The 72089-nt window shown below is 32.6% G+C and overlaps 1 protein-coding gene and 1 non-coding gene across 3 annotated transcripts; one reads left to right on the forward strand and one right to left on the reverse strand.

The window, feature by feature from the left end:
- Positions 1-23248: 23248 nt before the first annotated feature.
- On the forward strand, positions 23249-44953 carry LOC105042747 (uncharacterized). Of its 2 annotated transcripts, XM_073255200.1 has the most exons (11): positions 23249-23334; positions 29687-29740; positions 30728-30820; positions 30917-31014; positions 31140-31245; positions 31368-31426; positions 31525-31564; positions 32084-32171; positions 42415-42503; positions 42667-42702; positions 43079-44953. In XM_073255200.1, the coding sequence occupies exons 5-11, from the start codon at positions 31207-31209 to the stop codon at positions 43160-43162; spliced, it is 435 nt and encodes a 144-aa protein (XP_073111301.1). In that variant the 5' UTR covers positions 23249-23334; positions 29687-29740; positions 30728-30820; positions 30917-31014; positions 31140-31206; the 3' UTR covers positions 43163-44953. The 2 variants fall into 2 exon arrangements, with proteins under 2 accessions (XP_073111301.1, XP_029120174.2); XM_029264341.2 differs by lacking the exon at positions 30728-30820 and having other exon boundaries at positions 23279-23334.
- Positions 44954-46987: 2034 nt separating this feature from the next.
- LOC140857665 (small nucleolar RNA R71) lies at positions 46988-47091 on the reverse strand. Its single transcript, XR_012141159.1, has one exon. It is a non-coding gene; the product is annotated as a small nucleolar RNA R71 (small nucleolar RNA).
- Positions 47092-72089: the final 24998 nt, after the last annotated feature.

A 72089-nucleotide genomic window follows, 5' to 3' on the forward strand; every position in this document is an offset into this window, starting at 1 on the left:
AATAACCAAGGTTTAATTCTCACCATGCCATATCTCATACGGTGTGGTAGGAATAGGGTTAGAGAGAACCCAATTTCATAGAATAAAGTATGTCCGTAAAGAAACAAAATAAATCAATGAAGTTCATCATGGATTAGCCATATCTCATATAGTCCCATTACTCTTCTTATCTCGTCGAGTGAGATGTACTAAGAGGGGTCCAATATGAAACTTTGCTATTTCATGAGATAATTGAGAAATTTCTTTCTTTGGTATTGCATCTTCGATCCGATTGAAGTATCTTTAAATTTTTTTTAATTTGCTTCTCTACTTTACATCTGAATTTTTTGAATCTTTCAAAAATTTTAGATTGGTATCTCATATACTTACCCATACCATGACTGATCATCAATAAAGATAATAAAGTAGAGACAACTCTTTGTTAGCACATCATATGGGCTACACACATCAAATGTGCACAAAGATAAGTATCTCAATGGTCTTTTTTCTCTTGTCCCATAAGAGTAGCTTGATCATATTTTCATAAAGAGATGATGCACAAACTAGATATGACTAAACAGTCAATAAGCCCAAAGCCCATGTTTCTCTAATTTGTTAATCATTTCTTCTCCTATACGACCTAGCCTAAGGTTTTATATATACTTTAAGATTTATCTCAACTCTGGATCTCTCAGACCCAATGGCATTCACTGCTTGCTAAATTAAGTTCACAGATGCATCACCATGTAAATAACAAAGACTGTCTCTAAAATCTGAATCCAAACGATGATCATAAAGGACAGATACCCATGGCGACAGCAGCAACTCTTATCCTATTACTAATTTAAGGGTTACTTCCTCAGTCCTTTACCTTTTCATAGACTCTATAAAAAGTACTAGAGTCTAAAACTCAACTGAAAGAAGAGAAAATCGTAAGGATAGTATTGAGCAAATTTGACATGCCTGCTCAAGGTTTATCCTTGTTTCTTTAGGCTCTCTAGGTATTTACCCCTGAACTCTTTTAAGGTTTCTTTGTTACCAACACTTTGATCAATTTAGATAAGATGTCAAGATGGTCATTCATATGATAGTTTATCATAAACTGTCCATATAAACTAAATAGAGATCACAGGATCAAATCTACAAGCAATTCCTTATGCATGGTCATGTCGAGCTTTTTAAGCTCCTTAATATCCTTGATCATCATCAAATAACGATCATAGACTGACTGTCCATCACACATCTCATACGCCGTGCAACTCTGATCACCTCACAATATTTGTAGATGAATCAATATGTCATTGGCAGTGAATATGTGCTCATGCATATGTTGGAGTTCATCTAATATGGACTTCAACATATAGCACCTATCTTTATTATCGTTGTCCATCTACTCATCAAGTATAGCTCGTTGACTTTGGGTTGGATCGGTTGTTAACATCAGAATAACCTGATAGAGAACATTGCTTAATTTTAAGAATGATTTTTAGGTTTGCAAGCCAGTCTATATAATTGATTTTAGTCAAACGATTGATATCTAGGATTTGAGCTAGAGGGTTGGAAGCTGATACAATAAACATCAGAGAGTGAAGATTCTAGTTAGATGTTTGTACTTATTTTATAATTTACTCTAGAAATTTTTAGATGAAAAAAAACTCCCACTATTTTATCAGATCTCTCACACTCTCCAAGTGGAGAAACAAAAATTCTAACGCGATAATTAGATTTCTAGTGGGTGTGCGTCCCACCGATGCCATACACCTCACTTAATAGTTATTGGTAACATGAATGAACATCGATGCATAGACAACTCTTTATCTAGATACTTCTCTAAGTATGTTGTAGCTACTTGGTCTCTAAGTCGTGTGAGCTCATCTAACAGTTATTACCTGTACTCCTTAGTTAAGTCAGACCCACCATTCACAAGCAGTACAAAGCCATCATTGGATCCCTCACTTAATAGTTATTGGGCCCAACCCCATCCCTAGAGCAACTCTTTGCTAATAGAGTAATTGCGTATTTTCGAAACAACTGAACCACTGTGACCAATCGAGAACAATCAATGCCAGTAGCACGTCCGCACATCTACAGCGGTGGAAGACCATTGGACTTAATATTTATGGAGAGCTTTGGGTTTAAGTCTCATCTAATCAGTCATCATATGAATGATCTAATTGGCATGGGCTAAATTAAACTGTCAAGCAACCATATTTGAGACTCAATCTTTCAAATTAGCCAGAAAGTAGAGAATGGTGGGGGTCTCCCCATTATTTTTTTTAGATACCAATAAATTGGTCAGATCAGTGAATGAAACCAATTAAATAACCACCTTTCAATTATTTATCTTAGACACTAATTGGTCAATTGATCCAAATAGATTAGCTTAGGTGAATCAGATATGAACCATAAAGTCGAATTAGGTCCTTAGTTAATTGATTCTATATATGGATGTCAATCGATTCGATCAACAATAATTATATGATCTTAAGCTTTATTGACCTCACCCTAATCAATATTTGACTCTGTTTGATCAACTGCTAAATCGATCTAGATCCAATATGATCAAATCAAAAATCTTAGATGTAATCCAATTATATGACCTAATTTGATCTACCTATGACCAATCCCTCATGCATAAACACTAATTTTAGTTCTTAAATCAAAATTTTTTATCTAAATTCTTTGCATGAAAAGTATGTTTTGATTTCAAAATAATTTCAGATCATACATATAAATATATATCATATACATGAATAAGTTCATATCATAGAAACAAATTTTAGTCCTAAACATGCTTTCATATATCACATATACGAATCAAAATAGATCTCAAAATTTTTTTCAGATCTAAATAACAAAACATATATCATATATATACTGAAAAAATTAGATCTAAAATTATATTTAATTAAAAATTTTAACATCATTGTAGGATAATCATTCAGCACAACAAGTTATGCCAGGACAACCTTATGTCAGAACGACATCAAAAACTTTTAGATTTAAAATTTTTCTCTACAGATTTTAGATCTAAATCCTAATCTCATGCATATAACATGGCTCTGATACTACTGTTGGAGTTTCATGATTTCATGCATGCAAAAATTTTTCAAAATGAGTACACAGCAGAAATTTAAAAATTCAGATTAAATCTAATTTAATCTAAGCATACATAAGATCAAATTTTAAAACTATAAATAGGATCATTATATGTGAGATAGGATTCAGATATAAAAATCAAATAAAAAAAAATAAATAGACTTCATACCTTGGCATGAGTCGATCTTCATCATGAACTGATGATCGTGGATGTCTTCCAAAAGTCCCTTGAAGCCGCACAAGTATCCGACCTCTATGGATATCCATACGAGATTTTGATCTGATCAGAAACTTTTTGATCTCATCGGGGTGCTAGCTTCCTTGCACAGATCGCATCTTGATGGTTAAAAATCTTCTCTTCTCTTAAGATACTCTTAGAGAAGAAGAAAATAGGAGGATGATGATCTCTATGCTAGAGATCATGAGAAGAATCCTTTCTTCTCTTTTCTTTCTAAAACTCTTGCACCAAATCTCTATGCTAGAAATGTAAGAATTTCATCCAACTCTTAGACAAAGAGAAGAAGAAAAATCTATATCCAAATATGGACAAGAGAGAGAGATTGGTCCTAACAACCAACTCTTGGTTGTTGGTAAGAAAGAAGGGATAAACACCTACTTACCTTATGTCATGGACCCATGATGCCGCGCCCTCTTCTCCCTTATTTTTCATGCATGCCTCCTTTCTCGTTGGCATCCAAAATTTGATCTTAACCAGGTTGTTCCAATGCCCCATATGGATCCCACATTTAAATAGGTGAAGGGATAAGGAGATAAGAGTCCAAACCTTTTAGGACCTAACAAATACGCCACCCACCTCAATCCTTTTTGTGCCCAGGTTTCACACAAGAATAAAAGAATTTCCCATGGTTCTTACATGCTAAAAAGAGGAGAAGGTGTGGCATCAAAAACTAGTTGGGCATGGGCTTCTTTTGGCACATGAAAGAAATGGAGTCCAATCCACATAGGACTCCTCTTTAGGTGACTGATTTAAATCAATTAAACTCTAACCAATTCTAATCATATTAAAATTGATTAGATCCAAATTGATAAAAATCTAAATCTAATTTGAAGCCCCAACTATTTAGATTAGATATTACTTAATTAGAGAAGGAGTCTTAGTTCTTTTGGACTCTCTCTTGGTGCTTAAGTCAAACTCAATTTAATCCTAATCCAATTAGGATTTCATGCACCCATGAAGAGAAAATTTTTTAATTTAAATAGAAATTCAAACATTCTTAATAAGATCCTAGTCTAATTAGAAATTAAGTCAAACCTAAATTTTAATTCAACAAGAAATCATTCTCCTAGACAATTTCGTTATTTCATAATCCAATTAGGCTTGATCAAATCAAATCTATATCAAGTCAAATTAAATCTAATTTAATTAGACTTGATACAAATCTCATAGCTCAATTAAATTGAGCTAATTAGTAATCTAATTATTAATTTATCCTCCTATGACTTCACTAACTCTTTAGCAAGTTTCTTAATTGCAACTTTTGCATTGGATTAATCATCAATCAAATTGACAATCAAATCCTGTCATTCATAATCATAATTCAACCATCTGATTAGTCAAAAATCTCTTTGTGTGTGACCCCATAGGTTCTATTCTGTCTGGTAGTGAGATATATTATGATCTTTATCATAATATTATTGAAACTCTTTCCAATGGATTGAAATCATTCTAACTCTACCCACCAAGGATCATCGATCATCAAGATGATGCTCGTAGATCTCACAATCCATCAGTGACAATGAGCAGTATGTGGTGGCAACTTAGTAAAATAAAAGATAATAAACCTCTAGGTGTAGTTAACGTATGATATAATCTTTCTATCGTGAGCCCCGATCAGATGACATATCATGGATGAATTGTCAAACCTCATCATCGGTCATATGATAGATTCAATTAGCTCAAGTTTATATGTGATTCTCATGAAAACTTTTCATTAATCACACTGCTATGGCCATAGACTTAAAGACTCAACTTCTTAAATCTCATAGGACTACTTCTTTCTGCGAGGATAGATGGATTCCATCTTGATGTGCATCCTACTACTATAGTGGATCAACTGTCATCAACATCCACTATAAGAATTCATTGAGACTCATATTTATGTGTTAATTAAACTTCAGCACCCTCACTGCGAGTAGTAGTACCATCTCAGATCAAAAGATCAGTCACACCAATGCAACATCAAGAAAGTCACTAATAAGTGAGCAGATATCTATGTGACTTCTTGTGTTGGTCATGCTCAATGCTAATTGTTCTCTAACAATCACCTGCACTCTCACTCCAGTGTCACTATACCACAGACTCGAGACTCATCTATTCAAGGAAGTAATCTGCGTACTGATCTTTTCGAATCAATCACTATCCCCATGATGATCCATTGATCAGGAGTAATTTAAAAATTAACCATCAATGACACATATCTCAAATTCTCAACTCTTTGAGAATATGTGTCATCATCTTGTTAATCCCTTGGATGATTCATAGACACATAAAATATGAATGGTAATATAAGTGCCTATAAAGTATAAAAATATATCCTAAAAATATGATATACGTCAGTCAAGATTGGCTTCTAAGCTATACATCCAACACTAATGTCATTCGCATAAAACATGGGGGCATAGGTTAGATCAAATCAGATCTTCTTAATTAGGTTAAACCTAAGGTTAGAATCAAAGAGTTAATGGATCATATAGAGAAATTGATTAAATCTAACCAAATATTGAATTAGATTAAATCAGAATTTTTTAAAACCAATAGAATAGTTGTAGATGATAAAGTTCATATCTTTGATTAGATCAAATGGACTTTGATTGTGGTTCAGTGATTGAATCCAAATCATTAGGTTGGTCAAATCGAAACTAATTAATCAATTGGTGTCTAAGGTAAGTTCGATATTTTGATCGATAATTTTTAATTGAGAGCGGCTTACCTAGCCATTTCGATGGTGTCTAAGGTAAGCTTAGCACATCCTCCCATCGATCTCACTTATCTAACTGATTTGGTGGATTATGTCTTGATTAGATCGCTAAGTGATTCGAGTTGACTCGTGCCATTAAGGTTGATCAGTGTAATTGATCTAGGTGCCATTTCAACTAGCATGACCTTGATCCAATTTAATGACTTGGTGAAGTCAGTGGGAGGATTGTGATTTACTGATTGATCTCTTCTCTTCTCTTAACTCATAAATTAATCCTCTAAATTATTCAGTCCCTAAAATGAGATAGTTATGGTGATAACTAAATCATAGTCTCCCATTAAGTTGGATGATAATGGGTTCATTAGTATGATGGTCATTGAAGGTCCAAAAGCCTGGTGCTCATCTGCTATTGAAATTATCATTCATAATATGATGACTCAGTCGAGTCTCTCTGACGAGTGGTCTGGTTAGCCGATCAAAGTTAGACCTGATCATTTGATAGTTAGATTCTTAAGGATGATCATGTTAATGGTTGGACCTAACCGAGACTTTTAGTGGAGGCCCATCACCTACTGAAATAAAACTTGGGGCAAAACTTATTACTAAAAATTATTTACTAAAATAATTGGTTAAGAATCTACCCATAGATGTACATAGGTAAGCCAGCCAAAGTCAGGCTCGTGTGTAATCTGTGTGAATTCTAGTACCTACTAAAGAATTAGAGTAATTCTTTGGATTGAAGGTAGAGGCTACCAATTTGACTAAAATAGTAGAAGAATCTTTAGACTAAAGTCCAAGTCTTTAGGCTTGATCAATTTATAAACATATAGATCTTGTATTTGTCTTTCAGTTATGGCTAAATGTCTGTTGTTTCGTTCACTATTTGATAGTGACTTATTTATAAGACCCAACTTTGATAGATGATGTTGAAAGTTGCAAATAGTTCTAGAGCACGAATGGATCCTATATATGATTACGGATCTAGCACTTGATGTTCTCACATCTAACACAGATGATGCGATCAAAGGTACTTATCAGAAGTGATCAAATGATTGTATCATCATGTGATATTTTTAAAAGTAGTAAAAAATATAAATTTAGTTATAAATTTGATGATGCTCAATAGGAAAAAATCTTTCAAATATTGAAGAAGTTCTTTTGTATCTCTGAAGATGTGTCTTCAGTGGGACAATAATTTTTTGAGAAAGAAAAAAAAAGATGCAAGAGAGTCATGCTTGGGCTAAGGAGCTGAACTAATAAAAGAGTCTAAGATTAACCTACTCTAGTAGAGTTTCTTGATCCGAATAGGCTAAAAAAGAGAAATCAACAAAGGATTACTGACAAGGTACTTATACGATAGCACCTTGTGATTTCTCTATCTGTGACACTACTACTTGGGTATTGGATATCAAAAGTCTATACAAATTATTGCAATGACTTTAGGTTAGCAGAAAGATTGAAAATCGTATGAGATTTTTGAATATTGAAGATGAAAGTTATGTTCCAATCCTGATTTTAAGAATTGTTGAGTCTATTTTTAATTGTCGTTTTAGTGATTGTCACTATTGTCTAATGATTTTTATGATATCATTATAAATGATGTCAAAATCATGATGAATAATTAAAGAAATAGTATTTACAAAAGGTCACAGCCTGTTAATGTATTGTACACAACAAACAAACTCCTTACAGTAGATAATGTCATGAAAGTCTACCTTTGGTAATTTGGGATCGGTCATATAAATAAGAATAGAATCAATAAGAAATAATTTTTGAAGTCAATGATTGTGAATCATTATTAATCTATCAATCCTATCTCCTTAGTAAGATGATCAAGTCATCTTTTGCTGAAAAAGATGAATGAGCCAATGATGTTTCGAGTCTGATACATATTGATATATTAGATCTACGAATATGTTTGTCATAAATTTAGATTATTAAAAATATTTAAATAATTTCTTAATAAGATATAGAAATAAATTGAGAAAAGCATTGAAACTCTTCGGTCAGACCAAAGAGAAGAATGCCTTTTCAATGAGTTTTTGACATATCTAGAAGATGATAGGATTCTCTCTTCTTGAATTGACTTTATTAGATATAGTTCGATTCATTATGGGGTTTACAAGTCTGTCCGTCTCCTTTTAGGATTATGCTCTTGAGACTACTTATCATGTTCTGAACTGGATTCTGAATTAATTAGTTGCAATAACTCCATATGAGATATGGACTAGGCATAAGTCGATACTTTTTTATCTTAGAATTTGAGAGTGTTTGGTTTATGTCAAATATTTATAGACCGATTAGCTTGGATCTTGATTCTATATGTATTATTTTGTAGGATAATCCCAAAGAATCTAGGAGATATAACTTCTACCTTGCTAAAGAACAAAAATTGTTTGATATTTTTTTAGAAAAAAAGGAGTGCCTTGGTGAAGGAACTGATGCCTTTAATGTAGAACTTATAAAGTTCGATAGGTAGAAGAACCGATACAATCTAGTAAACCTATAGAATTAAATTTGATTAGATCAAATTTGAAACTTGTTATAGAGGCACCATTAAGGAGATCTGCTAGAGTACCGCATTCATCGGATAGACACTTCGGTATCTAGGTTTGGGATGTGATCCTGTTGAACTCGATGAGAACAACAAGGATCTAATCACCTACATGGATACCATGTAGAGGTCTGACTCTGATTAGTATCTTGGAACCATAAAGTCTGAAATATAGTCCATGAAGGTCAACAATGTATGGACACTCGTTGATCCACTCGAAAGGATAAAGCCCATAGAGTGTAAGTGGATCTTCAATAAGATCAGAGGGCACAGACGAAAAGGTGAAGATCTATAAAGTCCATCTAGTTGCCTAAAGATATTATCAACATTATGGTATTGATGATAACGAGATAATTTCTCCTGTGGTAATATTGAAATATTTCAGAGTTGGAACGTGCATTTTGATAAATGATCAAAATACATGGCTTCATTGAGAACGAAGAAGAACCCTGCAAATATAAATGGGTTAATAGTTCTATAAGTATATTTCTTGTTTTGTATGTGAATGAAATTTTCTTAATCAAGAATGACATTTCTTACATTACAAAGAATAAAATTTCACTATTATTATTGATTCTCCATAAAGGACTTTGGGAAAAGCATTAATCATCCTAGAGATGAAAATCTATAGAGATAGATCTAAGAGAATGTTTGGGTTATCTCAGTCCAACGTACATTGAGTGTTTATCAGTAGAATTTGTTCTATTATGAATCCCATCTACGAGACTGGATATGGTATACTCACTAAGATAGAGAGTAGTACCTGTAAGATTCGGATGAGAATCACTAGAAGGCCATCCTTAAGTATTTGAGAAATACTAAGGATCGATGATTTGGTTATGGAGAATCTGACTTAAAACTTATAGAGTATGATTCTAGTTTTTAGTTAGACATAATAAAAGCAAGAATGTGTTGGAATACATCTTTATCCTAAATAATGGAGCAATGTATTGAAAAATTTCAAGTAGAATAATATAGCCAATTCAATTTATGAGACAGAATACATTGCAGTATTCGATGCTTGCAAGGAAGCTATGTGATTGTACAGGTTCGCTAGCAAGTTAGGAGTGGCACCTTTCGATGATGGTCTTTCTATATTGTACAGCATTGGAGCCATAGCTCATGCCAAGGAGCTGAAGTCTCATTAGTTTACCAAGCATTTTGCATCGCTACCATCTTATTCGAGAAATCTGTTAAGGTGATGTCGAACTTTAAAAGTTCGATGGAAAGGAGAAATTGACCAATCCATTACTAAAGCTTTGGGATCTAAGAGTTCTGAGATGATAAATCGAAGATGGATATATGATACTATACTGATTGGCTTTAATCCAAGTGGGAGTTATTGGGAATTGTATCCTAAAGTCAATTATTTGACGATTGTGTTAATTATAAATGAATATGAATTGATAAATAATAAAAATTATTTGTTTTTTTATCACAAAGTGACATCTTCTAACGAACTCTTATGTGGTGATGAAGTCCTTAGGATTACTTTGATCGATAAAGGAGAATTTATCACGTAATTCTTAAACTGGTTTGCGATCAAACGATATGCTATTACTAGGATGATAGCGATATCAAGTGTAGATCATTGTGTGCCATATGCATTGATTGTCTTTATAACCAATTGGTGTGGAGATACTAGTATGGCATGCAGATGAGATATAGGAGTACATCATCATTGAACGCGACCAATTGCAGGGTACTCTGTGTCAAGGGTAGCTCGCGAAGTGTATGGGTATAAGTGTCTCTCCGATCTGAGATCACTACGGTGACTTGTAAGCAACTCACTACACTTTGATGCCAGACTATCTGAATTTATAATTCAATGATGAAAGATTTTGGATATAGTTAAGTACTTGTCAAGTCGGTGCATGAGTCAAGATGGAATTGATCCCTCCGAATTAGTAGGAGTTAATGTATCAATGTATTTCAATTTAGCAAAATCTGGATCCAGATAATCTATATGATAGATTTGAAAGATTGAAGTACAATGTGGATGACTTATCTAGGATTGACAGTTAAATCTTAAGTCTCCTCGAGTATTAGGGTCAAAAGGATGAATTATACGGTAACCATACATCAATAGATTCTTGAATGTTGCTTCGCCATCATTCGACCCATCTGGATGTCGGATCACCATTGCTAGATAATTATATCGATTGATTCAAAAATTTATTTCTGTACTACCAATTTAAATTCAAATCTATGGAGTCACACTCAAAAAAGTTTCTGATTGATCATATGGCTGATCAACGATTGAGAATCATTCAAGAGCTTAATCATCAATTTGATTGATGATTAACCTTATGCAAAAATTATAATAAATTTATTCATCAAGTGTTAGTGAATTAATAAAAAATTAATTAGTAATTAACTTACTGATTAGCTTAATTTGATTGAGCAAAAGGATTAAATAAAATCTAATTGAATTAGATTCAATTAGGTTTGATCTGATTAGATTATGAGATGACCTAATCACTAAGAAAGAATTATCCCTGATTTGATCAGAACTTTGGTTCAATCAATTTTAAATTTGATTAAAATTTTATTAAAAATTTATGAATCTAATTAGATTAGATTTCACCTATTTTATTTTGGCTAAACCAGATGTGATTTGGTTTGGATTCAAATAAGGAAAAAAAGAGTCCATAAAAGAATGGACTCTTCCTCACTTGCGCACTAAAATTTGCATGCCATTCTTCCTCATGCACAAAATTATTTTGTATAAAATTTTTTCATGCCAAAGAGTCCTTTCTCTTCTCTATCTCGCATCCCAATTTGGTTAAAATCTGATTTTATTTGGTATGTTCAAACCTAATTTGAATTGGATACCATATAGATAATGTTTGACATTATCTACAAAACCTTACCGCCAACATATTTTTTTTTCCTTATGTGTGCAACATTTTGAGGAGATTTTTTATAAAAAATTAGTTGGAGAATTGATTTATTATAAAAAAATATAGAAAGGGGTGTCCCATTTTTTTTTGGGCATGTTTTGATATGAAATTAGGAGAGGATACGACATCTCTTGGAAGAGTCCAAGATCTCTTGGACTCTTCACCCAATTTTTTACATGCCAATAAAAAGGGGTTTGTACTTCTCTTTTATGCATGTAAGAGGTTAGAGAAAAGGGCTTTCATGGTGAGAAGTCCTTGGGCATGAGTTCATGGCATGAAAAGAAAAAGAGAGTCTTTTCTCTTTGGGTGCGTAAAAATCTGAATTCTAGATTTTTGGTCCTAACGGTTTGGGAAGAGAGACTAAGTTAGAAGAAAATTATTTTCTTCTCTATCTTTCTTCCACCTCTTTATCTTCACAAGAAGTCTATCTTCAATCTCTGAAAAAGTTCTAGAGATTTAAAAAAAAAAATTAAATCAATCAAAAAGAAGGTCTTCATGTGAACTAGCATTTTCGAGAAGATTAATCAGATCGGAGCTTCGAGTAGACTTTTCATAGTGGTCAGATGCTTGTGTAGCTGCGAGCAACTAGCAAAGATCATTTTAATATGTCTATCAATAGCGACGATCATCAATCCATGCTTAAGTATCGAGTTCTGAACTCAGATAGGTGTAGATTTGATCTACCATTTACATCGATGCATACAGATTTTATTATGTGATTATTTCAGATTTTATATGCCATATATCATGTCATAAATCCTAGAGTAGGTTGATTTAATAATTAGATCATATGCATATTAGATTAATATGATTAATCTAGTTATCTTCTGCTATAATTTATTTGAAAAAATTTTGAAATATATGCATAAAATTGTCTATGTTTTCCAACAGCTTTTAGAGAGAGAAACTTATAGAGAGAGAAAGTAAAATTTTTTTAGAGAGAACAAGTGGGAAGAGAGTGGAGAGAGAAATTTTTTTCTCTTTTTCTTTCTTTCTTTCTTTCTTTCTTTCTTTTTTCTTTTTCTCTTTTTCTTTTGGCGAAAGAGGGGACTGTCCATTCCCTTTGTTTGTTGAAACAGGAAGAGCTTTTCCTTGATGGTGGTGGTGGCTGGGGATGCAGGCCGCAGTGGCGCAAATGATGATTCATAGGAAAAATCAAGAAACAAGAAGAAAATCAAAGAAAAGTTAGGAAATTTTGGATTTGGTTTTTTCCAACAAAAATCTAATGATAATCAACCGAAAGCATGATCCAATGGCTAAGAAGAAAGGAGAGGAAGAGCAATCAATATTTTTTTTGGCCTTATCTTATTTTTCCTGTGACGATTGACCACGATGGTAGAGGAACTACATATGATGAAAGAATCGACGTGAACTTCATGAACTCCATGGATCCCTAAATAAAGTGAAAGGGAGGCCCAATTCTTCCCAAAATTGGCTTCTTCTCTGATGAGATCGGATGGAAGAAGACTCCCAACGGAGTTTTCTTCATTATTTTTTTTGTGGTGCTTCAAAATTCATGCAAGATCTTTTTTTTAGCTTTCTTTACGATTTGTGTGGCTGATTGGGGGGTATCATATTCTCCCCTCATAAAAAGTAATTTTGTTCTCAAAATTTTTCTTGCTCAAGTCCTCAAAAATTTGGAATACTTTTACGTCAAGTCATAGTCATCCTCTAAATTGAAGATCAAGTCTTTCATCATAATATCTTTTAAATTAAATTCTCATATTCATTAGCCTAAACATAATTTAGAACACTATATTTTCACTATGTACTCTGATTCAAACTATTAATACACTAGTGTCAAATCTAAGTTTTTAAATTATGTCGCAATCAATATAGGTTGCCATCCAAATATCTCTTGTATCTACCGATCTATATTCATGCCTAATTCTATGTGTCATAATCTATCCACTTATACTCTGATACCATATAAATTGTTACACCTCTAATCTAAGATCGTCAATCAGAGGTCATGATAACTACTGTATACTCATGAAAAATTCTCTCCATAAACATATTAGGCATTCCAAATATGATATAATAAAGCAACAATGGTACAACATTCAAATAATTAACATTCAGTTTTAGTTTAAATAAATAAATAAAATATCTTATAAAATAGTATTTCATGATCTTGCATCAAATTTTAATAAATCTTAATTTAAAATAAAAATATCAAAGTCTGTCTCTAGTTCTCTCTCCCATAATGAATCTCCGAGCTAAGCTAGATTTCTGAATCTATAAAAATAGTAAAATATAAAGTAATATGCTAAATAGCCTAGTAAGTAATGTACACTTTAGCTAGATAAATTAAATAATAATAATAATATATTAAAAATAAGCATGCAAGATGCATCAATTCAAAATATACAATACTAATCAAAATATGATTCATACAATTTTTTTTAATTTATAAATCGATTTCATCTAAAATATCATGTTTATCTTTATAACCATGAACTAAATCAAAGTACCCGCACATAACCCAACTGGTAGGATATCAAATTACTAGCATTTAACCATCCCACTAGTAGGATATCCAAATATCAGTATATAACCTCCACTAATAGGGTATCAAAGTACAAGCACTTAACTGTTCTATTGGCAAGATATCAAAGTACCAGTATTTAACCCTCACAGGTAGGGTTTGATATATAGTCAGACTGTGAATCAAAATTTATCTCAAATCAATATACTTTTTTCAAAATATATTGCATATTTTAAATTAAATAATTCATATAGCCATGTGACATTGAAATCAATCAATATGATTCATATCAAAAATTCAATACATTCGATCATAGATCATTTAATATTTCAAAAAAATGATAAATTTGGTAATTCAAACTACATGCATCAAATTCATATATCATAAATAATCTAATATAAAAAAATTATAAATTACTGATAAATCTAGAAAAAGTATAACATTACTTATCTTGCAAATGAAACTAATCAATTAATCAAATTAATTTTGAGAATCCCTCTCAGAACTCATCACCACTGCATTAGAAACTTGTGTATCTTATTGAGTAAAAGCATACACCCTTTCTTAGGTCCAAGGTTCTAGGTTTCCATCTTTATTTTGTTCAATTGTTAGAATAGATTGATTTTTCATTCTTTATAGCTCTTCTGACCACAACCAAAGCATGCACCAGTATTTCAAAGATAATCCTTTTCACCATAAGCTTTACCATATCTAAAATGCTTGATGCTATCAACCAATTTAGAATTGTTATTTACCAATCTCTTATTTGAACTCTCAATATTTTTGCCATTCTACCCTTTAGATTTTTTTGACCTATTTCTCTTCATTTAACTTCTTTTCTTTTCTACACATTTTTTATTAACTTCTCTTTCAATTATTAATATTTTATTCACCATATCTGTATAAGTAGTTAATTCATATGCATCACTTTCTTTCAAATTTCTATCTTCAGTTTCATCTCAAATTTATACACCTGATCATGCTTATCCTTGACCAACCTCGGAACAAACTTAGCATGCTCTGTGAATTTAGCTTCATATTTCTTAACAATCATATTTCTTTATTTTAGATAAATTTCTATTCATTCTGAATCTTTACACTTTGAAAAAAATATTGATCTTAAAATATCCTTCAAAATCTTTTCTAGATGAGTTGTTCTGCATCTTGTTCATATTTGCGTTGCAGTCTTTGTATCATGCTCTGATCTAAGATCGTGAGCTAAGGATCATGGCAACCGCCGCATACCTATAGAGAACTCTTCTCACAAACATACAAGACATCTCGTCATGATATTATAAAGCAATAGTGAAATAAAATTTAAATAATTAATGTTCAATTTTATTTAAAATAACTAAATCAAATATCTTACAAATAAAATTGCATAGTCTTACATCAAATTTCAATAAATCTTAATATATAAATCAAAATATCAAAGTCTGCTTTTTGTTTGCTCTCCCATATCGAATCTTCGAGTCAAGATAGATCTCTGAATCTGTAAAAATAATAAAATATAGAGTAATGAGGTAGACAGTCCAATAAGTAATAAATATCTTAACTAGATATTTCAGATATTATCATAAGATATTATGTTCAAAAATAATGCTATGACTAAACATGAGAACATATTTCGTGCTTACTCAAATAAGTTAAATAATTTCAATACTCTTATACATGCATAATCATAAATCCTATTCAAATAAAAAATACATATAACTCAATAGCTTTTGACTATGTTCAATATTTAACTTTTATTAGTGGGATTCACTGAATATCAATATATAACCTCCATTGATAGGATCCACTGAATACCAGTGCATGACCTCCACTACAGGATCTATTAAATATCAGCACACAATCTCCACTAGCAGAGTTTACTGAATACCAATGTATAATCTCCATTGATAGGGCCCATTAAGTACCAATATATAACTCCATTAGTGGAATCCATTGAAATATAGTTAGGCTGAGAGCACAAATTCGATCCGTTTCAAAATATTTTTATAACATAACATTTCATAATTTGCACTAAACATATGCATAATCAATAAACTATAGTATTTCAAAAATCTTAATTTTTGAAATCACTTGTCATTCTAAATACAATTTTATAAATCATGCATAATTTAAAAACTAATTATTAACTTTTAAAATAAATTATAAAATATCTCGAAAAGATGATTCATTACTTATCTCTTGCAAAATACTGGACGAATAGATCGACTAATCTTAAGAAGATTTTTCAGAACCTATTATTCAAATTATTATTCTTGCATTAACTCTAAGTCATAGCTAAATCAAAGTAAAATCTCAAATCAAAACCCCACTTAAGATTGTATTAGAAATTGGGTATGCCTTACGGATTCATTAATGGATTCATAAATCATATAGAGAGAGAAAGAGAGAAACAATTTAAAGAGAGAAAATATTATAGAGAGAGAAAGTAGAGCTTTCTATAGAGAGAAAGATGGAATTCAAATTCAGAAAAGAGAGAGAGGGAAGAGAGAGAAACTCTCTCTCTCTTCTTTTCTTTTTTTCTTTTTGTTTTCTTTCTTTTTTCTTTTTGTTTATCTTTTATCTTTTTCTTTTCCTATTTCTCTTTTGGCAGAAGAGGGGACTTCCCATTCCCCTTGTTTGTTGAAATAGGGGAGAGCTTTTCCTTGATGGTGGCGATGGCTGGGGATGCAGACCGCGGTGGCGTAAATGAGGATTCATAAGAAAAATCAAGAAAACAAGTAGAAAATCAAAGAAAAATAGGCCAAATTTTGGATTTGGTCTTTTCCAACAAAAATCTGGTAATAATTGACCAAAAACATGATCTAATGGCTAGGGAGAAAGGAGAGGAAGAGCAATCAATAATTTTTTTTGGCCTTGTCTTGTTTTTCCAATGATGATTGACTGTGACGATAGAGGAACTATATGTTATGAAACTCGATGAATTGATGGTGAACTCTGTGAACTCTAGCATGGGATCGAAAGGGAGAGTTCAAATCCCTAATAGAGCGAATGGGAGGCCGAATTCTCTTAGAAATCAGCTTCTTCTCTAATGAGATCAGGTGGAAGAAGACTCCCAATAGGAGTTCTCTTCATTATTTTTTTTGTGGTGCTTTAAACTTCATGCAAGATCTTTCTTGACCTTACTCTAAGAATTCTGTGGTTGATTGGAGGTATCACATTCTTTCCACATAAAAAGTAATTTCATTCTCAAAAGTTTTTGTGTTCAAGTCCTCCAAAATTTAGAATACTTTTATCTCAAGTCATAGTCATTCTCTAATTCAAAGATCGAGTCTTTCATCATAATATCTTATAAATCAAATTTTTATTTTGATTAGCTTAAAAATAATTTGGACGACTAAACTTCTACTATGCAATCTGATTCAAACCATCAATACACTTATATCTAATCTAAGTTTCTAAGTTATGTCGCAATCAATATAAGTTATCATTCAAATACCTCTAGTATCCACCCACCTATACTCATGTCTGATTCTATGTATCATAATCTATCTACTTATACTTTGATACCATATAAATTGTTATGCTTTCAATCTGAAATTGTCAGTCAGAGGTCATGGTAACCACTGCATACTCGTAGAGAACTCTCTCCATAAGCATGCAAGACATTCCAAATACGATATATTAATGCAATAGTGAAATAAAATTTAAATAATTAACATTTAGTTCTAGTTCAAGTAATTAAATTAAATATTTTATAAAATAATATTTCATAATCTTGCATCAAATTTTAATAAACTTAATTTAAAATAAAAATACCAAAGTTTATTTCTAGTTCTCTCTCCCATAATGAATCTCCGAGTTAAGCTAGATTTCTGAATCTATAAAAATTAAAAGAATATAAAATAATAAGCTAAATAGACTAACAAGTAATATACACTTTAGTTAGATAAATTAAATAATAATAAAATATTAAAATAAGTATGTAAAATGCATCAATTCAAAATATACAATACTAATCAAAATGTGAACAATGTGAATTCATTTTTATTCATAAATCAATTCATCGAAAATATCATGTTTATCTCGATTGCCATGAACTAAATCATAGTACCAGTGTATAACCTCTATTGGTAGGATATACAATACTAATCAAAATGTGAACAATGTGAATTCATTTTTATTCATAAATCAATTTCATAAAAATATCATGTTTATCTCGATTGCCATGAACTAAATCATAGTACCAGTGTATAACCCCTATTGGTAGGATATCAAATTGCTAGCATTTAACTACCCTACTAGCAGGATGTCAAAATATCAATATACAACCTTCACTAGTTGAAAATCAAAGTACTAGCATTTAACCATCCCATTAGCAAGATATCAAAGTATCTATATTTAACCTCTATTAACGGGGTTTGATATATAGTCAGACTACGAGTCAAAATTTATCTTAAATCAATATACTTTCCTCAAAACGTATTTCATATTTCAAATCAAATAATTCATAAAGCCATGCGATATCGAAATAAATCAGCATGATTCATATCAAATTTAATACATTCGATCATAGATCACTTAATATTTTAAAAAATAGATAAATTTGATAATTCAAACTAAATGCATCAAATTCATAAATCATAAATAATCTAATATAAAATTTTTTATAAATTACTGATAAATCTAGAAAAAGTGTAGCATTACTTATCTTGCAAGTGTAACTAATCAATTAATCAAATTAATTTTGAGAATCCCTCTCAAAATTTGTCACCACAGCATTAGAAACTTGTGCATCTTATTGAGTCAAAGCATACACCCTTTCTTGGGTCTGAGGTTATAGGTTTCCATCTTTATTTTGTTTAATTATCAGAATAGACTGATTTTTTATTCTTTATGGGCATTTAGTTACTTTATGGCTTTTCTAACCATCACTAAAGCATGCACCAGTATTTCAAAGACAATCCTTTTCACCATGAGCTTTACCACATCTAAAATGCTTGATGCTATCAGTCAATTCAAAGTTATTTTTATTGATCTCTTATTTAAACTCTCAGTATTTTTACCATTCTATCTTTGAGATTCATTTGATCTATTTCTTTTCATTTAATTTCTTTCTCTTTCTACACGTTCTTTATTGACTTCTCTTTTAATTATTAATACTTTATTTACTACATCTATATAAGTAATTAATTCATATGGCACCATTTGCTTTTAAATTTCTATCTTCAATTCTATCTCAAATTTATGCACTCGGCCATGCTCATCCTTGATTATCCTCGGAACAAACTTGGCATGCTCTATGAATTTAGCTTCATTTTCCTTAACAGTCATACTTCTTTATTTTAGATAAATTTCTATTTATTTTGAATCCTTACACTTCAAGAAAAATACTGATCTTAAAACATCCTTCTAAATCTTTTTTAGATGAGTTGTTCCCTATCATGTTCATATTTATGTTGCAGTCTTTGTATTATGCCTCCAACCTGAGGTCATGAGCCAAAAATCATGGCAACCACTGCATACTTATGAAAAACTCTTCCCACAAGTATGCAAGGCATCTTATCACAATATCATAAAAAAATAGTAGAATAAAATTTAAATAATTAATATTTAACTTTATTTTAAATAACTAAATCAAATATCTTACAAAATTAAATTTCATAGTCTTGCATCAGATTCCAATAAATCTCCATATAAATCAAAATATCAAAGTCTACCTGTAGTTTGCTCTCCCATATCAAATCTTTGAGTCAAGATAGATCTCTAAATATGTAAGAACAGTAAAATATAGAGTAATGAGCTTGACAGTCCATTAAATAATGAATATCTCAACTAAATATTTTAGATATTATCATAAGACATAATATTCAAAAATAATATCATGAATAAATATAAAAATATATTTGATACTTATTTAAATAAGTCAAATAATTTCAATACTCATATGCATGTGTAATCATAAATCCTATTCAAATCAAAAACATATATAACTCAATAGCCTTTGACTATGACCAACATTTAACCTCCATTAGTGGGATCCACTAAATATCAATATATAACCCTTATTGCAGGATCCATTGAATACCAGCGCACAACCTCCACTATAGGGTCTATTAAATACCAACGCACATCTCCCACTAGCAGCATCAACTGAATACCAATGTATAATTTCCATTGATGGGGCCCATTGAGTACCAACATATAACCCCATTGGCAGGATCTACTGAAATATAGTTAGACTAAGAGTATAAATTCAATCAGTTTCATAACATATCATAATTTTTACTGAACATATGCATAATCAATAAACCATAGTATTTCAAAAATCTCAATTTTTCAAATCACTTGCTATTCTAAATATAATTTTATAAATCATGCATAATTCAAAGACTATTTATTAAAATAAATTTTGAAATATCTTGAGAAGACGATTCATTACTTATCTCTTACAGAACACTGAACGAATAGATCGATTAACCTTGAAAATTTTTCAGAATCTATTATTCAAAATTATTATTTTTACATTAATTTTAAGTCATAACTAAATCAAAATAAAATCTCAAATCAAAATCCTACTTAGGATTGTATCAAAAATTGGGTGTGCCTCATGGATTTATTGGATTCATAAATCACATAGAGAAAAAAATAATCTAGAGAGAGAAAATATTGTAGAGAGAAAGTAGAGCTTTCTATGGAGACAAAGATGGGATTCAAATTCAGAAAAGAGAGAGAGGAAGAGAGAGAAACTCTTTTTCTTCTTTTCTTTTTTCTTTTTTCCCTTTTTTTTCTCTTTCTTTTTTTTCTCTTTTTTTTCTTCTTCCTTGTGTATTGGGGTGAGATAGGGGATTTCCTCCCCTTTTATTCATGAAAATAGGGGACTCATGGTCCCTATTTTTTTTGGATGGAGGACTTCCCACCAGCCAGCAACACCCATGGCCGAAGGAGCAAGCCACGGTGGCGATCATGGCCCAAGTCTGGTGATCGACGATGGCCAATCGACAGTCAAAATCAAGAAAAACATAGGGAAAAATAGGAAAATAGATAATCAGCATTTTTCTCAAAAATTTCTACCAAAATCTGGCAAAGATTCATGCTTAGGAACTATGGAAGATTGAGGAAAAGATAGTTTGAGGGATTTATGTTGTTATTGATCCAAATTTTAGCAGCCAAACCAACATTAACCACCAGTATATCAGGAAGAAAATGGAGAGGAAAATAATGCAAACTTTTGGCGATTGTTTGGTGAGGATGAATCGAGGGAGTTGAGGTCTTTAAATAGATCTCTAAGGGAGGGTTTATAGTTCAAAAAGAATTTGAATCCCAATTAATTTAGGATTCCTTTCAATCGAGAAGAAGAGAAGAAAGAACTCCGACCTTCAAGAGTTCTGTTACTCGCCCACCGCCCTTTTTTTTTGTGTTTCCATGCTTTAAAACTCATGCTTGGGCCTACTAGGGAATGGGGTATTACACCTGCCACTAAAATATATTACTTTATAACATGTATGATGTATACAAGATCTTTTCATCATCATGCATCCCATAACAGCGAATGCTTTCTCTATCTCCATATGCCAATTCTCAGCAATTCCAAAGGTTCTATAGTCTCCTTTAAAGCCGACAGTGATAATTTCTTAAATTCTACAATTTTACTCCATTGCTCTGGCTATTCTCTACATCCTTGTGGTGGCGGTGTTCATTGTTTCACTTGTTGTCACAGTAATGTTGCTACAATTGCACCAAACTGACTAAGGTCTGAATTATTTGTGCCATACTCAGTTCTTGCTGTTCCATCTGGATATTTTTGGCAGGATCAATAACTCCTTCCTACTGAAGAATATCACTGATCTGTTGAAAAGTACCACCATCCTGTTAGTTTGATATCTCTTTAGCAGCATCTTGAGCAGCCTTTGTTATTCGATATAGACCCATCTTAATCTTGCACAAACAATGAGCTTCCAATTTTTTTTTTCAAAATCTAATATCCAAAATTATACTTTTATCAAAATTTAATCATGATTATTTTAAGAATAAAAGTCTTAAATTTTAAAATCCTCACATGGCTGGCTGAGTGATGATGATGAACATCTTGTAGTTTGATCTAGGATATCAAATTGATCAACTATAAATTAAGGGTCTTCCTAGGATGCTAAGATACAATCAATAATGAAATCTCATGATACTTGATTCAATCAAGATGGGACTAACAAACTGTCCAATAGTCAACAATCAAGATCTCTTTATTAGAATCTATCAAGATTATAGTAGAGGGTCTTGCTCAAATCCAGAAAATCCTAGAAAAGAGACACCATCTAAAGAGAGATGCTTTTAGATAGAGAAACTTGTAGAGAGGGAAAGTAGAATTTTTTTACAGAGAGAAAATAGAGAAAGAAATTAGAGAGAAAGTGGGAAGAGAGGAAGGAGTGGAGAGGGAAACTCTGTTCTTTTTTTTCTTTTTTTTTCTTTTCCTTTTTCTTCTTCTTTTTTTTCTTTTTTTTTCTCTCTCTCTTGACGAAGCGGAGGACTTCCTGTTCCCTTTCTTTCTTGGAATAGTGGGGAGCTTCTCTCCAGCGGTGGTGCTGGCCAGGGATGCAGGCTGTCGGGTGTAAATGAGGGATCATAGATTGGTGGTTGGTAGTGATGACTGCTGCCGAAAAAATCTAGAAAATAGATGGAAAATCAAAGAAAAATAAGAGAAATTCTGGGTTCGGACTTTTCCAGTAAAAATCCAGTGATAGCTAGCTGGAAACATGATCTAATGGCCAAGGAGAAAAGAAATGAAGGTCAATCAACAATTTTTTTGGGCCTTACCTAATTTTCACGACGACAATTAGCCGTGGCGGTAGAGGAACCACCCATGATTAAACTTAGCAAATCGGTGACGAACTCTATAAACTTCAACATGGGATCAGAAAGGGGGAGTTTGAGTCTTTAAATACAACGGAGGGGAGGCTGAATCCTTCTCAGAATCGGCTTCCTCTCCAATGCGATCGGATGGAAGGAGTCTTCTTCATTGGTTTTTTTTTTTTTTTTTTTTTTGGTGCCTTAAAATCATGCAAGTTTTTTTTTTAACCTTGCTTTAAGATTTGTGTGGCTGATTGGGGGTGTCACACGACTCAACTCAATCCAATCCAGAATTCCTCTAAGCTTTATCTTAATTAACTTAGCTGGTTTATGTGGCAATGAGAAAGGCATGCATGACACACGAGGAGCCGTAGGAGGCGTTTGGAGGGGAACCGTACGCGAACAACCACAACAGAAGGCCACAGGATAAGCTCAAAGAGAGAAGCATTTATGGGACTCTCTCTATAGCTTGCTATATATACGAAAGCCAAGGAACTCGATCGAGTAGGGAGAACTCGAGGTTGCCGACGTAGCGAGCATCTCTAACAGAAAGTGAAGGGGAGGTTAGAATCGGAGGTAGAGATCCATCTCAACCTTCTTCTTTTTTTTTTCCTCTTGTTTTTTTTTTTTTTTTTTTTTTTTTTTTTTTTCCTCTTGATGTTTTATGAGTTTTACTCATTTGCATGCATGTTGTCATGAGAAAGAGCTATCACTTGGGTGGACAACATGGGTTTGGATCGTAATTTTGAAGCACATAATTATAAGGCGCTGAGTTAACTCATTCTTCATCTCACATGAAAAATGTCAGATATTCACTATGTATAGATTCAGATATCACTATTATACAAGGTAAACTAGAAGATCCATTAGATCTAGCGCATCAAAATATTGTTTCTCCACCGTTCTCTCTCTTTCTCTCGCTATCATCACTCCCTTCTCTACCACCGTCTCTCTTTTTCTCTCTCTCTTATCCTCTCCTTTAAGTCTCTTTCCCTCTATGAATCTCTCTTTCTTGGATTTTAAATATCTGCAAAGTTAAGTGACCTAACTTTTCACGGTATGATTTCTTAGAATTTTTGGAAAACTATAGGCTATATTTCATGACAAAGTAGCTTTATGATTTTTGTATTATTTGATTAAATGGTTGAGTATGTTATGTTTTATCTCAAAAAATGATATAAGAACTAATTAATATTTATTTCATACTTTTAAAAATAAGATATTCTGAATACATGACATGTTGAAAATGAATTCTAAAATTTGACCAGATGACTTTGGAAAACCAAACCTTTTAGAAGACTTCCCTTACCCACTTTCTTTTGGATTGAATTAGTCAACCTTAGTGGACTCATAACTTCTATAGAAGAAGATTGCATCTATTGGATTAGGCAGTAACTTATTGAGATGAAAAAAAACTACTATAGCTATTCTAGCTTCATCTTTGGGTAGTATTAATCTCTTGGTTTCTAACTCACCAAGAACCTATGATTCAAGAGGGTCACTAGACCCAATATGTATGACTTTGGCCACTATAAGTAGGTTTGAATATGGTTTAGAGCAAGATATACCATATTCAAAGCCAAATTGCACATTAAAATTATGCAGAGTTTATAACTTGTCTGGATGACATTCAATTGTAGAGCTCCTTTTATATTTTTATTTTGGTTAACCTTTTAAGGTTTGTGATGTTATATCCGCCCCTAAAGTGTTTGAGACATATGGCATTAGGGTGAGCTTTTATTTTTTTTGAGTCTCAAAATAGGTCAATCAAAGAAAAAAAATTTCTTTTTCAGAAATATTTTGATTCAAAGTAACTCATAATCTGGAATGTTTTAGACAATGCAACTAAAGAAGAAGTTGAAACAGGAGTAGAATTTGTCTTCAATAGGATTTTAGCTTTTTCATAATTATTTCACTAACGATAACTATTTGAGAAATATATAGCCCTTTTAACTAGTGATCGCTTCAATCCATATTATGTAAGGGTGAATGTCACTACTATAAATGGTGACCTTTGTAACAATTTAGTGATCTTTAGCAAAGATATATAAAAGATCTACTCTTATTCTCTGCTATTGTACTCTTGAGAATCCAGTTGAGTAGGTTGATAGAAATTTTTACTTCTCTCTAATCTGATCAGACCAAGCCTCTTGCAAGGCTTAAATGAAAAAAACGTACCCTCCAACTTAATGGTCATGGTTCTCTCAAGCCATTGGACTCAATTCCTCATGATCTATTCAATACCTTATTGTTGCCCTTGTTCCATAAATAACATGGACAAATTCAGGGCTAAGTCTCCAAATTTCACATGCCTCATGCATTAGTTTCCAAGCCAACCATTCATGATTCTTTTCCAAATTTAAGCCTTAGCAAACCTTAATATAAAAACAAAATGCGTGTAGGAGGCGACTTGTCCTCTGTGTAGTATCTTATCTACTCATTGGAAGCTCAAAACAATGAAGGCCATGATATTTTCTTTGAACATCAATTATCCTAGTGAAATGGTACAGTAGTTTTGGGCACAACTTTAGCAGAGAGAGTCACCAACTAGGAATTTGGATAAGGAAATTTGGTGAAAGACTTAATACCGACATTAAGGTGGGAAAGAACTATTGGAATGCAACACTCCTGAAGACAAGGTTCAAGGGCTCAAATTAGGGAATTTTTTTATTTACATATATACAAGGCTAGCATTTTTTTTTTTTAGCAGATCCACCATTTTCAAATACCAATTATAATAATTAAGTCTCATGAATACAAGGTTCAATGACTCAAATTAGTAGCGGTAGCCATAGGGTGTATGCCAACTACTCTATCCACGAGGGTTACCTATCTAGGTCTAAAAGGTTTTGAATCCTACATACTTAAGGAGTTCCTAGTTTGGGAGATGCATGCAAGAGATCTAGCTGGTTGCTTAGAAGAGTAATTCTTTGTATACCGCATGCAATATAGAAAAAATGCATCACCTTATCTGATTAGGCCACGTAGCCACCACCTTCCAACATGCATTTAATGACTGCAGTTCTGCTTTTTTGTTTGAAATTTTGAATAATGAAAGTGCGCCTCCTCTTTTGAAAAAATTATGATATCCTGTGGCTATCTTATGATATCCTACAATCAAATTATGACTTCCTGCACAGAAAGTCATAATTTAGCCACAGAATATCATAAAAAAGAGAGATATTTTTATTATTTAAAAATTTTATAAATTTTCAATAATAGAATGCCCTTCTCTCTTTATGACTATGCCTTTTGAAAAATATTATGACACATCCTGTGTGCAGGAAGTCATGATTTGACTATAGGATGTCATAATATGATCAGAATATCATAATTTTTTAAAAGAGGAGGGGCATTTTCGTTATTTAAAATTTCAAATGAAAAAATAAAACTATAGGTAGTAAATGCACATTGGAAAACAGTAGCTATATGGCCTAATCAGATAGGATAGTATATTTTTTCTATACTGCATGCGGTATACAAAGAATTTCTCTGCTTAGAAAGAGATAACCATTGCCTTTGTAATACTCAGCCCCTTTAGAGGTCTAACACACACTAAACTAGGACCAGCCCATTTGAGTAGCGTAGTTAGTTGGGTTGACCAAAATGAGCCCAAGCCAATTGGTCCAAATGCAAGAGAAGAAAAAGAAGGTGTTTTAACTAGGCACATGCACATCACTTTCCCTAGTGGTAAGGTAGAAACCGGATACGGATTGGATACCATCATATCTATATCCATATTTTATTTAATGAATACAAATATAGATATGGATATTATTCAGATGCACAAATTTATATATGTATTTGTTTTAAATGGATACGGATATAAAATTTAGAAAATGGAAGTATGGACATAATTATAGATATTACTTAGATAATTAAACTTTATGACTATAAAATCAAAGATATTACTAAATATCTGATAAATCTATAATTTATATATTATATATATTTTTTAAAAAAATTAATAAGTACTATATAAAATTATATAGGTTTATATCTAGATTCGGATATTCAGATATAGATCAGATAGTTGTCTATTCATATCCATATCTATTTTTATTTGATAGACATGGATACAGATATGGATATTAGTTGGATCTTCAAATTTTTATGTATATCTGGATTGATTCAAATACGAAAATAGATCCGGACGGATAATATTCATACCACAATTTCTCCCGATCTGGTGGAAGAGATGGAATTTGTTTGGGAATCGTACTCTTCCTTAACTCTATATGGGAGTTCGACATCCCAAGATTTAGGGAGCTCATAATGCTCCCTTGATTTCAGCTTATTTAGTGAGGTCTCAACTTTTTTATGACCTCCATGCTGATCTCAGTCCATAGAATCGAACATCATCAAATTTTTCTTCGTTGTTTTTGTTCCAAAGGTTGTCTGCCATATCCATTTTAATCCTTAGATCATGGGTTCTAATTGAGAAATTGCTAGATTTGGTTAGGAAAGGAGAGACCCTGATTCAATTTTGGGAACTCTGTTTTGAGATTTTTTTTCCTGAAAATTCTCGATACACTCAGCTCTGGCCACCAGTCTATGGCTATGTTGAGTCTCTTTGTAAGTCCCTGTCCTAGGCGAATCGACTATTGGTCAATGTTGAAGCTATCCTTTGAATGTTCCAATTAAATAGGTTCATGCCTTATTTTGCTTTTCTTTTCTTTGCACCACTTGGCCACCATGCCTGGCCGCCATCTCATAGCTAGATACTAACCTTTCTTCCCTCTTCATCTTCTTCCTTTGGAGGCATGAAGGCCTGACCCTCTCCTCTATTTTCTTAATTAAAAAAAGAAAGAAAAAAGAAGAGAGAGAAAGAGAGAGAGAGAGAGAGAGAACAAAATGCCCCCTAGTTTTGGTGACCATAGAGCCTGTGCTAGCTTTGGCCGAGTCCTCAATCTTTAATACCATGAGCTTAGCTACCGGTGAATGGCTGAAGCTTGATCCAATGTCTAACCTTTATGATTCCCTATTTTGGAGAAATTTTCCTTATTTTCTTGCCTTCTCTTCTCTTTTTTGGCCTTTCTCTTGTGTTCACCATGCTCATCTATTTGTAGGATACTAGCCTTTGATCAAACTAGTTTCTAATTGTTAGGCTCAACTCGGTGCTAGGATGTTGGATTTTGGATTCTAATTTTAGGGTTTATAATGATTAAATTCTAATAGAAATGTAAATTGCATATTAGGCATTGAACATGACTTCCAAAGTTAGTTAGTTTAGTTTCCAATTAATCATCTTGCAAGTGTAATAATCTATCTTCTCTAGATATTTCAAGTAAATAACTTTATTTTTGATACAAAATAAATTGTTCATTGATTTCTACGTGATTGTGAGTTTTATGAAACTATGTTTTTGAATGAAAAATAAGCATGTAATTTCAAGGAAATTTATTTTTGGAGTATTATTATGTTATGTTGATTTTATGTGGAATTTGCATAGTTTAATTGGATCATGGGATATTGTTATTCTACATGTCATATTTAGACTCTAAGCCTGACTATGTTCTATACTTGCCAATTGGGTGTTATGCACTAGCACTCTAACTAAGATCGAGCTTATTATTTTGGCCCTACTATAATGATATAAATATGGTATTTCAGCTCAGTACATAATTTACAAATGACCCACTCCACAGGATATAAATGCAACTCGATTTTCTGGCCTGGACATGGGATATAAGTATGGTTATATTTAAAGGTTGTTGAATTGAATATGACATGTTTTAAATCAAATTTATGAATATGAAAATGAATTTTAGATAGATATTAGATTTGTTTATTTTCATTTTGGAAAGAACCAATTTTGCTTAAATACTAATTTGGGGTGAAAATTTTCTTTGACTATTATATTTTGAATTATTGTATAATTTTTTAGATAATATATTCATTGTTTACTAGACTGTTGAGATCATTATCTTTTATTCTCTTATAGATTTAAAGAATTAATTACAGATGTGGGTACTACTATGGAGTGAGAATAGAAACGCTGCATTGACATACTTCAGATTTAGAATTACTATTAGAATCTTCTATGGTCCTATTTTTAATTAGCAATTGAAATATAATTAATGTTAGACTCTTGAGATTGTTAATTTTGATTTGTTAATTATTGAATATTGGATTTTATTTAATTAAATTCCTTTCGCTGCATTATATTTGATATCATGTCCGAATACCTTGCATGCTTGTAGAAGGTACTGCATAAATATGCGGTAGTTACTACATCCTTGGCTTGTGAATTCGGATCGAGGGTGTGATAGCTTTAGTTGAGAATAGCTTTCATTGGCCTTCATTGAAGAGAAATACAGCTAACCTTTTTTTTTTTTTTTTTTGTCATACTTGTCAGCTAGCTAAAACAAAGAAACCAAAAACTAGACTTTATACCCTTCTATCTATGCCATATATGCTTTGGAAATACTTGAGCATGGATATTGTCTCAGGATTATGTAGAACAACCCAAGGTCATCATTCAATCTTTGTTGTGGGTGAAAGATTTTTCAAAATAGCACATTTCATTCCATGCAGTAAGACATACGATGCCTCACATGTAGCTATATTTTTCTTTAGGGATATTGTCAAGCCGTACAGCTTACCTAGTTCCATTATATCTGATAGCAATGTTAAGTTTCTCAGTTACTTTGGGAAGATATTTTGAAATTATGTGGTATAACTTGATGTTTTCCTCTGCATTTCACCTCCAAACTGATGGCCAGATTGAAACACATGGTAATTTGGGTTATTTGCTTAGATCGATGTTTAGGACACAAGCAGGGTAATTAGGACTTGGTGCTACCTAGTGCTGAATTCACTTATAATAACTCTATTTAAGTCTACATGTAAGAGCTCATTTAAGTCTATATGCCTTTTGATTTTGTTTGTAATTGCTGTCTGATATCCATGTTTCTGAACCCTGCAGACAATTTTGCCTAACACAGCTAATCTGTATGCAGAGATTAGGCGCAAAATTGCAGTAAGTAATGTGAATTATACAACTGCTGCTAATGTGCATTGTAAGGATAAAGAGTTTGATGTGAAAGATAATATCATGGTTCGCATTCGTCCAGAAATTTTTCTAAAAATTTCTTCAGAAACTATATGCCTGAGCCAATGGCCTAATTCCACATTATTAGAAAATTTGGACCAACCGCATATCACTTTGATTTACCTAATTGTATTAGCCTATTTGGATGTCGATTGGTTATTTCATATCAGTTGCAAAATTGGTGGTATGGGAAAGAAGCAATGAACATGAGAGACATTAGAGTTTTTGTACTGCATGGGTTCTAGAATGGTCTTCTGTTTTGAGCCTTTAATTAATTATTTCATAAAACCTATTCCATTGTTAACTACTCATATGCGCCCAGGCTTAAATTTCCCAAACTTGGGATTCTCTTATCATGTGGCACAAAAAACAAAGGTGGCGTAAGTAGCCTTGAGAAAAAATAATAACTAAGAAAAATTATGAAAGAAAACATAAAATAATAATAAAGGCTGAACAAACTATTGTCTGCTTCTCTTCTCGAATAATTCCATTTGGCTCTTTCATTTCCTCTCTTTTCTTTTATATATTTACCATTTAATGAATACGGCAAAATTTCCACTTTGCACGATTCCTTATAACATCTCTAGTATAACAAAAGGCTTGCATTCACCTCTTTATTTCTCATTTTTCTCCTTCCTCTTATCCTTTTCTTCCCCTCTCATATTCATCTTCTCTTCCTATGCTATTTTAGCGACTAGATTTGAAGCATATTACATCTTCCCTAAAAAATATAAAATGCATCATACCCACCCTTAAAAAAAAAATAAGTGCATCACACCCATCAAATCATTTCTAATTTTGGCACCTCTGGTTCATGCATCTTGGAGAATTACTTTATATCATTCCCGTAATCACGTAATATAAATCTTCATTATACCCTTCATTCTGCTTTCATCTTGCTTGTGATTTTTGTAGGCCGGCATCGTCATCAAGCATTTTGGTTTTTCTATTCTCTCTCATATTTTTTGAAACCATTATGGAGGCCACATACTGGGATGCTGAGATGATGTAAGATAGTGATATTGATTTTTGTTCTCTAGTTTTATTTTTGATGAATAGTTATTTCTTTAGAGTGATCCTTTTAATTTTGATTTCTGATTGCAGGCTTAATTGTTATATTTATGATTATTTATTGAAAAGAAACTTACATGTTACTGCTCAAACTTTCATGGAGGAAGCAAAGGTCCCTAGAGGGCCTGTGGGTAAGGATGCAATATTATTTTTGAATAGTTGTATATTTAGTTTGTATTGAGATATTCTTTGTAAAACTATATTGGCCAGATACATACTTAAACTGATTCCACTATTTTTTGTGATTTTTATAAAGCTATTGATGATTCTAGCAGTGGTTTCTTGCTTGAATGGTGGTCTATTTTTAGTGATGCGTACTTTACATGGCAGTCAATTATGAAGCTCAACAAGAAATGAATAAGGTAAATGAATATTTAGCATCTCTTATTATTTTAAATTATATTGTTGAGATCTATTATTTTCTCTTTTAATAAAATATATTGAGTATTTTTAATTGATCCTCCTCTTACTAATCACTTTTTAGGTTTTACCATTCGAGCCTATTAATCAGGCAATGCCAGGTCTACCACTTCATCTTCCCAGGTGCATATTTTTATAGTCTGTAAGATGTTTAGACTAAAAGTTCCATATTATTTGCTTAATTTCTTTAAAATTATAATTTGATTGCTTTTTTGATACAGACAAATGGAACATGTTAAGATTCCAAATTCTCCACAAACGGTAAGTTATTTCTTCAACATTCTTGAAGTCATAGTTCACATATTGTAAGTTTTCCAAAAGGAAAAAAAACACATGTTATCAAGTACAACCAAAGAATAAAATTATTCTATTTATATTTAAAAATCTTATTCTAAATGCACCAATAAAAAGTGTATTCTTAAAAGAGCATTTGGAATATCATGAAGTTCTACTAACTTATAAATATTAAATATCTTGATTTTCATCCATTTGTGTTTATTTGCTTCTACACAATGTCATAAGATCCACATACAATTCTCAATAAACATTTTGGTTTCTACATTTTCATCCAATAAACTAAAACCTAATTATTTACTTGAGGTATAAGTTGTCTATATGATTTTAAAATCTAGTTCGATCTAGGTCACAACTTGAAATGTGATTCTAGAAAACTCCTTAAAAATGTAAAAAATTAATTATCTAGCTTGAGTATATTATATATCGTTAAGCAGCAAAGTTAGTCTTCAAGTAACAAAAATGGATTGATGATTTCTGTTGCAGGGTTTTAGGCATCCCCAAATGAGTACTGTGCCGATGGAATTTTTCAATAGATCTAACCTTCATCCTGAAACAAGAGTTTCTTGTGCCGGTTAGTTTATATTGACTAAGCTCTCACTTAATAATAGATGATTAGTATTAATCATTAGATTTGCTAACTAAGTCATTCCTTCAACTTGATGAAAAATTCAAAATCTTTGAGTTTATTTTCATGATTATATATAAGCAAAATAAATAAAGAAGGTAGCTCTTGGGTGATTAGTTTTTGTTATTATTGCTGCCAAAATCCAGCTCAGTTCGGACCATCTGAAGGATGCTCAGCTCGATCTACGGTAGTGGGATATGATCTACCTTAAAGTCATAGATCTACATACAAAAAGAACGAAAAAACTTGCCAAATTAGCTCCGATCGGACTCTCCGATGTCTAAGTCAGGTCATGCTTTAAAATAATAATAAGAAAAATAATAGATGATTAGAGTGATGTTACCCTATCCTAGTCGGTTTGATTCTTAGGTCGGTCTTCTCCTGACTTCAACATTGTAATGACCTTAACCTTCTCAGGTCAACCTTCTGATGACCTCGAGCTTAGTCTTCACCTCACCCTCTAGCTTGGGCTCACCTTACCTTGGCCTTCATCTCGGCCTCGCCCTTAGCCTTCATCTTGGCCTTAGCCTTAGTCTTGATCTTGGGTTCATATAGACTCATAGACTATAAAAAAGAAAGAAAAGCAGAATGAGAGATGAGGGCCTATGAGCCTCTCACCATGACAATTTTGATTTGTGGGAGTTTCTTCCTTTGAAAGCTTGTCCTTTTAAGGTCCCTTGGCCTTATTTATGTAGGGGTGGGAGCAAGGACCCATTATAATTGGAGGTGGAAATCAAGAGATGAGACATAACGTCCTCTTTAAAGGCCATTGCTTTCTTTCTTTATTTGAATTTAAATCTACCATAATCATCCTTCCATTTTAAGATTCTTCTTAATGGCAAAAGCTCTAACAGTCTAGAATTCAAATACCTTTACAAAATTAGTTGCCATGTGTCCAACCACAATTTGTTTCTTGTCCTTTAAAGTGGAGGTTAATTTTATTAAAATGATCTTAATGTTTTTGTAACTTATAAATAATTCAAAGTACAAATATTTATTTTCATAAAATATAAGTGATTGTTTATTATAAATTGTTATGCACTATTATAAAGATTTTGAATCTTGCCTTTTCACAACAAAACATGATAATCATAATTATTTATAATTTTATATAAAATTAAGTAAAATTAAGTTACTAGTTAAGGAATAAGTCCTGAATACTTAAACTCAATAATCTTTATCGATACTTTTATATAAATTTAGCATTTCTCAATATAAGCTTTTTTTTGTCAAATGGAAATTATATTTTAAATTGCCTTTAAAAAAATCAAAAACAATATTGTAGCACTTGCAATGTTGAGGTGATCAATAGTAAAACTCTAAGAACCATGAACTAAACATTTGGTTTCCTCGACTAAAATAATTAGATGCATTATATAATGCTTATGCTTATGAATGATGCATTAAATAAAACGTATAAAAAGTAGTTGAATATTAGTTCAAAATGTATGGTAATGATGTCTTTATGAGTGATATGCTTACTAAAAAAACAAGAAAAAACTTTGATGAAGTTTTGATCAAAACAAAAACAACAAATAATGAAACAAAAACTAAAATTATGAAATTATCTAGAACTCGTTCTTTTCTTAAGCTTATATTTCTTTTTGTGGCAAAAGATGGTCAATCATTCAGAAAATGAAAATAGAACTAGGTATACATACACCTCAAAAGCTAGGATGTCTAAGAAATAGCTAATACAAGACAATATAAGCATAAAAAGAGAGTAAAGGGGAAACAATTAAGTAAAACTAAAGGAGGAGCTGGTAGTTTGATGAGCCTCCCATCATGTGATAGAAGTTTCCATTACATGCTGCCGTTTGGCATCTAAACTTCCAAATGAGAGGTTCCCAATTTGTTCACTGCAATGCTTTATACCTAATAAATACTTAACCTAGATAAGATAGGAAATTTTTCGCATATTACATCCCAACAACTAGGCAAGCTCCATACTTCTCCCTTGATTGATGTTCAGTAGTGGGTACAAGATAAAATGACGGAAGTTGATTTTCAGTCCAGAGCAAAGATGAAAGGCATTGAGAATAAATTTCAAGGCCACTATTGCCTTCTTTTAGCCTTGTAGAAAATTATCATGTCATTGTGTATTGGAAACCCTGAATTCTTGTGTTAATTCAATTCGGGACTAAACACTCAAGAATGTCTCCTTCATACAAGTCCCATTTTAAAATAGCTGATATCCACCTATGCCAAACCATACTAAAGCCTTTTGCTTCCAATAAGACTAAAATGAAGATCTAGTTTAGTGTATCATAACTGTCTTAAGCTTTTTGTTCATTATGACTTAAGTCATGCCTCTGACTTAAGATTATGAACTAGGGTCATGGCAACCGCCATGTCCTCATGAAGAACATTCTTATAAGCATGGTATCAAATACATCATAGTGGAGATAATTTAAATAATTAAAAGTTAAAATTCAATCAACTAATAGATCCAACTGATAAATAAAATTCAAAAATCTTACATCCATTAAATCTCAAATAATAGTCCTATACAATATAATAATAAATCCAAATCTAAATTTTGTTGATATTATCAATTTTTGCTTCTAATCTCACTCCCAAAATGGTACTCATATCTATAACTAAGCATCTAAATCTGAAAAAGAAAAAGAGAATAATGAGCTTGATAGCCTAATAAGCAGTGAATACTTTGGCTAGATAATTCATACGATAATATAGAATGTGACAGTCAAAATACAATATATGATTAATCGATGTAGAAACATAAGCAATTCATTTTCAAAATATAAATAATCCCAATATCTTTTAAATATTCATATTTATGGTTATAATTCTTATTTGAAAATTGATTATATTAAATAATTTGATTCAAAATAAATTCTATCCAATTCATCAGTCTTTAACTATGACCACACTTATATCCTGTGATAGGATCAAACATCACATTTATATCCTATGATTGGACTGAAAAACCATAGTTATATCTTATGACGGGACTGGAACACCACACTTATATCTTGTAGCTTGGTCAAAAATAGAATCATGAGCTTAGTAATGTTAAAATACCAATGCATAATCCCAAATTAATAGTGTTTAAAATATAGTCAACCTGAGAACCAAATCTCATTTATATCAAAATTCTTTTCATAAAATAATATATATCATATTCAAATCAATATATATATATATACGATATTAGATCAGTCAAAAATTATAGTAATAGTTCAAAAAAATATTGCTTTGAACTTTCATATTAATTTTCATTCAAAATATATTTTTATAAAATTTATTAATCATATAAATCAACTAATAATTTATCTAATATTCAAAATAATATTATATAAATAAAAATTTAGAGAAGGTGGATCATTACTTATCTACTCCAATAAATCAAAATAATAATAGAAATCTTTTTCTAAAATTTTTAATTGATAGATCATATCACAATATCCCACTGCTAAATATCTTCTTATTCAGACAATCACAACCTTATATATAATCAACTCCAATAATTAGAAAGGATTATGAATAATTAAGAAAGAATTGATGGATAGTCACATCAATGATTCTAGGTCTATCTGATCATCTAATTACATCCAACAAAGATTAGACTTGAATATAGCTAATTCAACAATGATCGAGAGTGATCAAATCAATTATATCCACCAAGAATCAAGATGGAGGTTGGTACACCACCCAATAATCAAGAGTTAATTCGATCAAATAACTTTATTTAATCAAAATCACTTAAGATATAAGAATTCAATAGACATCCATAAAAACTAGATCTTTTGATTCTTGACAAAGGTTCAGACAATGCGTAACTGCCCGACCAATAAAGTAATTTGAAGTCATTCCATTGGGTCAACTCAGATTTAAAGGAATAAAACTTGAACCCTTCACTAAGTTCGTAAATCAAGTAAAGAGAGAATGATAGAGGAGAAGAAAAATTAATAAAATGGAATAGAGCTGATCAAGTGACACTATCTGATATCCCAATTAATTTGCATCAAGATGATTTAATCAAATCAGGATTGAATTAGTGTACATATGGTTCAATAAAAATCATGAATAATTAAATCTAGTAGAATCCAGTCTAGTCAAGATCGATGTCGGCATGTTGCCTGATGATTACAGATCAAGACTCAATTCACTAGGTTTAGATTAGAATTTTTGAAGAGAAAGCTCTTAACTAGACCAATCCTAGAGAGATAAACTTCATAAAAAAAAATAATTCTAGAGAGATAAAATTTTAGCAAAAGAAATTAGAGAGGAAGTGTGGAAGAGAGAGGAGAGAGAACCTGAGAAAAGAGAAAGGAGTAGAAGAGAGAGAAAATTTCTCTCTCTTCTTTTTTTTTTCTAATGAAACAAGGGAGTCTTGTTCCCCTTCTATTTTGGGAAGAAGGGAGTGCCGCTGGCATGGCTAAGGCTATAGTGGCATGGCTGGCAGTTATCATCCGATGGTTGGCAGTGATGATTGACATTGGCAACATTAAAAAGAATGATAGAAAATAAGAGAAAAATGGGGTCAGTTTCTTCATGAAAAATCTAACAATTGCCAGCTAGAATCGAAACTTTAAAGATTGAGGAAGAGAGAGAGGAGGGTAACTCAAGGGGGTGGGGCTGATTAAATAGAATGGAGGGAGGTTCATTTCCAATCGACATCAACTTTCCTCTAGCAAGATCCAGCAAGATCGAGAGGGAGAAGGAAGACTCCCATCAGAAGTCCTCTTTATCTCAAATTTTTTTTTCTTGCCACTTTAACAATTGTGCAACTCTTCATAGGTCAATTTTTGGTGATTAGGCTTGTCAAGTGGACTAGGCTCAATCTGATATCAAGCTGGATTGTGTCAGATATTACAATCTCTCTATACCAAACCATACTGGAGGCTTTTGCTTCCTACAAGACTAAAATGAAGTTCTAGTTTCCTATGTCATAAGAGTCTTAAGCTCATATTTAAAATAGGTGAACATAAAATGAAAGAATATCAATTGTATTTCAAAAGAACTCTAATGTACGTAGGCTATTATTGGGTTAAGTATGCATGGAATATAAAGATTGCAATTCTTTGAAGGTACTATGACCATCTCTTTAGCTTTTCAACATGAAAATATACAAAATTAAAGTAGTATTTTTTTTTTAAAATAAATACTACCTCAAAATATTGTTTCATTTTCCTCTTGTTTGGTTACAATTGTGGTGACTTTGGAATGAGCATGCATGAGTGATATGTTATTACACATCAAGTACATTTTGTATTTTATATATTTTCTAGTATATTTGTCCCTAGCTATATCCAAATACTTTGGTTTATATCAAAGTATTTATTTAAAAATAATAATGAGTATGGACCCTCGAATGTGGGTCTTAATTGAACTCAACTGAGCCTTAATTCTAGACCTGTTAGGTTTGGCCATATGAATTCTTTTTGTCCATTCCACTTTATTTAGGGCCATACTTTCTGAAATATATAACATTATCAGATCTTTTCTTACTACTTTATTGTATACAATTTTTGGTCTACCTCTATCCTTGTTTCTTTCTATATGTATCAAATCACTTCTCCCCATCGATGCATCCCTTGGCCTACAATGTATATGTCAAAACCATCTTATCATCCTTCTCTCAATTTATCCTTACTTGCTGCTAACACTACATTTTAAGAATGATTTCATTAATCTTTTCTTGTGTTGCTACATCTATCTCAATGTTCTCATTTTAGCCATACTCATCTTGTGCACTTATAGTTTTTTAATTACCCAACATTCTGTCCATAAAACATAACAGTTTTATGGCTATCATATAAAGTTGTTCCTTCAATCTACCATGTATCTTTCTAATATATATTGCACTTCTCTATTATGACCATCTTGCTTTTATTCTATGAATAATATCCTCCTCAATCTCTTGTTTCATATGAATAATCAATCTTAAATATGTTAAATGATCGCTCTAATGAACCTCATGTTCCTCAATTTTCACTTGACTTTCATCTTTATTTCTAATTTAACTAAATAAATTTAATGTACTAGTTTTGGTCTTGCTTAACATGAAACCTTTACATTCTAATGTATTGTTCGATAATTAAGTCCAACTTTAGTATCATTCACAAAAAGCATATGCCAAGGAATACTGAATATGCCTAGTATGCTCATGCAAAACTAGCTATAGAAAGATAAAAGATTTAAAGCAGATTCTTGGTGCATGATTGGAAATGCACTAATATTAGTACATGCAATTCTTACACTAGTGAGCAATCTATTGTACATATTTTTAATCACATTAATATAACTAATGAAAACTTCTTTTTTTTTTTCTAACATCTATCATAAGCCTTCTATAGGGACTCTATCATATATTTTCTCTATATCAATAAAACTATAAAGATCTTGTCTCTTTTTTGTATATTTCTCTATAAACATTCGAATGTGAAAAATAGCTTCTATAGTTGACTTTTTTGGTAAAAATCAAATTGATTCTATGATATTTTTTTTTATGACACCTTAATTTGAGCTCAATCACACCCTCTTCTAATGCTTCCCACTATGGATATGAGTTTAATAAATCGATAGTCAGAACAATTTTGAATAGTCTTTATTCTTATAAATAAATATTATAGTGCTCCTATATAATCTAAATACTTTCAAACCTTCATAAGGACTCTAGCAAGTCCAACTGCTTGTCCTATTTTTATCTTTTTCATAACCTCCTTTATCTCATATACTCTAATTCTACAGGTATACTTGATATTTTATCCTTAATGGAGGTAGTAAGGTATCCTAATTATTTATATGGATTTTATTATATAGATATAATGTCAAATTCTTATATATTTGAAGGATCCTATGCTTTAACAAGTTGGCCAACCAACACTTCTCCTTATGTCCATAGATTTTATAGCAATGATGAAAACAAATCTTATTAAGATCAAAGACTTGATCAGTATCTTGATTATTTGATTTGTAAATATAATGCATGATTCTTGGAAACGCACTTATCTCTTGAGTTGGATAGAAGGGACAAAGCTTACTAAAAACTTATTTGGTTAATTATGCTTCTAGTCACTTAGTTACCCACCTTTTTTTAAAAGATCCCTAAAGTTCAAAAACCTGAAGTTTAATACCTCTAATTGGTGAACCTTTTTAATATGGTCCTTCATTTGGATTTCAACAAAGATGATGTGGCATTAACTGAGGTGATATAGTATAGATAACATGATATATAGGTGATGAAGTGGATAACATAACATATGGGTGATGAAGTGGCATAATGGATGAAAAATTAATTTTGGTGATTTGGTATGAATGATGATGTGGCATATGAATGAAGATATGGCATGTGCTATAAAATTTTTTGCCTAAAAGTGTCTAATCATCGGATGATATGCCAGCATCCATATGCCATACATCATTCATATAGGTGATGACCTAGCTATATTGTAGAATTTTCTATCTAAAAGTATCCAGTCATTAAATGCCATATCATCATCCATATATCATGTCATCACTCATATGCCATGTCATTATCTATGTACCATAAATTATAGTTTTGATCCACTAAGTTTCACAAATAGTTTTACATGACCCTTATAGTTTTAAAAAGAATCTCTAATTAGGTCCTTTAATTTTAAGATGCGGTTTAGTTAAATTAATATACTTTGGATAATTTGAATGAACATGAAGAGGTAACATATATATTAAAAATAAGAAAAAATTATATGTTATTCATTTGATCTTTCATTCCATCCCCTAATCTCATTTTTTCTAAAATGCAAACATAGAGAGTTTGATTTGAACTCAAGAGAAATGAAAAGCAAAAGAGGAGAAATACAAAAGAAAGAAAGAAATTTTTACTTTTGATTTATTTATTCTCTTAGCTTATGTATGAATAAACATCTGAGATCTTTAGTTGCATAGTCCATAATTGCCGACCCATTCTTTTCAAGAAAAATCTAAGTAGCAGCAATAAGCTCAACAATGATGAAATTCAGAATGCTAAGCCCACATATTTGTTCACCATAATCGCTATGGTTACAATAGCAATCTTCAAATCCTCGAAACAGATATGCTTCAGAATAATCTTTAAGTCCAGACTCAGCCTGCTTGTTTTGAATACTAGTGCCATATTTAGCTTTTTAAATGCATTCAGTGATTCACCCTATGTCAGAATCATCACCTATCCTACCATCAAACCAAAAAATTTAAATTAAATCATACTTGAAAATTAAAGGACCTAATTAATTTTCTTTTTAAGTATAAGGACCATGTAAAAATATTTATGAAACCTAGAGGATCCAAAATATAATATAAGGTATATGGATGATGATGTGGCTTTGGGTGATGATGTGTCATATAGATGCTGACATGTTACTTGGTGATTGGATACCTTTAAATAAAAAATTTTACAACACATACCATGTGATCACTCATGCCATGTCATCAAAATAAAAATTTTATTTATTATGTCATGTCATCTATGCCACATCTCCTTGGTTAATGCCATATCATCTCCATTTAGATGGATTTTGCCACATAAGCCTTGGTTTCACTATGCAAGCACCACTTTTCGCTAGCTAGGATTTCTGGTGAGAGAAAGTGGTTGGAATATGGAAGAAAGATCACGTTAAAATGGTTCACAAATTACAAGAACTAAACTTCAAGTTTTGAACTTTAGTGAACTTTTAAAAAGGACATTAATTCAGGGACTAAAAGCATAATTAACCAAAACTTATTTAAGATCAATAACTTAATAAAAGAATGGAAATGGTAACATTAATTTCCAATTATTAGGTTAATTTATGTATCATAGTAACACTCTTTATTGTACATGTCCTTCAAGTATCCAATCAATTATCCACAACCTTGTCCTCGATTTATGCAATTCCGAGTACCCCTTTAATATGATCTTTCTCCTTCTCAATCTTGCTTTACTTGCACAAGTAATCGCACAATATGATCTAGTAGTTGTTCAAGATGGCTAAAACATACGTTCATATTATGAAAATGAGTTATAAATATGACAATATTATTTCTACATCATTGACTAAAGAAGGCCTACTGTCTGATTAGTATAAGAATCTTAACTAGGTATTATCGATTGTCTTGATCTAATAAAAAATTATAGTTTTATACTTGATCAATACATTTTAAGATGGCTATTATAGTATATGTTGTATGCTATAGAATAAAAGTGTTGAAGTTCATATTAAATCATTAATAATGCTTGGGTTACACAAGAATCCTATGATATCCTGCAACTAGGGAAAGTAATTAGTATCTAGCAATTATATTATAATCCCCTTGTTCAATGTGAGTTGCATATTTACAATGAGTACAAATGCAAATAACTGTAAAATGATGTTATCATACTTCTTTTGAGAAAATGATTTTTTAGGTAAAAGGATTTTTCTTTATATTGAAACCATTATCAATAATGAAAATATTCTTCAAGAACTTTTAGTTAGTAAGATGCAACATCATTGCCAAATCTACTATGATGATCAAGGAATTTTGTTTTTGACTAGTTTGAGGCCAAATAAATTATATAGTGGATTATTTTTTCCCCTTTCACTCTGTATGTGTATGGTATATATGTAAGGATCAAAGATCTCAAGTTAATGGAAAAAGTAATCAAAATCATTAATGAATTAGTCCATGTTTTTAGTTAATATCAATGAATTGTACCATGATAGATTGTGGCAATACAAAAATTTTTTATAGTTTGAAATGAATATCTCAGTCATACTTATTTTCAAGGCACAACCTTCAACTATTTTACTTATATCAGGTACCTGCTTGAGCAATATTATTCTCATAGAAACTCTAACCAGGTTTGCAAGTGCATAACTCGCTACCAGGCAAAAGAGAAGTGCTCATAGAACCCTGAAAGGTTCAGCACTTTATATAATGAAACCCTAGAATGGGATATCTATATATTACCATTAACAAACACATGATTAATTAGTTCTTAGTTAAATCTTGCATATAAATGTTATGCCATCAAATAGAATTTTACTGTAAATAATTTATGTATGATGAGATGTGCATTTTAGTCTTTTGCTACATTAGTATTTCATGTTGGTTTTCAAGAGATATCTCCTTCATAAACAATTGCTGCCACATGGATTGCAAGCATCTATGATGAGAAACTATACAAAGCCCTCAACAGCTACTTGCACTGATATACATCCTCCAATGCTTAATCCTCTAGGTAATGTTTTCATTAAAATAAACAATCAAATTGGTACTCCATCAGTTCCAAAAGATCAAGAAATGGTTATGTCAACTTTGGAAGAGGAGGTACGTATTTTCAAAATTAATGCTATTCCTTGTTCTCAACTTATTCCACCAAATGAAATGCTTAAAGCCCAAAGCTTTTTGGTGCTTGAAGTACTAATTTATAAATCTAATGTTTTGACTTGTGTATGCTATTTTTCTTAAACTCGCGAATACAAAATTGAAGGATCAGTTCATGAGGGGCCAACAATCCAAAAAGCAGGTTGGTAGCCTATGATCGTTGCACTACATTTCAGATTTCAAATGCAATGAATAAAATATCTTTTAATTAACATATACGTAATTTACAAGAAAGGGGAAGGAGCCCTCGTATTCTACGAAAGATAGTTCACAACCTATAGATACTGTTGGTGTGTCCAATGTTACTTCTGCTATAGTTGGTGGTACACCTTGTGCTACATCAACATCCAGAATTATATATGAATGCTTTTGTACTACTGACAATAGAATGCTTGATAATTCTGTTAAAGGCGGAGAATCTTTTGAGATTTCTGAGCCAATGGTAATAATTTTTATTCCAATATATGCTAGATTAAAACTTTGTTTCTCTATCATTTATTCCTTTCTCTTGCTTACAGAATGAGGCAATTTATGTTGATAATGGCTTAGCCGAGAACAATGTAGAATCTGAGCCGTCACCTGAGGGTGGTGATGATATATAATACAAGAGCTCAACCTTTGAGGACTAAGAGGAAAAGTTCTTCAGGTTGCAACAAAAATGCATAAAAGGTGATGGTTTCACAAATACACGTTGACTAAAATAACTTTAGCTTGTTGAGTTTGTGATGCATGATGATAGCTCTATAGTACTAAAATAGTGACAAGCACTTCTGTCAGACCAAGAACTTGATGAATAACGAGGATATATTAAATAAAAAATTATATTTTTTGTAAAGAACCATTGTTCAGTGCAATTATCATGTTATTCTCTGTTCAACTTCTACTGCTCAAGCTGATTTGCTTAGTTACATATCAGAAAATAAATCTTTTAACATAAATCTACTTTTATTGTTAAAGTCGTTTGGAGGTATCATCTATTGTGCTTACACAACCACAAAAGTTGTCTTGAATTTCATACATTTTATGTTTAAATATTCTAGAATGAGCAAATATCACTCAGAAGCATAAGTATATTTTATTATCTTACAATGTCAATCTTAAGGTTTCTGCATCTCATTTGTCATGTAAATCTTTTCTAGCAATCTTTTTTAGCCAAAATATTTTAATAGACATCTATTCAATTATGGTATTGAACTTTCACGATCCATCATTCATTTTTCACAATTTTATCCACAAATTCTTCCGGTATAGTTTTTTTTTTTTTTTTTTTTGAGGCAATTCTTCCAGTATAGATTGACGTTCATTTTTCACTCAAATTGCAATAGTATATTGTCAATTTTTGTTATTTTATGATGACAATAAATCGTATTCTAATGTCATACTCTATGAGTTTCAAATTATTCATAGTGGACTAAGCTGGTGAGCTTGGACATGCCATGAAACTTAATTTTTCTTGTTGCTGGGCAGGTCATGGGGTGTTAATGAGTGGTAGATTGTTGGTCATCTACTACCCTTGAGTAACATATTAGGAAGCACACAGAATCAACATAATGCTTGGTCATTAATTGGTCAGCTTGGAAATAAGTCCCAAGAAAGCTTTGAATATTATGGGGAATTGATACTCCGAGTTAAAGAGAAGCAAAATTTTATAAAATATCAAACTGTAATTGATGAATAAGAAGGAATTTATTGATTAATTCTTATGAAAGGGTAGTCTCATAACGCTCCATTCGAGACTAGGATGTGTGGGAGGATTGGATTTAGATAAGATTGGAAGCCGTGAAAATATGCAATTAGGGAACTGCTGGCCAACTTCTTAATATATGCTGCAGTTGATTTCTTATTGCTTATCTGATTGTTCTACGATAGAAATCAAATTATAATTGCATCAACTTTATAAACCTAGTCATAACTGCGTGGGAATGTGTTTGGATGCATTAACAAGTGGTACTAAATGGACTTATAGCCACCTCTGTATCCACTTAGGAATGTTAGTTTGTCATTGCACTTATATGGCAAACCGATATTATTAAGAGAGTTTATATGGCTTGATGTTGCTACTAGAAGCCAAATATCGAACACTGCTGTAGTAGAAGTTTGATACCTCTCCCACTTCCATTTAAATTTACCAGAGGTCGTAGATCCTGGCTCAGTATAATAAAGTCTGATGGGTCAAGTTTCCAACCTCATTATAGTTGACACTGATTTTGTTCTAATTCTGTCGCTTGGGCCATTGATCCCTAGGGTTTATTTCCATGTGCCATTCTTTTTCCTACCCTTAGGACCAAACAAAGTGCTTCAAGGTGAATCTCTATAATGGTCTGAATTCCATGCTACAACAAGTGACAACAAGTGAAGTTTCAAGATAGATTTACCTTTTGAACATCAGTTTTACTTAGGGTGCGTTTGGTTAGCTATTAAAAAAATATTTTTTTATTTTTAATTTTTAAAAAAAAAATCTCAAAAAGTAATATTTGGTAACATCATGAAAAGCAAAAAGTAAAAATCAAAATAATCAAAATAATTGCTTTATATGCAAAGCAAAATTTTTTTGCTTTCCAAAATTTTTTTTCTGCTTTTTTTGCTTCTCCACATCTAAAACGCCAAATCAAAAAGTAAAAAGCCGAACCCTTCTCTCTAGTCGAGCTCTTCCCCTCCCCACCCCTTCTCCCTCCCTTCTCGAACCCTTCTCTCTCATCGAGCTCTTCAGCTGCCATCTCTTTTGTTTTATAGCAACGTAATTACCAAACATATTTTTGCTTTTTTGCTTTTACTCAATAACAAAAATCAAAAAAATAAAAAATATTTTTTAAAAATCAAAAATTAAAAATCAAAAAGTGTAACCAAACGCACCTTTAGTTAATTATATATATATTTGAGAGTGATGTTCCTCTTATTTATGGTCCAAACCCTCTCTCTTCTTTCTTTTCATATTTTATCCTATTAAGTCCTTACTTCTCTTGTCAACCTATAGTCATTCACTAAAGAGAGAGGTGAGAGAGTGAGAATGGCACTAAATGTTTAGATGTGAAAAGAAGGAACAAGAATCCCATAGGAGCTCCAAATTTAGAAATCTCTAAGAAATGCCCTAAAGGAAACAAAGTGAAGAAGTTGAACCCACATGCTTGCATATATCAAAGATTATTTTTAGTAGTTACAAAAGCAAGCTGGGATTAATTGTCTTTTGACATTTCTAGCTCTTTTACTTCTCCTAGGAAATAGCTTCTCCTTAGATCAACTAAAGCATTGGCATGGGAAGATGGATAAGTTTTGTCAAAAAAGAATTATATATGTTTCACTCTTACTGGAAAGCATGATTTTGCTTTAGAACATGACATTTAATTGCTTTTTGGACCAAAGTCTGTTACTCACATCTTGTTGACAACAATCCATATTGTTGACAACATTTAATTTTTTGGCCCACAAATCACCACCTTGCAATTATATTGACCTAAACTTCTAATTTAAAATCGATTAGATGTTGACCCTTAAGGATCCTCAAGCTCAGTAGGACAAGAAACCCTAAAAGTTAGATCGGGTTCAGGTTAGTCAGTTTAACTGATGTCTAAGAAAGTGGTTCAGAGATTACGTCCTGAAGGAAGGTGGTTCATTAATTGGTTCCGTTCGCTAATTGACCAACACAGTTGGTGTCTAAGGAAAGCAACAGAGGGACCCCCACTAACCTTACACTTATCTGGCCAGTTAAGCGGCTAGTCTGCTACTTGGAGTGCTTGAAGATGACCTTGGCAGTTAGGATAACCCATAGATAGGATTGATTGAACCACTTGATTGTTGACTAAAAATATCAAATCTAATTAATTCTTCTCTATCTTCTTAGCATTAGAACTCGTTAGGTTCTCTTCTATAGAATTCTTTTTCCTCCTCCTACTCTCCTCTTCTTTTTCAAAAAAAAAATTGTTGAAATTAAAACTCGATGAGATCTTTTGGGTGCATACTAGGATGCTGATCATTATAACCTGATTTACACCCATTAGACCTAGAGCTAAAAAAAATTATTCGAATAAACCAAATCAAAACCATGGATCCAAAATAAGAGACTGGCCCACCACGATAATTGAGAGAGTATTTTACTCCCTCATCTTACACTTACTCGTCATGTATCCAACCTTCTCTTGTGGAGGCGGCACAATACGAAATCAAGTCTAGTATTATTCAAATGCTTCCATCATTCTATGGACTGACGAATGAGGATCCGTATAAATACTTGGATGAATTTCTTGAGATATGCTCTACAGTAAAAATCTAAAACTTCTCCGATGATGCCCTCAGGTTGAAACTGTTTCTTTTTTCACTTAAGGACAAAGCCAAGCATTGGTTAAACTCCCTAAATTCCATAATCATTTCAACTTGGGACCATCTTCAGAGAGAATTCTTTATGAAATACTTTCCAATTGAAAAAACGAATCAAATTAGAAAAGCCATCACTAGTTTTTTTAATTGATGGTGAACTTTTTCATGAGACATGAGAAAGGTTAAGAGATCTTATTCGTAAATGCCTCCACCATGCTATCCCCAAATGGTAACTTGTTCAGTGTTTCTACGATGGTTTATTGGAGAAATACTGACAAATGATCGATGCATCGTGTGGTGGGATATTCATGCTAAAGAGTGAGGACGAGCTTGGCAGCTCTTTAAAACACTTAGTGAGAACTCCGTACATCACATGTCTACCACTCTAGAAAACAATCCATGTCTCAATAGAAAAGAGGTGGAATCTATCAGATTGAAAATATTATGGATATCCACAGCAAGGTAGATGAGTTGTCCCAAAAATTAGATCGTCTTCTGAATACCAGACACTCTTCGATTCTACCTAATCCAGTGCAAGATGTTTGTGCATTGTGTGCAAGCCGACTCATTTTGTTAGTGAATGTCCAACCGCATCTCAATTTCCTGAATTTGTGCATGAGCAATCCAGCAAGCTCAAGCCCAACAAGCTCTAGATCAGAAAATGATCCATATTGAACACTTATAATTCCGGTTGGAGAAACCACCCAAATTTTTTCTGAAGATCACAGCCAATGGTTGGCCCTGCTATACCTAGACCAAATTATCAGGATCCGATATATAGGCATGGACCATACACCAGTTTCAAAATACTCCTCAACCATCTATCACTGGTCACAGCTCAGCTTTTGAGGATAAGGTTCTAAAAGTGCTAGAACAATTAGAAGTTAACACCCAGACCCTTAACTCCCACACGCAATCCATTCTAAGCTAGAGACCCCAATAGATCAACTAGCAACCGCAGTCAGTAGGAGAGGAGGAAAATTACCTAGCCATCTGAGAGCAATCCAGCATGCTACCCCTCCAAAGCTTAAAGATCCAGGTACCCTTACCATTTCTTGCATTATAGGAGACCTTCACATCGAACAAGCTCTCCTAGATTTAGGGGCGAGTGTGAACCTTTTACCTAGCTCGATTTACGAACTTTTTGGATTCGAAGAATTGAAACCCACATCGGTCACTCTACAGTTAGCTGATAGATCAATTAAGACACCATATAGGATGATCAAGGATGTTTTGGTCAAGGTACATGAGTTTTATTTTTAATTAATTTTTTAATCCTTGACATGGAACTGAGTGGCAATCCAAGGTAAATTTTCATTATCTTAGGCAGACCCTTCTTAGCTACGGCAAATGCATGCATCAATTGTAGGACAGAAGTTATGGACGTATCATTTGGGAATAAGAAACTGAGATTAAATATGTTTAGTGCATTCCAGGGACCATCAATGGATAGTTGCTTCGAGATAGATACATTCGAGGATATTATAGAGGAAGCAACATCAATGATTTTTGCACATGATCTTCGAGACACCCATTTGATGTACTTTGGAGTGGATGACTGTGATATGGAGGGAGGTAGTGAAGAAGTAAATATTTTAATTGATACATCAAGTGATGAAACTACTCCCCATTGGACAATCAAGTATGAGCCATTGCCTGCATTAGCCAATACACCCACAGCCCCATCATTAGAATCACCACCTGCACTAGAATTAAAGCCACTTCCAGCCATACTCAAGTAAATGGTCAAGCTCTACTCAAGTAGTACTTAAAAAAGCAGGTATTACTGTGGTAGAGAATGAAGAAGGTGAATTACCTTCCACTCGCACACTATCTGGTTAGCGAGTGTGCATTGACTATAGAAAACTCAATGTCATTACTAGAAAGGATCATTTTTCATTATCCTTCATCGATCAAATCCTAGAATGGCTAGCAGGTCAACATTTTTTTTGTTTCCTAGATGGTTATTCGGGGTACAATCAGATACCTGTATTTCTGGATGATCAAGAGAAGACCACCTTCACTTGCCCCTACAGTACTTTCACTTTTGACGTATGCCGTTCAGACTCTGTAATGCACCCGCTACATTTCAACGGTGCATTTTGGCCATTTTTTCGGATATGGTGGATAAATATCTCAAAGTATTTATGGATGATTTCTCCATATTTGGTACCACTTTTGAGGATTGTCTTTATAATCTCTCCAAAGTCCTTAAGCGCTGCACGGAGATAAATTTGGTTTTCAGTTGGAAAAAGAGTCATTTCATAGTTCGAGAAAGAATCGTATTGGGACATATTATTTTCGAAAGGGAGATTGAGGTAGATAAAGCAAAAATTGAGGTCATCTCAAAACTACCACCCCCCACTTTGGTTCGACAAATACGATCTTTCTTAGGTCATGCTGGATTTTACAGATGCTTCATTAAAAATTTTAGCAAAATATCGAGACTCTTGTGCAATTTGCTTGCTAAGGATACACTATTTATCTTTAATGAAGAATGTCTACAAGCCTTCTACACGTTACGAACAGCTCTGACAATAGCACCCATAATAAAACCTCCTGATTGGTCCTTCCCATTTGAAATCATGTGTGACACTTTTGATTTTGCAAAAGGGGCCATCTTAGATCAAAGAATCAATAAGGAGTCACATGTGATCTATTATGCTAGTAAAACTCTATCCGATGCTCAATTAAACTACACTACGATAGAAAAAGAGCTACTAGCAATGATATTTGCTCTTGATAAATTTTGTTCATATCTATTAGGGTTCAAGATTCTAGTGTATTTCCTTTGAAACATCTGTTCTCAAAGAAAAATACTAAACCATGATTGATCAGATGGATCCTTCTGCTTCAAAAATTTGATCTAAAAATTTGAGACAAGAAGGGTTTCGAAAATGTGGTCACTGATCACATTTCTAGAATCTTAGTTGATCATACGATGGGTATAGATGAAGTCAAGGAGAAATTTTCTGACGAACAACTTTTTGCAACATCCTCTGACCAAATCCTATGGTTTGCCCACATCATTAACTACTTGGCAACAGGGCAAGTTCCTCTTCATTGGACAAAATAGGAGAAGGATCGATTCTTCTCACAAGTCAAACATTATTATTGGGAGGAACTCGAATTATTCAAATATTGCCCTGACCAAGTGATTCGACGCTATGTCCCTGAGGGTGAGTATCAAAGTATACTTTTTGTCACTGTCATACATGCGGGGGACATTTCAGTGGGAAAAAAATGGCCGCAAAAGTATTACAAAGTGGGTTTTACTGACCGACATTATTTAAGGATGCACATAAATTTTGTCTTGAGTGCTTGCGTTGTTAACACATGAGAAATATTTTTAAAAAAATATGATGCCCCTATCTCCCATCTTAGTCGTGGAAGTTTTTGATGTTTGGAGAATTAATTTTATGGGCCCCTTTCCTCCATCCTATGGATATGAATATATTTTGGTTGCGGTAGATTATGTCTCTAAATGGGTTGAGGCTATGGCAACCAGAACGAATGATCACAAGGTGGTAATCAAATTCATCCAATAGAATATCTTAAGTCGATTTGATTATCCAAGAGCCATTATTAGTGATGGAGGTACACACTTCATAAATAGGCACTTTAAAAGTTTAATGAAGAAATATAGAATCACTCACAAAGTTGCCACACCATATCACCCCCAAACTAGTGGCCAAGTGGAAGTCTCCAATAGGGAGATCAAATGAATTCTTGAAAAGACAGTTAGGCCCGATCAAAAAGATTGGTCTGGATGATTAGACAATGCATTATGGGCCTACCGTACTGCATACAGGACCCCGATAGGAATGTCTCCTTACCGACTCATTTTTGAAAAAGTCTGCCATCTGCAGTAGAGCTAGAACACCATGCATTTTGGATCATAAAGTAATTCAATTTCAACATGAAAAATGTGAGTAGTAATAGGAGATTACAATTGAACGAATTAGAAAAGCTACACAATGAAGCATATGAGAGTTCACAAATTTATAAGGCTCAAACTAAGGCTTATCATGATAAATATATTTCACGAAAAACTCAGGTATGGACCATATGTCATAACTCAGGTATTCCCTCATGGAGCAATTGAAATAAAAGAATCCTAAGCAGGAAAATACCTTCAAAGTAAATGACCAACGATTGAAACATTATGTGGATGAAATTAGAGATGCGAGCAAGTTGACTCAATTGAATTATAGGATCTAGTTTACAATTAAACTTTGGCTTGGTCTGGCTGAAGACCTTAAACTTAGCGCTTGTTGGGAGACAACCCAATATTTTATTTTTCAGCTATCCAGTTTTTTTTATAAAAATTTTTGAAAAGGACAATTAGTCAAGTTGGGGGGAGCACCATGATTAATGGAGTCAAGAACACACTAGCCCAGCAATGAACGACATCTTAATCAACATTACACACATCAAACTCAGGTGGTGTCTTTCTTTATTACACTATATTTTTGCTTTGTTATGATTCTCTTCTTCCATTAGGGACAATGAAAATTAAGTTGAGGGGAGAATAACTAATTAAGTCCTCGAGTATGGTCAGAAATAATTAATTTTGTGCATCTAAATTTTATCTCAATTTGAAGTTAACTAGTTACTCTAATCAATAAATGATTAACAGAAGAATTAAGGACACCCAATAAATTTTGTCTAGATAATTTTAGAGATATCGAGGAAAAAATTATTAAAGACACCCAATTAATGAAAGAATTTAGATCAGACTAAATTTTGAAGTGATTCTAGAACCCTTTTCCCACCATCTCAATAAAGAATCTGCTTTATGGGGGTATGGATGGAAAGGTCGAGATATGCAAAAAAAAAAAAAAGAGATAAAATAAAAAAAAAAGATTTTTAACATTTCTCACTAAGTAACCGGGCCCCTTCACCTAAGTACGCATTGTTGTTCGCGTCAAAAGGTGAGAATGTGAAGAAACCCTTGTATAGCCAGTTTTAACTCGTAGTTTTTTTTACTTGAGTTGTAAGCCTAAGGGGTGCCTTACACCTGAAGTCCTAAAGCCAACTGGTTTGGAAGTCATTGGCCTAAAGCTCGCTATAAGAGTCAATTAAAAAGCTTAAGGGGTTAGGACATTGCACTAACTATACATGTAAATATTTTTTCAAAAAAAAAAAGGAGACTAAATTGTAAGAAGACAATAAACCTGCTCACATCAAGTTTGAGGACTTAAAGAGTAGAGTGGGAAGTCGGTGAAAGAAGATCTCTAAAAATTTTATGGCTAATACTCAACTATTAATTGGGTCGAATTGATAATCCAATGAAGTATCTCTTTAATGATCTAGCCGGATATCAACTATAGTTAGGAATGTCTAGGATAACTTTCAATTCAAAGATAATTTGGTGTACAATGCTAATGTATCTATTTTACTCGAGGACGAGTAAAGTTCAAATTGAGGGATGTGATGAATACTTAATTTAGGACGCTAGAGGCACTAAATATTGTAATCATTAATATTATTTTATTAAAAATTTAATACTATCTAGTCTATTTTATAGGTAATTGAGAGTTTGAGTTCATACATTCAATTTGGATTCAAATTGGTTCGATTTGAGTGAACCAAGCAATCAGCTCTTATTTCAGTATGAATGCAACTTAAAGATCAAGGGTCAAGAAGCAACCTCTCCAATCAAAGATCCAAATTAAAAGATAAATGGAACTAAGTATGAACACGACTTATTGATCAACGGAGGAGAATCAATATGAAGATCTAAGGGTCCTTATTCACACTCCCATCTCTCTTTTCATGAAACCCTAGCCTCCTCACTCTATAAATAGAACCCCAAGGCCTCCCTCTTTTTCAAGGAAGCCAATGCCTAAGTGCTCTTCAAGCTTCTCTCTTTCTCTCTTCCTCTTTCTCTTCTTCATAAGTCTAGGGGAGGTACTAATCTTAGCACAATATATTCCTTTATAGATCCCTTTTCCACATCCCATCAAATCTAGGAGAGGTTCTAATCCTAGTGCCGCTACCCTTGCTCTGTTACATATCTGCTTCCATCAATCTTTCTTCCTTGGAGTTCCTGTACCAACCTTTCAGCCATCCTGTCGCTGTCTGTATGGAGGAAGATGAAGGATTCAAGGAGACACATCCACCATCGGGCGTAGCAAGAAGATTAACTTGATTTAGTTGTCTTGTATCGTAATTTTATTTTTTTTCTTTATGTATGCTTCTTTATTAGATTAATGAAAAATAATTTTATTTTTTATATTTTTTTTAGTTTTTTTTATAATTTATTTTTTTTTATATTTTCAAAATAATCAACTAAGATCTCTGCGGATACGATCCTGACTCACCCTATCTACATAGTAGTGAGTAGGGTTAATTTTGGTGTGCTACGACACGCATCAGCTGTAAAAAAATACTTTTGGTTCAAAAAATTTATTATGAAACTTGGAGTTATGACATCGAATGCCATACCACTGTACTGCAACAACAATGGAGCATAGCACTTGCTAAGGAGCCAAGATCTCATCAGAAATCAAAGTACATCGAGCAGTATTATCATATCATACGAGATTACCTCAAAAAAAAATATGTCGAGGTGTGAAAAGTAAATTTTACGGATAACGTGGCAGACCCACTAACTAAGCAGCTGAGCCAACCGAAAATGAAAGTCACCTTGAAAAGATGGGACTTAGATTTGTGGCCAATTGGCTTTAGTCCAAGTAAGAGATTGTTAGATGTATATCCTAGAAGCTAATATGGCTGACACATTATAATATATCTAAGGTATAATTTTATACTTAATATATTAATATGATCAATAAAAGGGATAATTTTTTTTCATTCAAATATAATGTATCCTTGAATCATCTATAGAATTAGTTTCGATATATATTTTTAAAGTATTGAGAATTAGAGATATGTATTTAATTTCTAAAGGCTCTCGATCATAGGATCATCATGAGGGTGATGATAGATCTGAAAGACTGACACATAAATCACTTTCTTCGAGATAGATGGATCTCCAATCTACTATGTAGAGATACAGGATGATAAGTGTGGATGGTTGTTAGAGAACAACTGACACTGAGCGTGACCATACGAGAGATCACTTGAATTTTTATTCAATCATCAATGATTGTATCGATACTGTAGTTGTGTGACTGGTCCTTTGACTTGAGATGATACTGCTACTCACAGTAAGACTGCTGGAGTTTGACTGACATATAAACATGGATCTCAATGAGTCTTTGTAGTGGATGTTGACGACAGTTAGTCTACTGTAGGAGTAGGGTGCACATCAAGATAGGATCTATCGACCTTGATAGAGAGTAGTCCTATAGAATTTGAGAGACTAAGTCTAAGAATCTGTGGCCACAGTAAAGTGATTGATGGAAAGGAGTTTTCATAAACATCATATCTAGACTTGAGCCAATCGAATCTATCATATGACTGATGTTGAGGTTTGACGATTTATCCATGACCTACCATCTAGTCAGGACTCATGATAGAGAGATTAAATCATACGTTAACTACACCTAGAGATTCATTTCAGTTCTTCTAGGTTACCACTACATACTGCTAGATGTCACTGGTTGATTATGAGAGCTCACTAGAGTTGTTCCGAATCGACAATCTTTGATTGAGTTAACAGTGAAATTATTTTGGTCCATTGAAAAGAGTTTCAATGATATGATGATAGAGATCATTGTATATCTCACTACCAGATAGAATTGAACCTATTAGATCACACGATAAAGAAATTAGGCTTGAAATAAGAAATTGGCTTATGAAGTATCAATTGGGTTTAGAGAAACCCGTTGGATCCATGGTAATCTTGCTAGCACATAGTTGGATCCAATTTCTCTTTCTGTCAGGATTACTTATTTGATAAGTTAATTTTAACTTAATTATCTACTAATTACCTACATAAATAAGATTCATGAGATTTAATTATTGGGTGTCTAAGGTTATGGATCACATAAATTAAGGGTGCAAGTCCCTTATGAATCTCCTTAATAGTTATTATGGGGTGCCACTTTGATTTGATCAATTTGGGCGTATCTATTAATTAGAGGATGTTTGGTTTCCATATGAGGTGTCTCTTAGGTGCAAAAGAGAGTATCTAATTATGGGTGCAAGGGCTCCAATAGTTGGCATCTAATGGGCTTCCTAATGTAAGTTGGATAACTTAAGTTAATAGGAATCCTAACGCAAGTAGGACTTGTATTATATGATTGAATAGGATTCAATCTTTGTGTCTATAAAAGGAGACCTCCCCTAAGGTCCTAAGATCATCCAAGCTAGCCCCTCTCTATGCCAAGAGAACCTCCCATGCCCTCTCTTCCTCCCTCTTTTTCTTCTCCTTAGGCGTCCCCATGCCATACCACTTGGGACGTGCATCCCAAGTTATCTCATGCCCAAAAGCTGTTAGGCATCCATTGATTGCTAGTTTCTAGTACTAGTAGCAGCACATAAGCAAGGAAAAAAGATTAGAGAAGAGGAGAAGAAGATCAAGGAGAAAGATCAAACATTGATCACGATCCAGGCTTCGTTCAGATTCAGCAGGCTAAATTTTGAAGAATCAAAATTCAATTATAGAGGACTATTCCAAGCTGATCTCAAGTGGATACTTGTAAAAGTCAGACACTTGTGTGGCTAATAGAGAGCCTCATCTCTTTCAGATCCAGTTTTGAAGAAAGAAATTACGAAATAGGTATGTGATTTGATCACAATCTGAATTTCAGCATATATCAATTTCAGCATATGAAATAGATCTATGTGATTTTATGTTTTTATGTATGTATAATTCAGATTAAAATTATTTTAATCTTATTCTCCACTGTGGTATTTAGAAAATAAAGTTTTAAAATACACATGCATGCACTAAACCTCGAATTCCAACATATTTTTGGATCAACGATCCTTGTTGGGGTGAGTTGGAATCATTCCAGCTCATCAAAAGGAGTTTCAATGATATTGTGATGGAGATCACGGTATATCTCACCATCAGATAGAATAAAATTTGAGAGATCATACACAAAAGGAGCATGACATAATCAATGACTTAGATTATATTTAAATTATCAATTGAATTGATGATTTGAATTTTGAAAACTACTAATTTGTAAGTATTACAAATATAGCAACTACTAATTGTTAGCACAGAGACTTAATTATAAATATTATAATTTAATTGAGGTCGATTAAATTATAAATTAAATTTTAATTAATTTTAATTTAATTTAATTTAATTAGACTTGATTTAATTTAATACTAATTCGGTTTAATTATCCAAATCAGATTTGGATTTCAATCCTGATTGGATTAGGTTTGACAGCCTTTCAAATTCGATTAAAGTCGGACTCGATTTGAACTCGATTGGGATCTAGTTTGAATCAGATTGAACATAACCCTTTGAGCCCAAGTTCCCTGGGCTTCTCTCTCTATCTGGCCAACCAAAAAGAGAATGGGGCGGTTATTTTTCTCATTGGTTTTTTTGCATGCATGCGTAGGATGTTTGGGAGGAGGTAGTTACCTAGTTTCTTGATATTTCTTGATTAGTTAGGACACCTATTTAGATAGGAATAAAGCCTAACTAATTCTTATCTGATTTTGGCATGAAACATCAAGAATTTTATATGACAAAAATAAAACAGGGTGTGAAGGTGGATGGGATTTTTCTGCATGCGCTAGGGAAGTTAGTGTAACTTCCTACCGTGCCATGTTTCCTCCTCCTTAATGCCTTCTTCCTCCTTCTTGTTCCCATTGCCTACTTCCACTTTCAGATAGAGATCTGAGAGAGAAGATTTAGATAGACAAAGAAAATCAAGAAGGGTTCTTAATTTTTTGGTGATCTAGAAGAATCACTGTGATTCAGTACAAAGAGTTTGGGCAAGGCCCTGTTCAATTATTTCTAATAGCAATGGAGCATGATCCAAAGCTGAGAAGCAAGACCTACAAAGTGCTAGCATATCAATAGTCTCGATGTTCTGATTAGGTATCTTCATGTGGATACTAGCAAAAGTCGAGCGCTTGTATGGCTACGACTCGAACCCTGGATATCTGCAAGATCCGAAGGTATGGAGATCAGATCTCTGAGTTCACTTTACTAACCTTTTATTTTGATTTCAGATTTTAGATTTATGGTGACATATTCAATCAAGATCCTAAGCATAGTTTTCAAATTTGATCTGGTACATGATTTAAATTAAAAAAGTTTTAATTTATTTTATTTTTGCTACATAAATTTTAATTTATCAAAATTTTTAAACTATACGTACGAAACCACCGCTTCCTAACAGTGGTATCAGAGCTACGGGTTCTGATATAAACATGAAACCATTCAGATCTAAAATCTAATTTACAAAAATTAGATCTGAAAATTGATTAATCATTGACATTCTTCTGACAAATCATTGTCTGAGAATGATGTAGAACATTAATTAATGATAGATCTAAAAATTCTATATAATGTAATGTGATTATAGGATTATTTTGGATTTGAAATTATTTTAGATTTGAAATAAATCATGAGTGATTTAGATCTAAAATTAATTTAGATCTAAATATATTAATTAAGATTTAATTTGGATCTAGTATGGTTGTTGAACTTATTTTATATATACAATATATGATTGTATGCATAGATCTGAATTATAGTTTATATGTATCATATGTAAAATATAATTAGATCTAAAATTTAGTCTTTACATGTATGATATGTTAGATTAGATCTCTTAGTAGCTTAGTATTCAGATTGGGATAATCACCATGGTCGTCCGATCATAAGAGAAAAAAGGAATTAAAGTCTCTCTCTTATCCATTCGATGGATTTTCTTATGATGTTTAGGGGTGCCGATTGTGATGTGCCACAGAAAAAATATGGTTATAGTTCATGGTTGGTAAGAAGAACTTAAGAATTTGATGAACTTAAGATGATAAGCATAATTTGAAATTATGATGAATTAAAATTTTATACATGATTGATAGTGTGATGAATTAAATTATGAATTCATGAATTTATATATTAATTTTATTATTATCAGTAAATCGATATGTACAATATTATTGTCTGATTTATTCAGTTAAAGGTATACACTGCTTACTGGGCTATTTAGCTCATGATGAGTTTTATATTTTTCTTTACAGATCCAGAAAATTAGCATGAGGTGGATTTCGGTTGAGAGAGTGATTAAAGATGGAGTTAGCTTATGTGATTTAGGATTTTCTCAGAATTGATGCAAGATTTTTATTTTAAGCATTGATTTTGTTAAACAATTTTTTTTTTTCTTTTTGACACTGAGTTTTGATTTGTTATTTAAACTAAGGTTTGATCATTAAAAATCAAAATTTATTTAACTTTATGTATATGATATCATGATGAGATGTCTTGCATGCTTATGAAAAAAAATTTTATGAGTATGCGGCGGTTGCCATGACCTTCGACTCACAATCTCAGATCGAGGATGTGATAATTTATATGATATCAGAGCATAAGTAGATGGATAAAGACATGTAAAATAGAATGGGCGAGTGATGGGTAGACATTAAGAAATTTGAGAGGTTATTTATGATGATTATGATCTGACTTATCTTAAGTAAGTTTATAACTTTATCAAAGATAAGTTATCATTCCAAATTGTCATAGGTCAATATGCCCCCACGACATATGAAGAATACTCAAGGAGCGATAGGAGGGACATCAAATCCACTTGGTGATAACACTCTCCAATTGAATAGCAGCACAACTCAACAGGAGGGAATCATTGACCCTACTGAAACTACTCCGACAGTGCAGGAAGAGCCGAACATGACTTAATTAATGCAAACTCTGATAGGAGTAGTACAAACACAGCAATAGTTACTTCAACAATAACATGCGCAGCCATGTCAGCATCTTCCACTGACACCTGGACATGAAGAACATCCAATACAGAGAAATAACATCGTCGAGTTTAAAAAGCTGGCTCCTCCAGCCTTCAAAGGGACCATCGAGCCACTGGAAGCTGATAACTGGATTATGGAGATGGAGAAGGCATTCATCGTGCAAGAATACCATGATGATGAGAAGATCCACTACACAGCATATCTGTTACAAGATGAGGCATACAACTGATGGTGTATACTTGAATAAAAATATGAACATGATAGGATACCACTCACTTGGGAAGATTTCAAGGTGAATTCTTGGACAAGTACTTTCTTCGAAGTGTCAGAATATAGAAGAGCAAGAGTTCATTCATCTGAAACAGAAAAACAGATCCGTTGCAAAGTATGAAGCTAAATTCATGGAGTTAGCCAAGTTTGTTCCAAGATTAGTTGAAATTGAGCAAGATAGAGTACACAAATTTGAAATGGGAATGAAGATGGAAATTAAAAATAAGTTATACCCTATGAGTTAACTACTTATGCCTCAGTTGTGAATAAAGCTCTAATAATTAAGAGGAAAGTTAATGAAGCACATGCGGAGAGAGAACAGAATCAGAAGAAGAGAAATAGGTTTGGTGGAACTCAAGGACGAACTCAGAACAATAAGGATCCAGCAAAGAAGCCAGCAAATGATAAGAATCATGAGAATGAGATGGTTAGATGTTCGAGATGTGACCGAAGAGAGCATGAGTCTTCTAATTGTCCATGGAATACTTGTTCTTCTTTTAGCTGTGGATAGAAGAGACACAAAATTATAGATTGCCCCTAGAGGAATGAGAATAGATCCACACAAAAAAGGATGGAGGTCAAAGGCCAAAAACTCAAGAAAGGATCTATGCACTCACACAAAAGGATGCTCATGCCTCTAATGCTGTGGTGATAGGTATCATTCCTGTATCTAGTATTTATGCTTCTGTTTTGTTTGATTCTGATGCTACACACTCCTTTATATCCACTATTTTTATTAGATAACATGATATAGTATGTGAACCTATAAAATTAAATTATATGTTGAGACACCAGTTGGTGGTATTTTGAGTACCGAAAGTATGTGCAAGTCATGTAGTATCAGAATAGGAGAAAGAGAATTATCGATAGATTTGGTGGTCCTAGACATGCATGATTTTGATGTCATTCTAGGAATGGATTGGCTTGCTACTTATCATGCCTCTGTGGATTGTCATGGAAAGAGAGTGAACTTTCAAATATCGGAGAATTAGCATTCAGTTTTGATGAAAATACAGGAACCACCCCTCCACGTATTATTTCTTTGTGCAAGCTAGACAGATGCTAAGAAAGGGATGTAGAGGTTATCTAGTATCAATAAAAATACAGAACATGATGAATGAGGTTGCAGGATATTTCTATTGTAAATGAATTTTTGGATGTATTCATTGATGATTTATCCAAACTACCATCGGATAGAGAAATTGAATTTACCATTGAGTTGGCACCCAATACCAATTTGATTTCTAAAGCTCCTTATCGAATGGCCCTTATGGAGTTGAAGGAGTTAAAAGATTAATTACAGGATTTATTGGATAAAGATTTTATAAGACCTAGTGTGTCTCCTTGGGGAGCTCCAGTCTTGTTTGTGAAAAAGAAAGATGATAGTATGAGATTTTGTATCGACTATAGAGAGTTGAATAAGAACACTATCAGAAATAAGTATCCTCTACCTCGAATCGATGATTTGTTTGATCAACTGTAAGGTGCATAAGTTTTTTCTAAAATTGATCTTCGTTCAGGATATCATCAGTTAAAAATCAAAGTAGAGGACATACCAAAGACTGTATTTAGAACTCGTTATGGACATTATGAATTTCTAGTGATGCCATTTGGGTTAACCAATGCTCCAATGGCCTTCATGGATTTAATGAATAGAATATTCAAATCCTATCTTGATAAGTTTGTTGTCATATTTATTGATGATATCTTGATATATTCAAGAAGCAAATTGGAGCATGAAGAATATTTATGGTGTGTACTACTAATATTGAGGAAAGAAAAGCTTTATGCCAAATTAAAGAAGTGTAAATTTTGGTTAGACAAAATAGTCTTTTTAGGACACATCGTATCTAAAGATAAATTTCTGTGGATCCAACAAAAATGGAAGCTGTGATATAGTGGAACAAACCTATAAATATTTTTGAGATTCGGAGCTTTCTGGAAATGGCAGATTATTACAGATGATTTGTAGAAGGATTCTCCCACATAGCTGCACATTTGACTCATCTTACTCAGAAAGGGGTTAAATTCGAATGGACCGAAGATTGTGAACAAATTTTCAAAAATTAAAACAACGATTAGTTTCAGCCCCTATCCTTACTATACCAATAAAAATGAAGGATTTACAATATATAGTGATGCATCTAAAAAGAGACTTGGTTGTGTATTGATGCAACATGGTAAGGTAGTGGCTTACGCCTTAAGACAATTGAAACCATATGAACAGAATTATCGACACATGATTTAGAGTTAGCTGCAGTGATTTTTACCATGAAAATTTGGAGACATCATTTATACGGTGCGCAGTGTGAAGTGTTTACTGATCATAAGAGTTTGAAGTATATTTTTACATAGAAAGAATTAAACATGAGACAGAGAAGGTAGTTAAAACTATTAAAAGATTTTGATTTAACAATTTATTATCATCTCAAAAAAGCTAATGTTGTCGCTGATGCCCTTAGTAAAAAATTCATGAAAAATTTGGCTATTTTAATCACACATCAAAATCAATTATTGAAGGATATAAAAAAATTAGAATTAGATATTCAAGTATATGACTCAACAGTATGATTAGCCAACATGAGGGTTCAGCCAACACTCATTGAAAGAATTATAGTCGCCCAGAATGGTGATCCATAATTAATGAAAATAAGGTATTCAGTGGAAGCTGGTGTTCAATCTGAATTCAAGATACATGATGATGATTCATTGAGGTTCAAAAATAAAATTTGCATACCCAATGATTCAGTACTCAAACAAGAAATACTTCAGAAAGTCCATCAGACCGATTATACAGTTCATTCGGGAGGCACTAAGATGTATAGAGACTTAAAGAAAATGTACTGGTGGAATAATATGAAGAGAGATCGCTTAATTTGTGGCTCAATGTTTGGTGTGTCAACAAGTTAAAGCTGAACATCAGAGACCTGCAGGATTACTTCAACCTCTCGATATTCCAGTATGGAAGTGGGAACATATCACTATGGATTTTGTAACTGGACTACCTAAGACTCCAAGTAAAAATGATGCAGCCTGGGTGATTGTGGATCGATTGACAAAGTCTACATACTTTCTACCAATTAGAGTTAGATTCACTTTGGAAAGACTAGCAACATTATATATGAAAGAAATTGTAAGGCTACATAAAATTTCAGTGACCATTGTATCGGATCGAGACCCCAGATTTGTATCACAGTTTTGGAAGAGTTTACACAAGACATTAGGAGCAAAAATGAACTTTAGTACAGCCTTTCATCCACAGACTGATGGCCAGTCAGAGAAAACTATTTAGATCTTAGAAGATATGTTGAGAACTTATATTTTAGATATGAAAAGTTCATGGGATGAGCATCTACCTTTGATGAGTTCGCTTATAATAATAGTTATCAGGCTAGAATTGGTATGGCACCTTATGAAGCATTATATGGTAGAAGATGTCGATCATCGATTCACTGGGATGATGTTGGCGAGCGAAGAATATTGGGTCCCGAACTTATTCAACAAGCAGTCGAGAAGATTCAATTAATCCAAGAATGACTTCAGGAGCACAAAGCAGACAGAAAAGTTATGTAGATAATAGAAGATGAAAATTAAAATTTTAAATTAGTGACCATGTATTTCTCAAAGTGTCTCCTTCAAAAGGAATCTCAAGATTTGGCATTCATGGCAAATTGAATCCTAGATATGTGGGTCCGTTCGAGATTTTGGAAAGAATTGATGAGGTGGCTTATAGACTTGCCTTACCACCTTTACTTGCTGGAGCACATGATATTTTTCATATTTCTATGTTGAAGAAATATTTACCAGACTCAAGTCATATCGTGAAACTTGAACCCTTGCAAGCTGGAAAGGATCTATCATATGAAAAATATCCGATACGGATCGTAGACCATAAAGAACAAGTGCTGAGATATCGCAATATTCTCATGTCAAGGTACAGTGGAGTCGACATTCAAAAAGAGAAGCTACTTGGGAACTAGAGGAAGAAATGAAGAAAAATATCCCCAGCTCTTCGAGACCACAGGTATGAAAAATTTCAAGGATAAAATTTTTTTAGGGGTAAAGAATGTTATGACCTAAGCCAAAGCCCAATTAAGAAGATCCAAGCCCAAGCCCAATTAAAAAAAAAAAATAGAGAAATCGAGAAGAAGACTCCGATATGAGTCTTCTTCTCTGATGAGCCACGATGGATCGAGAGTCCTAGGACTACCAGAGGTCCTAGGGCTCTCTATAAAAAGGCCTTTCTCCTTCCTAAGAACCCCCCCACCGGTCTTCCTCCCTCTCTTCCTCCCTGATTTTTTTGATTGAAGCCACGGCCCCTTATTCGTGCTCGTCGTGATTTCTCACCGACAGGGTCACCGGAGGCTGAGGTAAGCTCTCCTTCCTCTTTCTCTCTCCTCTCTTCTTTTTTTTGTGCCTCTGTGCACAACTGCCAATGATGGGTGTCGTCGGATTTCGTTGGAGAAGGAACCCCCCTGTTTGGTCTCTTCTTCTCTTTGATTTTTCGATGCCGGCGATCACTGTCGACCACCGGCTCTAGCCTCTCCGAACTCGAGAGGGTTGCCCCCCTCAGTCGACCTTCATCATGTCGGCTCCGGTCCAGACGGTTGGTCAAAGGGAGGGACCTGTCAGTCCCCTATTTCAGCCAGGGAAGACCATGAAAAAGAAAAGAAAAGAAAAGGAAGGAAAAAGAAAAAGATAAAAAGAAAAGAAAAGAAAAAGGAAGAAAAAGAAAAAGAAAAAGAGAAAAAGAAAAAGAAAAGAAAAAGGAAGGAAAAAGAAAAAGAGAAAAGGAAAAAGAAAAGAAGAAGAAAAGAGAGAGAGAGAGAGAGAAAGAGAAGGAGAGAGAGACTTTCTCTCTCTGCTCTCTCTCTCTTAAATTTTTTAAGATTAATGGTTTTTTAAAAAATAATAATAATAATAATAAAAGAAATACAAGAAGAGTTTTCATGGATCAATCCAAAAATTTTGAATACTGTCATCTAGTCGATCCATGTGAGGACATTGAATTTTAAAAATTTTTATTTTTTTTTAATTTGATAAAATTTTGATCAAAAATAAGATATTTGACGTACCAGTTTAGAGAAAGATTTTCAAGATTTCTAGGATCTCTAATTTATATTTTCTTTTGAGATAAGTAGTATTTTACTTTTATTAAATTTATCTGGTAAATTATAAATTTGAATTATATTAATTTATTGCATGCTTGTGATTGAAAATATTTATTGAAATTAATTGTAATTGAAAATAATTATTAAAAATTATTTATGATTGAAGATATTTGTTGATGATGTATGATCATAAAGAATGATATGATTTATTTACTTAAATATCACTTATTTATATTATTATTAAAATAATATATGAATTGAAAGATAATATGAATTGATAACCTGGCTATGTAAATGGCCCTGCCAATGGAGGCATATACTTAGCAAATAATTTATCCTAAGGATTTATGTCGCCAGCGGAGACCAGCGACAAACCGCCAGCGAGACCAGCGATTCTGAAGAACTTTAATGTTAGATGATTCGCAGCCTACTGCAAGAAAATACATGGTATTATGATCCTGTCACAGAGAAAATATGGTCATAGTTCATGATTGGTAAGAAGAACTTAAGAATTTGATGAATTTAAGATGATAAGCATAATTTGAAATTATGATGAATTAAAATTTTATACATGATTGATAGTGTGATGAATTAAATTATGAATTCATGAATTTACATATTGATTTTATTATTATCAGTAAACTGATATATACAATATTATTGCCTAATTTATTCATTAAAGGTATACACTGCTTACTGAGCTATTTAGCTCATGATGAGTTTTATATTTTTCTTTACAGATCCAAAAAATTAGCATGATGCGGGATTTCAGTTGGAAAAGCGATTAAAGATGGAGTTAGCTTATGTGATTTAGGATTTTCTCAAAATTGATGCAAGATTTTTATTTTATGTGTTGACTTTGTCAGATATTTTTTTTTTTTGACACTGAATTTTGATTTGTTATTTGAACTAAGGTTTGATCATTAAAAATCAAAATTTATTTAACCTTATGTGTATGATATCATGATGAGATGCTTTGCATGCTTATGGAAAAAAATTTTATGAGTATGCAGCGGTTGCTATGACCTTCAACTCACAATCTCGGGTAGGGGGTGTGACACCTGCGATTCAGCACAAAGGGTTTGTGCAAGGTCTTGTTCAATTTTTCTAATAGCAATAGGGCAAGATTCAAAGCTGAAGAGCGAGACCTGCAAGGTGCTAGCACACAGATGGTCTCGGTGCTTTAATCAAATATCTCCGTATGGATACTTGTAGAGATCGGACGCTTATGCGGCTATGACTCCAATTCTGAACATCCACAGGATCCGAAAGTATTGAGATCAGATCTTCGAGTTTATTTTACTAACCTTTTATTTTGATTTCAGATTTTAGATTCATGGTGACATGTTCATATCAAGATTCTAAATGTGGTTTTCAGATCTGATCTGGTATGTGATTTAAATTAAAAGAGTTCTAATTTATTTTATATTCACAGTATAAGTTTTGGTTTATCAAAATTTTTAAACTACACGTACGAAACAATCTCTTTTTAACAGCTAGCTCAGGGCCACGGACGGGAGGCGATGGGTCTGGGGTAGGGGCCATGGGGTCGATGGAGCCGGGCAGTAGGCTAGGGGTGGAGGAACATGAGGGGCGGCAGGGAGAGGTGGGGGCCACGGGCTGGGGGCGGCGGGGCCGGGGTAGGGGCCGTAGGGCTGGGGTGGGGGCTCAAGGGCCGACAGAGTCAGGTCGAGAGATGGGGGCGGCGGGGTCAGGGTGAGAACACAAGGGGCGACAAGGCAGGGGCGGGGTGGTAGGGCCATGAGTTGGGGGTAGGGCGGTAGGGCCGTGGGGCCAGTGAGGTCGGCTTGGGGTCGGGCCGACATAGGGACGGGGCAGTGAGGTCACAGCAGCCGCGGGATGCCAGAGAAGGGGGTTGGGGGTGGTGAGGACGCCGGAGAGGGTGGTTGGGGAGCTGAAATGGGAGAAAATAAGTAGGAAGAAAAATATTTTGATTTTATAAAAGACTATTAGCGACGATAAACTTGCTATCGCTAATACCATCAGTGACGGTATTAACAATAAAAATTTTCATCACTAAAAAAAAAATCCATCGCTAATACTTTTATCAAATTTTTAAAATATTTTTTTTTAAATTATTAGCGACGGCATAACTTCCATTGCTAATAACTTAGCCATCGCTAATATTGTCGCTAACACCATCACTAAAAATATTTTTTACTAGCGATGGGATCAGCCATCGCTAAAAAGATATTTAGTCGCTAATATCTGTATTAGTGATGGAAACATTACCGTCGTTAAAAGCCATCGCTAATAACTTTCTATATCTTCATAAATATCCAAATATGATATAATTTTGAAATTTAAAGTCCATTATCTAAATAATTATCGTTAGAGTATCATCACAAAAAATCACCTCGATCCGACAGTCCTAGCTATATCGATCAATAAAATTTAATTTCGACGGTCACGAATGATCGCATGATGATCTGATAGATAGAGATTACTGATAGATCTAAAAGCTTACAATGATAATCTTGATGATATTTGTAGCATACTATCAAAATTTTACTTCAATCAGATATCATTATCATGGTCAATTTCGTATGGGATGATTTCGATCGTTAAATAAAAAATAAATGATCAAAAGGCCAAACGACATCCTATTAAGATAATTTTTTAGATAAATAATCTTTGCTATTATTTTAATTTTTAGATAAATGATCTTTGCTATTACTTTAATTATTTATATGGTGGTGATCATAAAATTAAACTGCACGTATATGAACCATCTATATTAAGCAGATCTTATAAAAGCACAAATATAATTATTTAAAAATTTTAAAAATGAGTATCAAGAGATATATAGTTTTGGATCGTTCATATATGTGTATTTTGAATTTTACGATCACTATTGTATAAATAATCAAAGTAGTTGCAAAGATCATTTATCTAAAAAATCACCTTATAATCGAGCGCCATTTAGCCTTTTGATCATACGATTTATATTTAACGATCCAAATCATCCTGTGCTAAATTGACAATGATAATGATATCTGATTGAAGTAAAATTTTGATAGTATGCTATAAATATTATCAAAATCATTGTTGTAATTTTGGATCCATCGATTGTCTCTATTTATCAGATCATCATGCGGTCATTGGTAATCATCGAAATTAAATTTTATTGATCGATATAGCTAAGACTATTGGATCGAGATGATTTTTTATGATGATACTCTAATGATAATTATTTAGATAATAAATGGTGAAGATGAATTTTAAATTTTAAAATTATATCATATTTAAAAAAAATAAAAAAAATAATATTCTGTATTGAGTATTAGCGACGTAGTTACCATTGCTAATATCTTACTGCCATTGCTAATAATTTTAATAATAAAAAAAATTATTTTTTACGAAGTGAATATCATAGCTAATAGTACCGTAGCTAATGATTATTAGAGATGGTAGCTGCGTCATTAATACTCTTTCCACTATCGTTAATAATTTTAATAAATAAAAAAATTTTCTTTTGTTTTTATGATGGCGGTGCAGTCTCTAATAGTACCATCGCTAATTATTATTAGAGACGACAAATACCAGCACTAATACTCTTTTCTCTATTTTAATAATTTTAATAAATAAAAAAAAAATTATGATGGTGAATGCCATCTCTAATAGTACCATCGCTAATGATTATTAACGATGACGATACCATTGCTAATGCTGTTTATGCCATTGGTAAAATTAATATTAGTGATGGTAAAAATACCGTCTCTAATAGCCATCGATAAAATAATTATTACGATGGAATCATTGCCATCGCTAATAGACATATTAGCGACAGCAAAAATGCCATCACTAATGGCTGTCACTAATACCTTAATTTTTGAAGTGATTTGACTGATCTATCCTTGATCTATCTTGATTCAAGTATGAAGCCACCCTAGTTGTATCCCCTAGTTGGGTTATTTCGCTCCCTTAATCCATTTGGGTTCTTTAAGATTTCTTATCGATGGGCTTCTAAGAAATTGATAATTAATAAAATTTTAATAATTTTTAATACATCTATCCGATCTGTTTGATTAAAGTCAATTTTGAGGCATGACAAGATAAGTAATCTAACACTTCAAGTGTAGTTTCGAATGATCTTTAAAAAATTATAATTAATTATTTTATTTAATTTATGCTTATTTTATTTGATTTATGCTCTCTATTTTTAGTTTAATAAATGGGTCAAGTATGTATTATTGTATTCTTAGAAATAATTTATTTTGAACATATGGTCTACTTTGAGAAAAAGATTTGAAAAACTTGTAAAATTGCTTTTATATATATGTTCTCAACATGGCTATGATGTGGTCTCATCAATAGAGATTATATGTTGAACCTGTCGACTTGTAATCCGAGAAACTAATTTTGACACTGAGCCATCGGTGATTAGAATAATGGTATCTGTCATTTAGCACTTTGTGCAAGATAATTTTGTTATCAGGTGTATACCACTAGGTTATGTGGTTGTAGCTTGATATTGAGTTCATTATCAATTTATAAAAAATAATTATTTTTAAAAAAATATGTGTTATTTGAGATTTGTTCCTCCTAGTCAATATTATATGATTTATTTGCTTAGCATGCTTAGATCCCACTATGATATGTTATGTTGCTTACGGGGCTAGTATAGCTTTTTATTTTTTTTTTTTTTTCAGATAATGAATAATGATTGCTCGAGATGTGGGTGAGAGTGCACTAAATTGTGTGGAAATATTTGAGTTATTTAGATTTCTAGCTTAGCTTAGTTTAATTTAGTTTGAATATTTGATTTAGATGAAGCATTATAATTTATTTTACATAAAGATTTTATTATGAAAAATGATTTAATTAGATTTTTATTAAATTAATTTTTGATGATTGAAAGCTTATTATTATTATTATCAGTCTGAAATTTTTATGATTTGATCTATAGCCTTGCATGCTTGTAGAGCCTACCATGCAGATATATGGCATCTTTCACATGCCCGGTTTGGGGCATGACACTTATACTAGATGCTTCCTTGTGCAATCTGACATATTTTTCTTATAAATTATATACTATCTATCTACTACTATTGAAGACTTGAAGTTATCAATCCTTTTTCTCTAAAAGAAGAGTTGGGCAGGAAGTCACGTTTCCTTTAAACCTTATGCTGGATACTATATTAGTCTAGTTTTTGTTTCTTTAGCTACAGTGGGGGTTTAGCCTTTTTTATAAGAAATAAAAAGGGATCTATAATTCCACTGAAGAGGGGATGCTCCTGAACCAAAAGGTATGAATAGTATGGTCAAGCTACAAATTTCTTCTTTTTTATGCAAGGATATACAGTTAAAGCCTTGTGACATATCTTATTCTGATGTTAGAGATGAAATATTTGTTAAAATATAATTATTTTAAAAAGTTAGAAAAAATGTTAAATAGCTATGGAGCATGTTGAATTACCGTGTCAAACATCTTGAATCCAGCAAAATTTTAGACAATATTATTATTGGGATTTTTGGACTTTAGGAAGTTTGCCTGCCCCTATATCCTGGTTCAGATATGTATATCCTAACATAGGAGTTAAAACTAATATTTCATATATTTGAATGCTTGTTGCTGCTACACTAAAAATTATAATGATCATTGTCATACTGAATCAATATGTTGCCAATCAGATATGTATGAAATTTAGTAATGATACATATGAATCCTACTTTAACAGTTGTATGACATATGTGTTGGAGTGCAAGTATGAATTGATCTACCTTATATCGAGGTTTACATAGAATGGTTTTTGATTCAGTTGCTCATGTTCTTTTTACAAGGGTTTTCTAAGTTGTGTCTGTTGATCCAAAAGATTGATTTTGATGATAACAAAATATTGAGTATACATGTTATTCATTATGTGCTTTAAGAATGGATATCGGATTTGTTAAATGCTCCCAATGAAGAAATCATTCAAAGAAGAAATCCTCTCAAAGAAACTAAGTCAAGACAAATCAAAGATAGAACTTCATGTATTTGACTTAGTGGAGAAGAAATTCAAGTTTCAAGAAGTTCAAGAGTCAACTCTAGAGAATAAAGAGTCGACTTTGGCATCTTAGAGCTAAGTGGCACATGCTCAAATTGACTCCTATGAAGTAAGAGTCGACTCTTGATCTCTCAGATAGACAAAAGATTACATTTTCAGAGTCTCAGCTCGAGTTGACTCATGAAGAAGATAAGTTGACTCTTAGACAGGCCAAGTTGACTCATGAAGAAGGCAAGCCAGCTCTCTTAGGAAGATAGAATATAGGATTTTTCATATCTAAGGACAAGTCGACTCGTGGGCAGCTCGAGTCAACTCCTAAAGACTGTGAGTTGACTCCTGACATAAAGACAACTCTAATGGCTAGTTTTTCTATCATATTCTAATGATTATTTTTCCACTCCAATGGCTAATTCAACCCTTCCAACAGTCAAAACTTATTTCCAACTACTTCCAAGCCTATTAAAAGCTAGAGAATCATTTAGAAAGAAAAAGAAAAGGATTAGAAAAAGAAATATATTATTTATTGGAGTGATTATTGAATATCATTGAAAAAGAAAAAAAAGAGAATTTAGTGCAAAGATTTCAGTGAGCTTTCAATGGAGATCTACTCCTTCATCACTACATCCTCTCAAGCATTAAAGAAGAGAAGTTCAAGCTTCAAAAGAGCTATCTTTCAGTATCTTCTTGAAGCTTAAAAGAGCTTTTATTTGTATTTTTATTTATGCTCAAATCTCTAATTTATTGTATTTTGGATTTTCTTTACAAGTTTCTTTGGGGTGAAAAAAACTTGGGTTAAGCTTGTTCAAGCCCATATTAGATATTGTAAGGTTTGATTAATGAGTCCAAAAAAAACCAACTAGGTTAGATTGTTATCCCAGAAAATAATTATGTAAGATTTTGGTTGGTGATCTCAAAAAACTAATTGATTTAATTGTAAGCCTAAAAAAATAGTCACACTATAATCGGACTGATTATAGTAAAATTTTCAAGCAGAGCTTGGGGAGTGGACATAAGTACGAGATTCCACCAAACTATTATAAATCTTTTATCTTTGTGGTGTGCTTTATTTTACTTACTTTTAATTCTTGTATTGCATCATTTGTTTTTAAATTCTATTGTTACACATTGCATACACCATATTTATACTTGAGTTAATTTGGTTAAAAGCACATATTTGTTAGAACTACTTAAAACTTTTGAAAAATCCAATTCACTCTCTCTCTTAGGTTGCTAACCTTTTGGGCAACGTGTCCATAAAGATGATGCATCTTATTGTAAGACAAATATGTTAGGAATCATGAAACTATTCTTATCAAAACAATCTTTAGATGCATGTTCAAACTCATCAAAGATGGGCAGAAGTTACATAAACCGCTTTAAGTATTGTAGATTTCAAGATATAGATTTGCTAGTCTAAATATTTGGATAATTGTTAGGACTATTGGCAATACCATGTTATCTATTTCATAACATGTTCTTACCTTGCCAAGCCTATAACATTAAATTGCCATATTTGATTTCTGTGACAGAGAATGGAGTTTATTTAAAGTCGCTAGGTATGAGTGATATAGGTGGCTTAAAATGGCTTACTATATGAATGGTATGGTCAAGCTACCAAGTTCTTCTCTTTTATGTAGGGATATATGTTAAAGCCTTATGGCATATCTTATTCTGAAGTTAGAGATGAAATATTTTTTAACATATATAATTATCCTAAAAAGTTAGTAGAAATGATAAATAGCAATGGAGTATGTTGAATTAGCTTGTCAAACATCTAGAATCCAGTGAAAATTCAGTCAATATTGTTCTAATGATTTTTGGACTCTAGGAAGCTGGCTCGTCCCTATATCATGGTTCAGTTATGTTATCCTAATAACCAGAGAATGTGCAGTTCTATATTCTCAGTGCATGCACATGCGTTAAACTAATATATCATATAGTTGAATGCTTTTTGCTGCCAC

The sequence above is a fragment of the Elaeis guineensis genome, chromosome 4 (genome assembly GCF_000442705.2).
Source record: "Elaeis guineensis isolate ETL-2024a chromosome 4, EG11, whole genome shotgun sequence".
Lineage (NCBI taxonomy): Eukaryota > Viridiplantae > Streptophyta > Magnoliopsida > Arecales > Arecaceae > Elaeis > Elaeis guineensis.

What these genes read in the sequence shown, in the direction of transcription:
- LOC105042747 (XM_073255200.1), top strand. Translation starts at nt 31,207, where the DNA reads ATGGCAGTCAATTATGAAGCTCAACAAGAAATGAATAAG. An exon ending in TTCCAAATTCTCCACAAACG is followed by an intron (nt 31,565 to 32,083) that starts GTAAGTTATTTC and finishes TTTCTGTTGCAG; the next exon opens with GGTTTTAGGCATCCCCAAAT. An exon ending in GCCAACAATCCAAAAAGCAG is followed by an intron (nt 42,703 to 43,078) that starts GTTGGTAGCCTA and finishes TCTTGCTTACAG; the next exon opens with AATGAGGCAATTTATGTTGA.